General features: G+C 53.2%; 1 protein-coding gene across 1 annotated transcript; it reads left to right on the top strand.

Moving 5' to 3' along the window:
- Positions 1 to 12471: 12471 nt before the first annotated feature.
- On the top strand, positions 12472 to 57879 carry ARHGAP8 (Rho GTPase activating protein 8). Its single transcript, XM_034987327.1, has 10 exons — positions 12472 to 12523; positions 20988 to 21075; positions 24554 to 24685; positions 28459 to 28545; positions 31434 to 31532; positions 32676 to 32786; positions 49761 to 49834; positions 52395 to 52472; positions 52800 to 52928; positions 57857 to 57879. Exons 1-10 carry the CDS (start codon positions 12472 to 12474, stop codon positions 57877 to 57879), a joined length of 873 nt encoding a protein of 290 aa, XP_034843218.1.
- Positions 57880 to 70145: the final 12266 nt, after the last annotated feature.

The raw sequence follows: 70145 nt of genomic DNA, 5'->3' as shown, positions 1-70145 counted from the left end.
CTCAGTGAGCACCTGGGAACCCCAGGCAGGGCACCAGGATAGCTGGGGAGGGAGCAGCCCTGTCTGCCCAGCCGGCTGTGGGAGCAGCTGAGTCTTGACATTGGTGTCTACAAGAGCCACAGGAGGGGGGGGTGGCCCCAGCAGTGGGACAGATTCCTTTGCCCTTTCGGAGTACCAGGCCTCTGGCAAGGTCGTGCAGCAGGTGGCAGCCCATTTGGATCTTGCTGCTGGTGTCTCAGCTAGGTATCATGTACAGGTTCTAGCGGCTTCTGGCCCTCCTACCTGGACCAGTGGTCGACACGTGCCTTCTTGCCAGCGTCCGGGACTCAGTGCTGTCTGTGAGGAAGAGTGGATAGTGGGGGGTCGGATTTAATGAATTTGGGGGAAAGCTGAAACAAAAGCCTAAAAATTACTTTTTATCGGGGGGGTAGGTGGGGAGAGAGCACTCCAGCATGCACGCACACCGGGGGAGGGGCAGGAGAGAGGGAGCTTCATCTCAGGACCCTAAGATCATCACCTGAGCCGAAATCAAGAGTTGACACTCAAACAACTGAGCCACCCAGGCACCCCTAAAAATTACTTTTTTTTTTAAAGATTTTATTTATTTATGAAAGAGAGAGAGTGCGCGCGCACTCCAGCACATGCATAAGCAGGGGAGGGGGAGAGGGAGACTCCAGGCCAAGCAGGAAGCCCGATGTGGGGCTCGATCCCAGGATCCCGGGATCACGACCTGAACCAAAGGCAGATGTGTAAACCACTGAGCCACCCAGGCGCCCCTAAAAATTACTTTTTATGGGGTACTGCTAGAGACTCTGGAATCCCAACTCAGTGGTGACCCCCCCTCCTCCCCCCAGCTATGGGCAAGGGCTCCGGCCCCTCACATGTGGACATTGCTTCCCCTTCCCCTTGGGTGTGCCAGCCCCTCTCCCTGGGCCTTGGCGCCTGTGAAATACGGGGTTAGGGGCCCTCCCCTCCTCCCGGATCCCATTAACAGAACCCCGTTCTGAGATAAAAGGCGAGCCCTTCCTGCCCACGACCACACCACTCAAATTCAATTTAGTGCTAATTTGCCCGAGGTAAGTAGGTGCTAATTTGTAGCTACTGCATTAAGATAATTGCTGTGAGGGTCTGTTTGTGAAATGTGCAAATATATTTTTATAGCAACAAACCATTTTGCTATGAATTATAAACAGACAAGTCCAGTGATTTGAAGTCTCTTTTGCATAACATCCACGTTGCAGCACGCCTGCTCGGGTCCACGTTTCCAGCCAGCGCAGGCACCCCCTTCCCGGCAGGGGCTCCTCGGGGCCGGGCTCACAGCGCAGGGGGAGAGGGCTTGGCACCGAGAGTCCCATGTGGTGGGTGGACTCAGGTGGAGGGGGACGGAACTTGTGCCCGAAGCCACCGCCCAGGAGAGAAAGTGTGGTTGTAATGTCTGTGCGGCGCTCAGTTCTAGAGATCCCGGGTGAGCAGGTCCAGGCAGCAGCTCAGCCCTCAGGAAACTGATCTGGTGAGGGAGGCCCATGGTAACGTCATCTAAGGATCACAGAAAGAGGTGTGCAATCGCACGCAGTAGAGGTTTATGGGCGAGGGTACAGGGCACTAATGGTGTGGGAGAAGTTGCAAAGGGGGGAATTCTGCAAACACAGGAGGCGAGGATGAATGGAACGTCCGGGATGTATGTGGTCTCTGCCAGGAAGAGCTGCTTAGAACCCGGGACACTCCTGAGTGATGGGACTGCCTTTTCTTATTCATAAAGGGTCCCTTTTAACCTCCCCTGAGTTTATACTAATGAGGTGACTCAGGCTGGGCCCCTAGAGAGGGGACCCCTCCTCCTGATTAGAGGGTTAGAACTTTCAGCCATACCCCTCAACCTCCAGGGAGGGGCCTGGAGCTGGAGATTGAGTTCCATCACCCACCTGCTGAACCCGGTCAGAGCTCTGAGACCATGAAGCTAAGAGAGCTTCCAGGCTGGTGAGCACGCGGAGGTGCTGGGAGGGTGGTGCACCCAGGGAGAGAGGGAGGCTCTGTGCACACCCCTCCCTCCATACTTGCCCCGTGCGCATCTCTTCCGTTGCCCTTTCCTGAGTCATATCCTCTCCCGTTGACCAGTGATCATAAGTAAAGCACCTTCCTGAGTTCCTGAGCTCTTCTGCTGAGTTATCGAACCTTATGGTAGTTGTGGGAACCCCCGAATGTGTAGCCACGTCAGATCGGAGTACACCTTAGTGTGGATACCTGGGACTTGGGACTGGTGTCAGAACTGGGGGCAGTCACTCGTGGGACTGAGCCCTTAACCAGTGGGGTCTGTGCTGACTCTGGGTAGTTCGAGTCAGAATAGGACTGAATTGTGGGACTCCCAGTTGGTGTCAGAGAATCAGGGAAGTGGTGTTGGAAAAACATTGTTGCTGGAAGAAAATGCCACACAGGGGCAGAAAGAACTTCGAGGCTCAGAGAAGAGTCTGTGTAATGGCCCTGGGGTAGGCAGGAGCAGCACGGGGTTTGGGAGAGCCTCTGACACAGTTTCTGTGGCTGCAGCCATAGGAGAAAGGTGGACGCCCAGGGTGAGGGAGTGTGGGTGGAGTCGAAGCTGGACCTGAAGCCTCAGGCTGTGGGGCCATCTCCTCTCCTTGAACCTGAGCCTGCTGTCTTATTAGTAAGGCAGATGGGGCTAGAAGTGCCTTTCCTCATTCAGTGTCCCTTCCTTGCAAGGATCTGGGTGCCCGGTGCGAAGCTACATTAAAAGATCATTTACAGGGGCGCCTGGGTGGCTCAGTCGTTGGGCATCTGCCTTTGGCTCGGGTTGTGATCCCAGGGTGCTGGGATCGAGCCCCGCATCGGGCTCCCTGCTCTGCGGGAGGCCTGCTTCTCTCTCTCCCACTCCCCCTGCTTGTGTTCCCTCTCTTGCTGTGTCTCTCTCTGTCAAATAAATAAAATCTTTAAAAAAAAAAAAAGATAATTTCCAGAAAAGGGATAAAGCCGTGGCTGTCCTACCCATATAAACAAGAGCACGTGTTAAGGATTTTGTTGAACTCACGAGGGAAGCAGGCAGATGCTGTCACTGGTTGAAAGGAGGATCTGAAGTGCAGAGGCATTTACAGATGGGGAATATGGAAATGAAAGTAAAAGGGAGGGAATTGGGGGCGTTTCCGGGCAGGAAGTTTAGGGTAATGGGAAAGGACGAACTTCCACCAGACAGGAAGGAGCTTCATGTCTGTAGACAAGGATTATTTTGTGTTGCTCTCAGATGGCAACAGTTTGCAGAGTTATAAAACAGCTCCCAAAGGATGGAGTCAGATAGCCCAGAAGGGTGTCTCTGTTCTAGAAAACGTATAGTTTTCCATCAAGGCACGGGTTTGCCCCACACCTATGAGAAGGCACCTGCGGGGACTGGTAGTCAGTGCAGGAAATCTGCTGGTAGCGTGAGATTTAAATAATAGTTCAAGATCCTTGATGAGGAAGGGGGCTCTCATTGCAGAGACCAGCCTAGGAGTCATAGATGCATCCTGATGCAACCCAGAGCAGCACCTTGAAGAACTTCCTGGAAGGCATTCTGATATGACAGAATTAACTGGTTGGCACAGGGGGTGGAGTGGGGTGGTGGAATGTGCCAATGGTTACTCTCCTCTTTGCATTTAAAAGAATATGTTTGACATTTCCCACCGTATTTGGAGTCGTTCGGGTTCTAGGCTCGAATCAGGAGACCTGGTTTTAAGATCCAGCTCTCCACTGACTTGCTGTGTGGCTTTGGGCAAGTCCCTTACCCTCTCTGGGCCTCTGCTTTCCTGCTGTACAATGACAGTTGATGGCACAGTATGTTCACTGTGGTCCTTCCTGGCGTCACTGTTTTGTGGTTCTGATAACCCATGGGAAGGAGAAATCTGAGTGTGTAAGAGGTTTGTATCAGGTTCTCCAGGGACGCAGAGCCAACAGATACGTATATATAAAGATTTTTGTTTCGAGGTATTGGCTCATGCAGTTGTGGAGACTAGCAGATCTAAAACCTGTAGGGCAGCAGGAATTCTGTGTTGTAGTCTTGAGGCAGAAGTCGGTCTCTGAAAAAACCTTAGCGTTTGCTCTTAGCGTCTTCAACTGATTAGATGAGGCCCACCACGTTATGGTACATTATCAGCTATGCACAAAGTCAACCGATTACATTAGTCACATCTACAAATACCTTCACGGCAACATCCGGGCTAGTGTTTGACCAAACATCTGGGCAGCACTGCCCAGAGGAGTTAACACATAAAAAATCAACCATCCCAAGGCCAGTGGGACCAGACTTACCCTGGTGCCAGAGCCCACTGCTCCCCTGGATGCCTCCCAGCCAGTCAGCACCACCTGGGCTCCTGGACCTGCAGAAGACAAAGTGGCTGTGCCTGGTGGGAACAGGATGCTGGCCTCCCTGAGGAACTCCCAGGCTCCTTAGCGGCAGCAGCGGGAATGGGCTTCCTTCTCCTGCCCTGGCCATGCTACCATCCTGTGTGGGGTGGGGTCCCACTGACCCCATGCAGCAGGGGGAGAGGAACTGTCAGACTCTGGTGCAAACCCCGGGAGCACTCCAGGATGGTGGGGAGAGCCTTATTTTACTCTCAAGTATAGGATTGCGGGGGTGGGGGGTGGCTCCCAGGGTTCACCCTGATGGATCCACACCCCCACCCCCCAGACTAGCTGTTGCCACAACAAGGCACTGATTATGCGTGGCATGCCCACGTCTGAGCCTGCAGACTTCGAAACAAAGCTGCCTGAGCTTTCTGAGGTAGGCGATCTGGGTGAAGGTTTTGAGTCTGTAAAGAAAGAAAGAGTAAATATCACTCTGTTTGGTTCAAGCGGACTCTGGAGGAAAAACAAAGCCTTCTTGGCTTCAGTGGCTTTGAACTCCCACCTCCCAGCCGGTTCCTTGCCAGGACCTCCAGCTGCGCTCCTCGGCAGGGAGGCCTTTCCCCAAGGGCACAGGAGCAGGAAGAGGCCTGGGTCCGTTCTGGTCGTTCACCCTGGTGGTCAGAGCCTCCTGCGAGGCTTTGAAGTGAGAATGTTCCAGATGTGCTCTCCACTGGGTCAGGTGGGTCAGGTGGGTCCCTCAAGACATGCCCCCAGAAGGTTGCTTTCAAGCTGTTGGTCTGGCTTGTAGCAGGTGTATCGGTCCAGGCTAGCCCACAAAAGGGGCGCGTGTGGGACTCGGGAAGCTCTGGGGGTGGGGACAAGGCGGCCCCCTTCCATCATCGAACTCCGGGGAGCCCCCCTTGCCTGGCGTGAGGGATAGCAGAATGACAGGGTGGCAGGGAGTCCCCCACAAGACGGGGTGCCCCCCTCCCTGGCAGCAACAGCCCTTGGCACCCTTGTGCCTGGCCGCCAGTCTCGTCGGGTGCCCCCGGGACAAGTGACTAAGGTGAGCCATGTTGTCGGCTCACAGGGCTTCCTGACCAGTGCTCTTCGCAGACCAGCAGCCGTGGCCGTGGTCAGAGCTGTGGGTGTAGATGAGTTTCTTTTCTCACTTTTGATGCAGGGAGGGGGTGGCTCGCAGCCAGGCCTGGTGCCAGCCCTCCCACCCTCCCTGGTGCCAGTGAGCTGCCCCCAGCTTGGGGAAAGCCGGATTTGGAAGGTGGCCCAGGGCTCCCGACGTGGACACAGTGGGCCACGGGGTCCACATCGGGCAGCGCCGGGCCTCCCTTGCCTGGGGCTCTGGGCGCTGCATCCTGCCAGCTGGCTGTAGGGCTCCCCTCCCGTTACCTGCCCTGCCCTCAGAAGCCGTGGCCCCCAGGGTCAGGTGACCTCAGAAAAAGGCAGGAGGTGCAAGCCGGGGGAGGCCGTGGGCAGAGATGGTGGCAGGTCCAGGCACTGGTGTGAAATCAGGGCTTGAGGCATTGGTCTGGAATTGTCGTGTGTGCTGGGGTAGGGGGCAGTGTCTTGGCGAGGGGCCTTGCTGGAGGCGAGGGCCCAGAATCACAGGCAGAGCGGAGCCAGGACTCGAGTGTGCGTGGCTCCCGAGGCCTCACCTGCTTCCCCCTGCCCTGGGCGCCCTCCTTGTGCCCTGCCATGGTCTCCCACCGGCAGCATCCTGGCAGCAAGCCAGGGAGAGGGGCAGGGCAGGGCTCTTACTCCCTCTCAGCCCAGAGAGGGCGAAAGCCTGGGCAAGGCCACACAGCCATCAGAGGAGGGAGCCACCCAGGCATCAGGTGGCCCGGGCCCCAGTGCAGACGGGGCAGGACGGGGCAGGATGGGGCAGGGGTGCAGCGGGAGGTGGAGGGAGGAGGCTGGCTGAAACTGGAGTCTGAGCTAGGTCACTGTTGCCATGGCTCCCAGAAGTGGAAATGCAAAAGATCTGTGCCAGGGTGAACCCTGAGAGAGGGGAGAGAGACCGTAGACACGGAGGCACCCTGGGGCTCATCGGCCTCATCGCATTCGCACCTCATCGGCCTCAGTTCTGTTCTGTGGCGAATGGGGATGGTGGCCTTTCTCAGGGCCACGGGGCCCGGCAAGGGCTGCGTTCCTGCCTCCCTCGCTCTGTCCACAGCTGTTTCTTTTTTTTTTTTATCAGAATTGTTCAGAGTACAGAAACATGGAAGGAATCGTAGAGAACACACACATACTTAATTCAAAAATGGGTGCCGTCCACTGTGGATTCTCTGTGTGTCCATCTCTTAGCCGAACTCTGGGGAAGCGTCCGGCACGCGAGGATGCGGTCCCGTGTACCCGGACCTGAGGTGCCCCTGCGAACACGCCCCTGCAGATGTCTCCCCTTTGTCCCAGGACTGTCCCCACTGCTCGTCCATAAGCCAGAATTCCAGCAGGCCTCCGTGCTGCACGCGGTCGCTTTGTCTCCTTAGGTCCAGTGTCCCACGGCGCTCTCCCCGTCCCCCCAAACCTGCCCCTGCTTGCTCTGTCTCTCTCTCTCTCTTTTAAATAACAGCTTGCGAAGAGGCCAGGCCAGTTGTCTTGTAGAATGTCTTGTTCTAGATTTCTCTGAGCTTTGCCCCCCGCCGCCCACGGTGTCCTCTCCTGTGTTCTTTGATCCCCGAGGGCTAGTTCTTCGAGAAAGCTGTGCTGGAGGCTTCACTAGATCCACAGGAGACCTTCTGGCAAAAGTCTTCATAGGTGTGTCCCCGGCGTGGCCGCACCCCGGGAGCCGCTGACATCTGACGCTAAGCTCGCTTGCGTGACTGGGGTGCCGGCCACACTTGTCTGGACACAGTCGTGTGGTCCCCCCCTTTCCCGCACCCCTGATCTCCCGCTTCATTGCAGCAAGGGGCACGGCTCCCACCCCAGACCGTGCTGGGCCATGCTGCTGCTGGCGGCCGGGGCTTTGGGCTGAGTGTTCTGGGGTCTGGGATGTTTGGGGACGATGGCTGGGGGTGGGGTGGGAGGAGTGAGCGGTCAGAGTGGATTATGACATGCACATGTAATCTGATTGTGACTTTATAGGATATGGGTGCCTGTGGATGAAGGACTGGAGGCAATGTGCAGAAATAAAAGTTGTTCACAGGGTTAGGGGAGGCTTTCGTCCCCCTAAATGAAGTCCTTTAGTGTTGCTGTTAAGCCATTTTGCCAACTGGAAATGCACTGAGCAGAGAGAGGGCGAAGGGTTGACTTGTGGCGACATGAAGCGGACCCAGCTCGCAAAGAGATTGTGTTATCAGCCTGGCACAGGGAAGTTCGCATCAAGGGGAGAGCAGTGACCTCGGGGGCCCTGTGGAATTAGGACTTCCAGCTGCATCCTGTGGAGGGAGAGAGCCAGGACTGGGTGTGGGTGTAGGGTTGAAGCTGGCTGGTGCATGATGTGGCTCTCTTGCTAAAGTCAGATTTCCCCCTCAGAGTTTTTGGAAATGAAGTTCATTCACTTGTACCATAATCAAAGAGAAAAGCAGTGATCGTTCTCTTAAAGTAGGAATGTTGAAGTAGTTTTCATCGAGTGTTTCAGTAGGCACTGACTTTTCAAAGAAAAAAATGTAAGCACTCATTTTGTTAGAAGTGACAGGTCCTCCGTAACCCAAACCCAAACCCAAACCCAGGCTTAAGCAGAAAAGAGGATTTATTGGATCTTCGCATTCAGGTGCAGCTGGGTCCAGGTGCATGATGTTTTAGAGGACTGTTTCTCTATCTTGTTCTGTCTTCTGCCTTTGGCTTCATTTTTCTCATGTTCCATGTGGTGACCTTTGTTCGTGCCAGGCCCATATCCTCTCAGTTTTGGGTCCAGTGGAATACATTTAAGAAGTGTCTCCTCTCGGGATGCCTGGGTGGCTCAGTCAGTTAAGTGTCCGACTCTTGATTTCAGCCAGGTCATGATCTCAGGGTCGTGAGATCGAGCCCCATGTTGGGCTCTGCCTGAGCCTGCTTAAAAAAAAAAGTATTTCTTCTCAGTAGCTTTTATGGAAGTCTTAGAATTCAGTCTGCTTAGAATGGCGGCATGTGATCACTCCTGACCTCATCTCTGTGCCTTGGGGAATTTGGTGCCAGGATTGGCCAGGCAAGGATCCCTCGTTCCGTCCTTGGTGCCCAAAGTGGAGCTTCCTTCCACGTCGCGCGGGCTCTGTGTGCCTGTGGTATGCTCTTGTACTTCTGTGCATACGTGCGTGTGTGTGCATGTGTGTGTGTACGTGTGTGAGGAAGAGGGAGTGTGTGTGTGTGTGTGTGTGTGAGAGAGAGAGAGAGAAGGTGGGGGGAGTTCCTGTAGAGGGGGAGGGAATGCTGGTGGCCAAGAGGACAACTGTCCACTCTGTCTAGCTAAGAAGTCCCTTCCCGTGTGACTGCAGGCCTGGACTCTGGCCATAGCACAGACCGCGCAGGCCACACGGGCCGGGGACGCTGGGCCCCTGACGTCCCTGGTGTTGGGAGACGGCCTTCCTGGCCAATGTGGGACCTCAGCAAGCTCCTTGCCCTATGTCGGTTGCCATATGTTTCCGGTGAGGTCAGCTCCCTTCCTCCTGCTGACCTTTTCCTGTTCGGGTCCTTCTCTCAGCCTGAGCACTTTTGAGGGTACACATCTGTTCCCCTCTGTGTCCGGGGCCCCGTTGCCCTGCCCAAGACATGGTTGTCACGTGAAAGTTCGAGGCCTCTGTGACCCCCTGTCCCCGCCCTCCTGCTGCGGCCTGGGCATCCAGCCACGTGGGTCCCGACCCCTCTCCCGCCTCCTTCCTCCAGGGAACTGCACGCAGCCTTTCCACCTGCTGGGCAGCCCTCCCTGAGTACCTGACACATCTGACCCCCAAACACACAACAGCACCCAGAGACAGAACGTGGCCAGTCCCTGTGCCCTTCTGTCAAGGTAGGCACCTCGCTGACCTCTGTCACCATAGGTTCACTTTGCCTGCTTCAGGCTTTCTTTTTTTTTTTTTTTTTTTAAGATTTTATTTATTTGAGAGAAAGCAAAAGCAAGAGAGATCACAGAAGCAGAGGGAGAAGCAGACTCGCTGCTGAGCAGGGAGCCGGATTCAGGGCTCGATCCAAGACACCTGAGCAGGTGACTCCCTGACCTTTGGCTCGGTTTTCTCATCTGTAAAATGGAGATGAAAAATAGCACTTAGCCTACAGAGAGTTTTGCAGAAGAAGAAGAGGGCTTGAGCAAGGTTTTAAATTTTTTTATATTCATAAAACATTCTTCTTTACATTGTCAGCCATGCATTGTTTTAGTTCAGATCACGTATGTTCTATTAAGAGCAATACAGGCTTCTGCAAAAATGAAAAAAGGCTAAATGTGGGAAAGTAAATGGATTTATTAACCCTCATCCTAGCTCTCTTAGAAAACGGCATTTTAGCAACGCTGTGCATTTCCTTTTGCTATTAAAAAGCGGGCCAAAGTGTATGTGCTCTTTTCACCTGCGTTGTTAATGTTTTAAAACACCTTTATTGAGATATGATTCGCATAATATATGACTAACCTGCACAAAGCCTACATAGTCCAGTGTTTTTAGCGTCTTCACAGAGAATGTGCACCTGTCACCCCTGTCACTCTGAGGATGTTTTCTTCACCTTAGAAAGAACCAGTCCTGCTTGGCTGCCGCTTCCTTAGTCCCCATCCCCCCTGGGACAGCCCCTGGCTGTTACCAACCCGCTTTCTGTCTGCGGCCTTGCCGGTTCCGGACATTTCGTATAAATGAAATCATGTCATCTTTTGTGACTGGGTTCTTTCGCCCAGCGTCACGTTTTCAAGTTTCACCCGGGTGGTAGCAGGTATCAGTACTTTATTCCTTTGCGTGGGCAAATATTCCATTATTTGGGGACTACCAGGGATTTCTGTAAAGATTTGCACAGATACTGAAGCATTATCCTGGGCCCAGAATGACCACGTTTGGTAACTCCTAGCTGTGCAGCCACGAGCAGTTCTAATTGATCTTTGCTGGCCTCGGTTTCCCCCTCCATAAAATGGGTGCAGGAGTGAGTGTGCGTTGCTCTGAGCAGGCATGATGGTAGCCTTGAGGGATTCGGCCCTGATAGTGCTGTTCATGCTCAAGGTATGCGCCTCCCCTGCGGCCCCCTGCCCTGCTCTCCTGGGACATGGGGCTGCTTGGTGAGAGGGAGCTCCAGCCAGGGGCGCCAGGTCCTGAACAAGAGGCAGTCACATACACGGGCCCACACCTTTGGGGCTCCAGCTCCCTGGACCTCCCCCACGTGGAGGGTGGTGGGCTGGGCAGGTGAACAGAGGTGGAAACGTCGTCTTGACTTGGGGTCTTGGGGTTCAGAAGCGGGTGCTTTTTTCATGTTAAAGAGAGAAAAGCAAGCCAGGCGCTCGAAGGGCATTTCCTTCATTCTTTGAGCCCTCGCGGGTACCTGTGTGTTAAATGTCCCCCGGTTCTCTTTGCTTTTCCCACAGGGTATTGGAAACACCCCATGCCGGGGTCCCCGAGAGGTGGCATTGGAAAGGTGTGCCTGGGCCGCCCTGCCCAGCAGCAGAGCATGTCCCGGCTGGACTTGGAGATGCTGGCCGAAATAGGTAAATGTATGTTCTCCTTCCAGCCTCGTCCTGTGAGGAGATCATTGGCGTATGTTTGCTTTTAATAGATAATATATGTACATGGGAGGCTTAAGTGGAATAATATCCTCATTCGCTACTTAAGGCTACCCAATAAGCTGCCAGATTCTGTATCCCCATCTTAAAGACAAGCAAACTGAGGCTCAGGGTAACTTGAAAACATGCCCGAGGGCACCCGGTTGTGGGGGCCAAGCTGGGAGGAGAGCCTCTCCCTGGGATCGCCCCCTGGCGTTTTGGTTAAGATCCTACATGTACGAGTTTACCTGCGAGGCTATTCCTATTATGTGCACTGGGGATTCATTTTCCTCCCTCAGGTTTACAGTAAACGGAGTAGATCCTAAGAACCCGCTGAAGGCCTGTAGCCCTGAAATAAACAGTTTTCTGTTCTGCATCCGGCATCAGTGTGTCCCACCCAGATGCGGGAAGCCTCGGCTGGTTTTACACCTGCCGCTGATTTGCTCCTGAGGACCCGTCATTGTGCCTTCCAGTTTGCTCCCCTTGCTGCTTAAGGGACTGTCCACTGCTTATCTGTCAGGATGCTTCATGTGGCCTTCTTCCCTGTGTCTGTGTCTCTTCTCTTCGCACCAGAGCCCCAGTCATCTGATTTAGGGTCCACCCTAATCCAGTATGACCGTGTCTGAACTCATTTCATCTCTAAAGACATTATTTCCAAATAAGGTCCCATCATGAGGTTCCAGGCGGACATGAATCTTGGAGGAACACTCCTCCACTCAGTGCATCTGGGGACCAAAGTCTAGCCTGAAATTTGAAGGTCTCATTCTTTTTCCAGCTGAAAACATTTCAGCGTTGATTTGTTTTGCACAAAGGAACCCCCTCTACTGAAATTAAACTGGAAGACCGTCCTTTGTCCTCCTTCATAGCACAGTAACCCATTTCTGCCCTCAGCCCAGCTGTGGTTTCCTGCTGGCTACCAGTGTCTACATCGTCCAGGAGGGCTTGGGTTGGTTGGAATTTGGAGCTGGGAATCAAGTTCAAGTCCACACTCCACTGTCCATGAGCAGTGTGACCTTGGGCACTCATTCCCCGTGTCTGAGCCTCCGTTTCCACTCCTGTCGGTGTGGAGGGCAATATTCAGCCCCGAGGTCTCATTTTATCCCTCCATGGTTCTGCACACTGAGGAGGCTCAGTGCATACAGAGGTGGGCGCATAGTGGGTGCACAGGAGGGGTGGGCACACTACCAAGCAGATGCATAGTGGGGTCACACTGAGCAAACGCATAGTGGGTGCACAGGAAAGGTGGGCACATAGTGGGAGCACAGCAGAGATGGGCGCATAGTGGGTGCACAGCTAAGGCATGGTGACTATCCTATAAAAAGACCCAGGAGGCCCCCTCATTGCCCTTCTTCCTCGAGAAGACAGCTGACTTCCTCTAATCCTCGTTGTCTGCCATAGAGCTGCGGAAAGATGAGGAGCAGGCAGCTGCCCTGAGCATAGTGAGAAGGCCGTTGGTGGTGCCCTCGGCTGGCCAGGACCCCGTGCTGAGCATGAATCACCCCTTCTACGACGTGGCCAGGCACGGCATCCTGCAGGTGGCAGGTGGGTCACAGCTGGGTGGTCCCAGGAACACTGACCGTGCCATGTGGGCCCCGTGGCACAGGGTGGGTTCATCCGGGCCACTTCCCTCCAGCTGGCTGTGGCCCCACAGTGAAAGCCACAGTAGGAACCAAAGCTCCTGCCTGTGTTTGGAAACAGCTGACGACATCGGGGTCCTCCAGAGGGACGGGACCAGGAGGATGTAGAGAGGTCCACGCGAGAGGAGGTTTATAGTCGGGATTGGCTCTCGCTTGACAGTGGAGGCTGAGAAGTGCCAGGATCTGCCATCTGCAAGCTGGGGACCCAGGAAGGGCCTCTGGTCTAAGTCCTAGCCCAAGCTCTGGAGAACCAGGAGCGCTGGTGTCCCCCAGTATCTGAGGGCTAGAGAAAGTGGATAGCCCAGCTCAAGCAGACGGCAAATTCACCCCTTTGCCCTTCTGTTCTATCCAAGCCCTTAACAGATTGGATTCGCCCTCCTGCCTTGGGGAGGGCGTTCTTTACTCGGTTCAAATGCTACTCTCCTCTGGAAACACCCCTCACAGACACACGAAGAAATAATGTTTTACAGCCATCTGGGACTCCCTGAGCCCAGTCGAGGTGACACATGGCATTAGCTGTCATAGGCAGTGACCCTAACATCTCACCTCTTTGTCCCCTGCGCTGAGCTCCATAAACATTAGTCCCTAGCCCCAAGGAGCTGGAATCTTGTCAAGGTGATGATGAAACAGAGGAATGGTTCTCAGTAGTGGGAGGCCCCCAAGACACAAATGGCAAGTATTTTGGTGCATGCTCCATGCAGAGGACCAAGGAGAGGTTGGGGATTGGACAGCTGGCCAGCCATTTCGAGCCCCAGATGTTCATTTTGGAGAACCTTTAAGGTTTAGGGAGCAGGGATGGTTGCTGGACCCTGTGTGGGAGCACAGATCAGGTGCCCACAAAAGGAAGGCAGGAAATAGTTATTTTTCATAAGAATAAAAAATACATTATTTATGTTAATATGCAATGGATTATTTTTAAAGATTTTTAAATTTGATTTAAGAGAGGGAGAGAGAGAGCACGTGCATGAGCAGGGGAGGAGCAGAGGGAGAGGGACAAGTAGACTCTGTGCTCAGCGTGGAGCCTGATGTGGGGCCCGATCCCACGACCCCAAGATCATGACCTGAGCCGAAGTCAGGAGTCAAATGCTCAACCAACTGAGCCACCCAGGCGCCCCTGCAATGGGTTATTTTTAAATGAATGAATAAATATTTTAAAATTTTCTCTTTTAGGTTACTAGTATGGTCAATTTCTATAGAAATAACCCACCTTTTAAAAAATTTTAAGACTCTTTGAGGACCGGGGCACCTGGGTGGCTCAGTTGGTTGAGCCTCCGACTGACTCTTGGTTTCGCTCAGGTCATGATCTCAGGGTCATGAGATCAAACCCCGTGTCAGGCTCCGCACTGAGCTCGGAGCCTGCTTGGGATTCTCTCTCCTTCTCTGCCCCTCCCCCAGCTCACACATGCTCTGTCTTTCTCTAAAATAAATTTATTTATTTATATATATGTAAATAAACATATGAAATCTTTAAAAAAAAAAAACAAACAAGTCCTTGAGGACGTCAGTAATTTTTTAGAGTATCGATGGGTTCCAAGACCTAAAAGTCTGAGAAGCGGTGGCCTTGCACATGAGCAGTCTAGGCGGATGTCCCTTGCACGCTCGAGAGGCATATGTATCCCGCAGCGCTGGGCAGAATGTTCTGCGTATTTCTGTCAGGTTCAGTTGATGAGTGGTATTGTCTAGATTTGCCTCCTTCTGCTTCTGTGTCTACGTCTATCAGTTGTTGACTGAGGGCTGCTCAGAGCGCCCATGGTTGGAATTTGTCAGTTTCTGCCTCTGATTCTGTCCGCTTTTGTTCCATGTGTCTGGACACTTTGTTTTTGGGGGCACATACACTTAGGGTTGTTGTGTCTTCTTCATGTGTTGACCTCTGCATCGTTTCGAAGTGCCCTCCTTTACGTCCGGCCATGCGCCCGTGATGACAGCCACGTCTGACGTTCATGTAGTCGGGCCAGCTGGGCCAGCTCTGTCCTTACTGGCGTTGGTAGGTAGGCCTTCTCCATGCCTTTCCCTTCATCCCTTTACGGATGAAGCGCATTGCGTATAGACAGCTTCCCATGAGATCTTTTTGTACTTCCGTTGAGGTGCCTCTTAGCGGGACCACGTCCTCAGCACCTCGAGGGTGTGCTCAGGAGTCTACACTTCGTCACGGGGCTCTGGGAAACGTGAGGCAGAGGGCCAGCACTATGGGGCTTGTGGTTTAGAGTGACCCTTCTTGCCGCCGTGTGGGGGGTGCCGATGATGGCTGCGTGGGGCCCCAATAGGAGCAAGAACAGTGGTCTGAGTTCATGCTGTGGAGAGAGATTTTCAACGTCAGGCTGGAGGACCAGCTGAAACCCGACTGGGAAGGGGCCCTAGCAGAGTGGGATGAGAGTTCAGTCAAGAGATGAGGGCCCTGCCTCATCTCCACCTGCTGGGCTGGGGGCCTGGGGCCGGGACAGGGTTCCTTCCTGGAGTGAGGCTGTGGTGGCCCCGTGGTTTGTGGTGGGTCCTTCAGGACCTAACGTTAAGGGTCTGTGGGCGCCTTGAGCTGTGGGCAGATTCTTCCAGAGATGCTCTGAGGTTATCATGGTGGAACGCTTGAGCCTGTCCTCAAGCTACGGGTTTCTGTGCTATGAGTGATGACAGCTTGGGTGGCAGTCCTCAGATTCTGGAGAGTTCTCCCGTTTTAGATCAGAGTTCTCACTTAAACGCCAGCTTCTTGAGACATTTAACTATCTTTAGAGAACACCTGAGGCCCTCAGACCCCCCCTTAAAAGATGCCAGCCCAGCCAGAGGTCCTCAGGAGTCAGGCAGAGGCTGCTGAAGCAGAGCCAGACAGAGACAGCTCTACACGTGGCTGAGATAGACCTCACTGTCAAAGAACTAGAGCAACGGAGATCGAGACACTCCGACCCGGAGGAACCACCAGTTAAGGAGAGAGAAATCAGCATCCCCGAAACCACCACTGGCTTTTCTATCAGAGCACCTGGCGAGAGCCCCTGGCATTCCCTCGCTGAGGGTCAGTCCCCTGCCCCCTCCTCCCAGCCTCACCCGGGCATCCGGCTCTGTCCCCTCGTCCCTAACTCTGGTTCAGGCTCCTGTGGGGCTGGCTCGCCTGGGGGACAGTTCACCACCTAGAACCCTTCCCTCTGCTCCACTGGGAAGCCACGTGGGCCACCCTCTGACTCCTGCCAAGGGGTCTACTTTGGGCGTGAGCAGACCTCACTCCCCACCAGGGGGACCCCCCTAGTTTCCTCTCTGGGTGTCACTTCCCCCAGAGCTGGACATGCAGAACTGCAGCTAGAAATTGGAGTGTTGTACAAAGTAATATTGAATGATCTGTCTATATTTAAGGGGTGTGCACGTGGCCAAATAGAAGCTTTGTAGAATTGTAATTCTTTAAGATAGTGTTTTGTAAATAAAGTTGATTTCAGCATTTTAAGAAGTGGTCACCGTCTGGAGCTCAGTCTGGGGCCAGGGCTGTGAGCCCAGAAGGACATGACAAGGGTGGAGAGCGGGGTAGGCGGGGGGTGGGTTTGGGCCCGAGGAGCAGAGAGGCTGGAGGTGTAATCCAGAGACGCAGAGGTGGTGAGAGAGAAGAGAAGGGGGGGACAGGCGGATCTGGTCCTCCTGGATGACAGGTTGCCGCCCCAGACCTGTATCTTTCCCCTCAGTTTAGATTCCTTCCCTGCAGGATGCAGACAAAATGGGCCTTCATGTCTCCTTTTATTTCTGCAAAAAAAGATGAGCAGCCTTAAAACAAAAACCCAAAGAGACAAACTCCCAAATCACTCCTGGTTAGATTGCGACTGCCTTTATTATGCATTTTAATCGTCCTTCACTCAGAGCAGATGATGGATCGTCTGGAGTGCGTTCCCGGCGATGGCTCCGGGAGCCGTTCCTTTATTCATAAACTGGGCTTCCCCTGTCTCGGAGACAGTGAGCGATGTTGAGTGGTGCACAGTGAGGGGAGGAATAGGGGTCATGAATTAAACTGATGCCTCACAGAATTTGCATTTTATTGATAGTTTTCATTTCCTTCCACATTATATCATGTTGAAGCCTGTTTTCGATACGCTGGCCTGTGTTAGCGGAGAATGACGGAGGGGTATTTACTCATATTGACTGATACCATTAATGCGGGTGCTGCGTTGACTGCTTAGTAAGTGGGAGGCCTGGCTGTCCCGGGGGTTCCTCTGGGCCGCCTGGGAGGCCTGCCCGCGGGCGTCGCGGGGTGCTCAGGGGCGGAGGGCGCTGTGCCCGCCAGGCTGGGGGTGCCGCCCTCGGAGCCGGCCAGCTGTGAGCGTGAACCCCGCTCCAGTGGGCCTCAGCTCCCTCTTGTGTAAATGAAACAGCATGCCTGGAGACACCCAGCTCTGGCCTGTGGAAACGGTCACATTTATTGAGCACTTACTGTATGCCAGGGCTATGCCAAGACTTGATTGAAGTTACTGACTCAGTCCTTCCCAGCCAGTGTTTTGTTTTTTTTTTTAGATTTATTTATTTGAGAGAGAGAAAGTGTGGGGAAGGCCAGAGGGAGAGAGAATCTCAAGCAGACTCCCTGCTGAGCGTGGAACTTGATGCGGGACTCAATCCCACGACCCCGAGATCATGACCTGAGCCAATGCCAAGAGCTGGGTGCTCACCCGACTGAGCCACCCAGGTGCCCCTTCCCAGCCACTTTTTGAGCCTGTATCTGCAGAGCGGCAGAGAGGCTGGCTTGGGGCTGCCTGGCTGTGAGGGGACAGGGATTCTGACCCCAGAGCCAGGGCCCAGCCTGTCCTTCTCTCCTTTTTCACAAACCCAGCATGCCCACCGCCACACTCGCTGTAAGCTTCGTGAGTCTGTCCAGTCTGAGTAATGCTGGGATGTTAGCTTCGGGGACATTTAGAAATCTGTTGACGTGAAAAGAAAATGCTAAGTTAGTTGCCCTTTTGATTTTGAGGGAAGTATAAAGCCTTCACTGGTAGCTCAGCATCCTGCAAGTTGATGAACTGTGCAACCAGTAGGTGCATAGTTAAGTGTTCGTGCAGTGAAGGAGTGAACAAGTCAGTGCTTTATACAAGCAGCATGAGAAGGGACTGGGGCAGATGTGGGCACTGGGCTCCCAGCCCCCTTCCGTGTGTCTGCCTCTGGCTTGCCCGAACTGTGCTCTGGCCAGGGATGCTCCTCACCCTTGTTTGCGGATGGTGGATAGACAGGGCTCATGGCGGGCTCAGTGCCCCTCATGCCCTATCGCTGGCTGAACGGAGTCCAGACTCTGCCCCGGACCTGCCTTGTCTCTGCATGCCCTCCACCCTCTGGGCCCGCTGACCTGAGCCGCAGTGTTACGTCCCCTCGCCTGGCCAGCACAGCGCCTCTCAGCAGCCACGGGTCTGGGGGGCTCGGACAGGCCGGGAACCCCTCCCACCCGCTCTCGGCAGACCGGCAAACCAGGGTCAGGAGGGAAGCGGGGCCTGTGGTCTGAGCAGGGCAGGGTGCTGGTGTCTGATGGAGACGTGCCACATCCTGGCCTTGCCTGGAGGGTTGGCATTCTTGGACATCAAGCCCCTCCCCAGTCCTGGAGGTCTCTGTCCCCCACCTCCTCGTTCCCTTCCACCATACAGTCTCTGCTTGGGACGCCCTGCTCCAGGCCTCCCTCCACCAGTGGCCGAAGGGCCTTTGGAATGACCCATCAGATGGTGTCCCTTACTTCCCCTCCTCACTGGCTCCCCAGTGTCAGCTGGGTAAAGTCAAACCCTGAGTGTCCTCATCCCTGTGGCCTTGACCTCTCCTTCCACCATCATTTCCCATGACAACCTGCAGCCCGCGGGGGCACGTCTGTGTCAGACCCCGTGCTATTCCTCAGCCGACCGGGGAGTCCCGTGAACAGACGTCCGCTCTGCCCTCAGCAAGGCCTTGCCTGTAGCCCCAGTTCCTGCTTCATCTTCCCTTTCTGGAGCTTGGCCTCTGCGTCTCTGGCCTGCTGGGTGGCAGCCCCTCCACAGCCCTGCAGCGCACCCTCTGGCACAGTAGGTCATGGTGGGGGTGCAGGGTCGTGCGACACGGGGAGGTAAATGACGTGTCTGGCCTTTGTCCCTGATTCTTGGGAAGTAACCTCTAAATCCTTGAAATTTCCCAAGTGATAGCAGCTTTGTGATTCCTGCTGGTTTATGCCAGAGAGGAGGCCCCCAGGGGACCCCGGGTCGTGTATGCTGCCAAGACAGCTCAGGACGGGGCTGCTGAGCCAGAAGGACCAACCGGGATCAGAGGGTCAGTGCTTTGTGACCTCCAGGGGCTAGAGACTGCGTTCAGTCCATTGCCAGGGAATCGATCTGGATTGATCGATTGACCGAGCTGCGTATTGATTGAATCATGACTCCGTCAGCCACACCCATGTGATGAAACCAGTAAAGGGCTCTGGAGCCATGTGCCCTGGGTGGTTGGTGACGTGTCGATCTGCTTGACTGCAGGGGGAGAGGGTAGGGGGACTCCATGTCCAGGACCCTCCCACCCTGCCCCCTGCGTCTCCCCTTTTTTGCTGGTCTTGCTTGGTGTCCTTTATGATAAAATGCAAGTGAGCTAGTGAATTACCGTTCGTGAGGGGGTCGTGGGAACCTCTGGATTTGTAGCCAGCTGGTCAGAATTGGGGTGGCCTGGGGACCCCCGACCAGCAGCTGCTGTCTGAAGTGAGGACCGCTCTGTGGAGGATGGAGCCCTTCGCCTGTGAGGTGTGGCCTAAGCCCAGCTAGGTGGAAGGCACTGGAGACATAGCCTCTGGCTGCTGGAGCCCCCCGGTTTCTCAGGGGCTTGTGGAGCTGGGCGAAGACCCCGTCCCCACATCACTGTCCTTTGCCCATGACGGTGGGGCCAGGCGAGGGCCATGTCTGGTCCTTCTTCCCACAGCTGAGTGCACAGTGGGCCTCCAGTGAACGCTTGTTGACCTAGTCTTCCATTTGCCAAATTATTTAGTACATCCCGAGACTTTCCACTTGGCCTGATTGACGATGATAACGCCACTCGGGGTTCTTGACCTTTCATCACGGACGCTAACTTTCTCTCCCAGCTCTAGGGGACATTAATTCCCGTTGCTTCGGTAGCCACACAGAAGATCCCAGCTTGAGAAGCAACACTGTCCTTTTCCCTCGTGCCCCACACGTGAGCACAGACACAGCTTGGCCACGGGACCCTGGCCTCAGACGCTAGAAACTGTGTGGGAGACGCTCCCCTCCTGGGCACAGCCATTGAAGGATTTGTGCCCAAAGCCCCCATTTGGTGAGGCTTCCGGTGCAGTCCTTCCAAACAGGGGCTTTCTAGACACATGGGGGGCATGAGCAGAATCCCTAAGGAGCCTCGGAAATGAGAAGGTGCTGTGTCTGGAAACCGGAACAGCTCAGGAATTCTGAGTATCAGAGTAGCTTCCGGGCTCCTGGGAAGATCCAGACGTGTCCTCAGTAACAAGCAGCCGTCCTGGGTGTGCAGTCAGGGCAGGGCACGAGCATGCACGTGGGTGTGCCTGTGGGCGCGCGTGTGTGCGTGCGAGCGAGCGTGTATGCTGTCCCGACTAGTTCGGTTCAGAGCTGGAGGGGGTGGGAAAGCCCTGCTCTCATCCTCTCGTTTTAAGTAAACCCCTGGAAACAGCTGTAAATCCTTTCTTCACAATGAAAGTGAGTTTAAAGTGATGTAATTTCTAGAAAGGTATTTGCTTTCTTCAGGCTCTAGAATCCGTCTTTCAGTCAATCAGTGACAGATTATTGGACATAATTTGAGGACAGGCATGGGCAACGAGCCTGGGTACTGGGGACACAGATGATCAGACAGGAACCGGCCCTTGGGGAGCACCTCCCTCCCCGCTGCGCTGTCCCACATGTGGTGAGCACCACTGTGTCAAGAGAGTTGCAGGGTCCCTGGGGCCACGCTGAGGGCCAGCACTGAGCATCAGGACTCCTGTACCCTGTGAGGTCATGTCCAGGGGTGACTGTCCCCCAGACCACCCCAGCCTTCTGCAAGGCCCAGAGTCCTGGGGGTGCTCAGGGCGACACTCTGATTCTGTGGGGAGGAGGCAGTGGGCAGGGTGGCCAAACACTAGCTGTGAAGCCAGATGCATCTGGGTTCCAGCCCGGGTGCCCTTGGCCAGCCGTGCGGCTCTGCACTGGGGACTTAATCCCGCCAGGCCCCAGCTTCTCCGTGCGGGCTGGTGCTGAATGTGAGCTTCGCTCCTGTACACAGCGTCGTATAATAGATGCTCACTCGGCAGGTGCCGTCTTTGCTACCTGCCAGCCGCCTGTGCCTCTTAGGTCAGGTGGGGCTGCTCGGGAGGCTCCCGTTTTCCGTGAACGCCTGGGGCTGTTCCACGAGAAGGTGGCCCTGGGTGCTGCTGGGGCTCACGCCCGTGTCTGCTCCTGCAGGAGAGGACCGCTTTGGAAGACGAGTCATCACCTTCAGCTGCTGCCGGATGCCCCCGTCGCACGAGCTCAACCACAGGCGTCTGCTGGAGTAAGTCTCGTTGGTGCCCGCCTCCGTCTTGTCCCTTGCTGCTGGTGTCTGGACGCTCTGGGTGTTGGTATGCTGCTTCCGGTGCCTCCTTCCTGGTGGGAGCCTGCGCCTCGTGAGAGGTGCTGGGCGGGTCGGTGCGTCCTGACCGCAGTCCCAGCACTGCTCCCATGCCCGGTTCTGACCGTTCCGGCCGACCCACTTCTCCACCCACGGCATAGTGCGCAGTGGCCGTGCCCGGAGCCCCCAGCTCTAATGAAAGCATGAGCGGGTCCCAGAAGCACGTGAGAGCCTTTGGGGGTGGTTTGTGAGAATCCCCTTGACCCAAGCCTCCAGTCTGGTCCGTTAAAGGATCTTCTGACAGCAGTGGGAAATACAGGGTGGCAGCAGGAACCCTGCTGGCCACAGGGGCTCAGGAGTCTTTAGCCCACACTGCTGCTGGGTGGCAAGATCTGCCATGGAGTCCATGAGGTCACCCCGGGCAGCGAGCTGGCGCTCCTGGGTGGTGCTGGCCTCCCTCCAGCATGCTCGCACATGCGGGGCACACAGAGAGAGGGGTGCCGGGTAAGGGAGAGCTCCTGTCTGGGGTCCTGCAAGGTTAACACGGGTCCCTTGCCAGATTATTCCTTCTGCGGCATCACAAACCCATGACCTGCGGGTCAAATGTCCCTGAAGGTACACTGCTGGGCCAGGAGGTGTTCAGGATTTGTTTCCTTGTAAAGACAGAAGGATCCCCGACAGAAAGCAGGAGGTTGCAGGAGGCAGGGTAATCGTTCATGGCTATGGGCTTTCTTTTGGGCCATGAGAATGCTTGGGAGCTGGATGGAGGTGGTGGTTGCACAACATGGTGGATATGCTCAATGCCACTGAATTGTTCATGTTAAAATGATTAATGTTATGTTACGAATTTCACCTCAATCCAAAAAAAACAAAAACAAAACTACCTCTGACAATAACGGGTACATTGTGTTTTTTCATGTGCCTGCCTCAGAAACCTTCACTTCCAGAAGGAAGTGGTCAGCACAGCCTCTGTGAACAGTTGTGTAGGTTGTTGACTGCACAAGGGCAACACAGTGATGGGCTGCCATCCAGCTGCCGCTGCTCTCACCCAATGCTGGAGGGTGTCTATCTAGAGAAAGGAGCACCTTTTTCTAATTTCCTCAAAGGTGCCCTGTGGGCTTCTTGGCCTTGCTAGGAAGAGCGCCAAGATGGAGTCTTTTCCATGTTTCCATGGAAAACATTGCCACCGCACACACCATCCTCCCTCTCCCTGTCCAAGCAGTAGCTTTCTTGTGGCCAGATGTGCGCTCCTATTTTTGCAGTGGGTGAAGAAATAAGTCCGTGTCTTTGAAGCTCAACCAGTAATTTAGTTAATGACTTCCTGCGCTGAGCACGCCGAGTGCCAGATGTACCCGGACAGGGAGAGAGCTCGGCTTGCTCGCGGGAAGAACCAGGGAGCGCGCTGGGCCAGGGGAAGGGTGCCTGCTTGGACCGGAAGTGTCCAGGTGTCCAGTGTGGATAAGTGAGCTGACCGGAGACGTTCCCCTGGTCTCCCCTCCCAAGAGTTGAGAAATGCAAAGGAGACCATCCATGCAGGATTGAGGCGTTCCTGGCAGTGCGGGTGCTCTGTGGACTTACAGATCTGAGCCTGGCTTCTGTCTTCGAGGGGGACAGAAGGATGGCCTTAGTGAAGAGTTCCCCGGTGGATTAGTCCAAAGGGTGTTTGAGCAAGTGCGCTGGAGAGTGTCTGGGCGCTGGGCCTGCTTCCCCAACAGATAAGCCCAAACCTTGGACACATCAGGTCAGCTTTGCCTTGGGTTTATACATCAGAGACGACAGGTGAGAGTGCGTGGCTCTCTGGGGGCAGGACAGCGTGGGCAAGAGAGTGGACTGCTCCATTCACATCCCGGCTCTACCCCTTCCTGATTCTCCTCGGCCGGCCTCAGTTGACTGCTCTGTAAAATGGGCCTATAGTGCCTGCCTCCAGGGCTGTGGTGGGGATTAAGTGAGAAAATTCGTGCAAAGCCTGCTGTTCAGAGAGTCAGTGCTTTGGGCCGAGGGCGCTCTGATGATGCTTATAGTCAGACGAGCAGAGGAGAAGCTGACATCCTTTTGTGCAAGATAAAGATCCCCCCTCGGTGTCCTGAGCCGCTGAGCACTTGCAGACAGGCAGGGGCTGCTGGGTGTTTCTCCTGGAGCTGTGCTGCGGACGCTTGTCCCCAGGAGCACCCGGCCCACACCCATTGGACCCAGAGCTCCCGGCAGGCTGCCTTGGCAGGGCACCCAGCGAAAGCAGCCCTACTCCCTGCCACGGGGTCACGGGAGCCGGGCTGAATTAAGGACGAGATGTGCTTTAGGTGATGCCTCGGGCAGCCCGGTCTGACCTGCTCGATGTCGGCGGCCCCTGCCAAAATGACGAGGGACGTTGGAGCTGTCCTCCTGCGGGTGGCTGGACGAGGCCTAGGGCTGGAGGGGATCGTGGAGCTTTGCGGGACTCATACTGCGGCGTGTGGTCATGTGACAGAAGCAGGGCAGAGTCAGGACTCTGCTTTATGTTCACGAGAAAAAACGCTCAGAGCTAAATCAGGAAGGAAGGAATTGCGTGCTCCTAGAGACGCCGCAGAATGGCTCGGGGTCTGTCCTGGGTTCGCATCCCAGCGTGGCCTCTCTTACTTCCCGCCGGCTGCTACTAACTCATCACTGCAGTTGGGTGGTGTGAAGCAGTGCATTTATTCTCACAGCCAGAAGGCCGAACCCAAGGTGTTGGCAGGAGCCGGGCGCCCCGTCACTCTCCGTTCTGCCTCTCTCCTCAGACACAGCCCCCTTCTGTGATTTCCCTTTTTTTTTTTTTTTTTAAAGATTTTATTTATTTATTTGAGAGAGAGAGAATGAGAGACAGAGAGCACGAGAGGGAAGAGGGCAGAGGGAGAAGCAGACCCCCTGCTGAGCAGGGAGCCCGATGCGGGACTCGATCCTGGGACTCCAGGATCATGACCTGAGCCGAAGGCAGTCGCTTAACCAACTGAGCCACCCAGGCGCCCTGTGATTTCCCTTTTTTTCTGTCCTGTTGGGACACAGGTGGTATGTTTAGCGCCCGCCTGGATCATCTAGGAGAAACACCCACTTGCGACAGCCTTGCCTTAGTCACACCTGCAAAGACCCTTTTCCGAATAAGGTCACATTCACGGGCTCCTGAGATTTGATGTGGATGTCTCTTCTGGACCACTTTTTGGCCTGTCACATCCGCTTGCTAGCTGGGTGACCGTGACCTTCAGGGCTCAACCTCTCTGAGCCTCCTCTAACAAACGAGGACGGGGCCCCCTTGCAGGTGGGCCCCCACGGGCCCTGGATGGGTCCCCCTGTGACCTGGTGGGGCTGGCACCCACTGGACCACCACGGCTTCTGTTCTGGGGAAAGCATCCTTGGTTTCGGTGACAGTGACAGGGTGATTTTCGAAGCCGAGTCTGTGCTTTGTGCCCAGGTACCTGAAGCACATGCTGGACCAGTACGTGGAGAGTGATTACACCGTTGTCTACTTCCACCACGGGCTGAACAGCCGGAACAAGCCGTCCCTGGGCTGGCTGCAGAGCACCTACAAGGAGTTTGACAGGAGGTGTGTGCGCTCGAGCCCTGGGGGGGTGGAGGGGGGCCCAGGATTGCACTGAGTGGTGGGGAGCCCGGGTGAGAGGAGGGGTCGTGACTGCGCTGCGGGAGGCGGGGAGCTAGGCTGAAGGAGCTTGGGGTGGGTGGGGTCACCTGCCTCCGGGCAGGGGCTCTGTCCAGCCTCATCATCCAGGGCAGGGGCGACCAGACAGTCCGTACTTGGGCTTCGCGGGCCCTCGGATTTCTGTTGAAACTCTCGTTCTGCGGCGTAGCCCAAGAGCAGCTACAGGTAATAAACACACAGGTGGGACCGGGCTCTGGTCAAACTTGATTTATGGACGCCGGGATGTGAATTTCGTGTCATTTTCACATATCCTGAACTGTTACTCTCTTAATTTTTTTCTCCAACCCTTAACAACGGAGAGCCCTTCCCGGCTTTTGGGCTGTGCAAAAGTTGGTGGCCGGCCAGATGTGGCCCGTGTACCCTAGGTCACTGACCCTGGTCTAGAAATGTGGCAAAGGAGTACGACCACGCAGCTGTCTTCCAGATGCCCCTCATGCTGTCTCCACACTTTACAGTGTACAAGGGGCTTTCTGGTGTCTCTGTCGGAGAGGTGGGCAGCGTGCTGGACAGGTGAGGACACACAGGCCCCAGAGGGCAGGTGTCTCTCCCTGTGTCCCTCACCTGCTCTGTGGCAGGGCTGGGGCCCCACCTGAGACCCTGTCTCCCTGTCCCACCTGACGCACCGCACCTCTTGCACACAGCGTGGAGCTGGTAGATGTTTTCTTGAGTGACGCCGTTCGTGCATAACCATCGACTTTGTAGTGTATTTGGCTAATAGGCTGCCCTATCTGGCCTTGTGTGGATATCCTGGTATCCTCTGGGTGTCCCTTCTCAAAGGCCCTTCATACCTCTGGTGGAAATCTTCCTATCAGACCTTTGAGTAGGTGGGATGGTGGCCGGGAGTGCCTGATTTCTCAGAGCCTGCCCTCCTGTCTTTTGGGTCCATAGACTCTTCGGAGGAGTTTCTTGGCTTTCTGTCCTGTGTCCTATAGGGAAAGGATTGTTGCCGCACTTTGCGGTCATTTACCTGACACCGTAAGTACCAGGCGAGATGGAGGCAGCCAGGCCCCAGCTCCGACCCCTCTTCCGTGAAGCTTTCCTGGGTTGTCCCTGGAGAATCAACAGCCCCTCCCCCGCGGCGTCACTGTCCCTGAGCACATAGTGTGTCTGCAGAGCAGCGTGTTTGTCCCCCCGTGCTCTGTTGCAACCCCCTGACCCACCTCTGTATCCCCTGCGTGAGGGAAGGTGGAGCAGCCAGGTGGGGCCAGGGGTGGGTGCCAGCGTTCCAGCTGGGGCGGTCAGAGAGGCCAGATGGAGGAGGCGGCCTCTGAGCAGCCCCTGGAAGGGATGGGCAGGGTGTTGCTAGGTGGCTGACCCGAGAAAGAGTAAGGTGGCCTGAGGTTCTCCTGGGGGAGGGCTGGACTGGGGGATTCGCCTGGGGAATCGTGGAGGGAGGTGGCAAAGGGCTGGGGGTGTGCTAAGGACGCCAGCCCTGGTTTAGGAGGCAATATGAATGACATGTTCAAAGTGGCCTTTTCCAGAAGCTCAGGCTAACAGGAGGAGATGCATATGTCCCCTGTGTTGAGCCGATACAGATAAATTATCAAAAGGAAGGAGGCAAACTTGTCTCCTACTTCCCACAAAGGTGGACCAGGAGGTGGGGGTAGGATTATAGACCTTGGCTCGATTGAATCATAAAGGACAGACATTCTAGGCATCAAAACCAGCAGTGGAGTGTCTCCTGGGGGTAGTGAGTTCCCCATCACCAGGGGTATGCAAGCGGAGCTCCAGATCCAGTTTGGTGAGATTTGTACCACAAGAGTTTCTGCCTGCTCTCGCTGCACCCTGGTGGGTTTCCTGCATTCTTTTCCTCTTGGCTGTTGACTCCTGGTTCTCCAGACTGTTCTGCCAGGTCGCTCCTTTTAAGGGAGAACCAGTCCACACACGAGTGTTGTTACCCCCTTCCGGGAAGCCACCTCCACATCAGGATGGACTCGGTGGCAACAGTGCTCTGGGACCCTGGACCACCCACAAGTCACTGCAGCTCCCCCTCTCTGCATTGAGAGCCTTTCTTTTTGTAATTAGTTAGTATTTCCTTGGGAGATACTTTGTAGATACTTGCTCCTCATCAGAGTGTCATGTCCTAGCCTTTGCCTCCATTGCTCGTTCTCGGCCCAGTGAGAACTCTGATGGGGGCCAAATGGTGCTTGGAACTATTGGCAATTTACCGTAAGGAAGAGCTTACACTTCCGGCTTATTTATATCAATGTGGACTTGCGATTTCCTGTTTCATTCAATGGGTTCTAATCCACGACTGTGTTTAATGTTCAGATTCAAATGCGGCCAGGTGGGTGCCCTTCCAGCCTGGCTCCTGTGACCCTCAGATGTGTCCCGTCACGCTGAGCACTGCCCCTGCAGAATCTCGCACAAGCAGGGGCTTCAGGCACACCTTACATTGTTCTCCGCCCGCCCTGGGGTCTGCTGTTTGTCTAGGAGCCCTGGTTCCTTTCAGTGCGGGTGCTGTCCAGGGGCCAGGGTCTGGAAGTAGTGTGCTTGTTGCTTTTGGGGTGACTGGCTCCCAGGCCCTATGCATGGACAGTTGGGGTGTTTCCACACTTGTCTGTTTCTGCCGGGAAATCTCACCCCCGATGCCTACAGCCGTTCCCTGCAGCTCAGGGCTCGCTCTGGTGTTCTCTCCCTCTGCATCTGTCCCCCTCCCCTCTGGCAGCGAGAACCCTGCTGATGTGCTTACCTCTCCGTCGCCCAGCATCTGACTGATCTCACTGGTCGTGTTACCCTCTCGGACCACCCCGCCACTGCGCACCCCTTCCCATCCCGTGCATCCCCGTGAGGAAGCCCTGCTCACACACCCAGCGGCTCCAGCTCACCTCCCCTGGCTCTGCCCCTCCCCTGCCCGCCCCCCCTACTCCCAGGTCTGGCCAGGAGGCACCCTGGTCCACGTGTGATGCCCAGCTCTCGGGATTGGGGAGGCTGGCTTGTGACATGGGTGGGTCTCCTGCCCCTGTGGCCAGCTTTAAGCTACCAGCATGATGCCACTGGACGCAGATCAGGGGGACACTCGGTATGGACTTCCCTTATTCAGATGCAGCAGACAAGTAGTGTAAAGGGCATAGAAAGGAGTAAAATAATGAGCATGTGATGAGTTTTGAATATTTATTACTTTGGTGCTTAGTATGATTTACTCAATTATGTGTTTATATTATTTAATATGTTTTTCACCACTGGTTCCCCAAACGCCTGGAATTCTGACAGTCAGTCGGCTCTTGTGAGTGGGTAAGAGCTGGCCGGCGTCCCCCTGGCTGACCGCACGCTGGCTTGTGCGGACGCCCCTCCTCCCCTCAGACGACGCCCGGCCGGGCCACGGCCACCCTGCCCGCCCTCGCTGTCTCCACCCCGGGGGTGGTGCCAACCTCCTTGGCTCAGCCTCATGGCCTTGGACTGAATTATTCTGGAACGAGGGGAGCAAGCAAGCCAAGTGGCACCCCATTTTTTAAGTGGGTGCCCCATACCCCGTGGTGTGGGTGCAAACCGTGAAGTCGGCAGTGGCAAACGAGAGGTCCTGATTTCCCCCCTCAGCTTTTGGTTCAGTGTTCTTAAATTGGCCCTGTTGTCTTAAGCTCACGGTTAAGGCTTCGTGGTTACTCACCTTAGGGTGTAGGGCTTGTTGCTCTGAAGTCATCTCACGCTTCCCTCCTTAGGTACAAAAAGAATTTGAAGGCCCTGTACATTGTGCACCCCACCAACTTCATCAAGGTCCTGTGGACCATCTTCAAACCCCTCATCAGGTATGTGGCATTCTCAGCAAGAACCTCACTGGGGCGGGAGGCTCCATCCCGCGGGCTTAGGGCGGGGGGATGGCTCTCCCTATGTGGCTTTGTGGAGGTCTCATCTCTGGGGCACCCATGTGTTTCGGGTACGCCGCCCACCCCGTGGCTATGGCGGGCATGGGGCTGACGGTCCTGAAAGTCCTGAATGGGAACACCAGCTCATGATACTGGTGAGCTTTGCACCTGGTATTTTTAAATCCCACCCTGGCCACTTTATGCACCTGTGTCGGGGGTCTCAAAGACCACCTCAGGTTTGGTGGTTCACTGCAAGGACTCACAAAACTCAGACCAGCACTCATTCTAGAGAGTGTGGCCCGTGTGGCCCTGCCAGGGTGGTCGGATGCGGCTCCCAGATCTGCAGGCTCTGCTTGGAGAATTTCTGGAATAGCAGACCTGAGTCTGCTCCCGTTTAACGCAGGGAGAGACTTCCGTGGCTAGAGTTCCTTTCGTCGTAGGAGAATTGCCCGCCAGTTTTCCCACGGCTTGCCCGTCCTTCCGCCGCAGACCCATTCCTGTTAGGAAGCTGGGATTTTGTCTGTCTGTTCTGTTGCTTAGCCAGGACCAGCCTGCTGGTGCTGTACTTGACATTGTGCGGAAGCCAGTGCCGGTGACGCAACTGCCCGAGAAGACAGTTCGGATGTTCTTCTGCTCATTGGCGTTGTCGTTCACCTTAGCAAAGCTCTCAGAGTTCTAGAAACCTCTCTGAGTCCTCGGGGAAATAATCATCCCCCCCGTCGTGTGGCAGCCCAGATGCTGTGGTGGTTCGGGAGCTCGGGCTTGTCTTTGCCCCGCCTCTGATCACCCAGTCCTCCCGGCAGGAGATACAGCCTCCCTCTGCCTTGGTTTCCCCAGTGTCGCCGCACTCATTTTGTCGTTGCCACAGTTCGTTGCCTTGTACACCCAGAGTGTTCTAACAAGGCCTGCCTGGCCCTAGCAGATACTCAGTGTTTGCTGCTAACATCGTTTTAAAAAATTGTTTACTACCCTTTTGTGATTAATTTATCACAATTTCTTATACACCTTAGGTGCACAGCACCCCAAAACGATCCCGTGAGGTCAGCTGTATTCTCCCTCTTCCAAAGGAGGAGGTTGGTGCTCGGAGAGGTTAAGTCACGGCTCAGCTGGGATTCTAGCTCAAGCCCGTGTGGTTCTGCCACTTATCCTGCCTCAGGCATGGCCATAAACAGGTGCCAGGAGAGAACCTCGGGAATCAGGGTTGGAGACCCTGGAGTCTGGACTGGGCTCTGCTGCCTGTTGGCTGTGTGGCCTCAGGCAGCTGTGTGACCTCTCTGAGCCCCAGAGTCCTCATTTGGAAGTGAAGAGAACAAGTGCAGAGGCTCCCCAATGCCCGAGAATGAACAGGAATGTCCGCGGGCCTGGCCTCTTACCTCTGACTCTGACCCTCTGGGGGTGGGGCCTGGGGATTGCTCACACACCTGCATTGCCGTCCCCGGGATGCACTGCCCTGAGGCCTTTCCGGGGCATGAGGGGCAGGAAGCAGGGCCCGGCTTGCATCGGCCCTCCAGAGCCCGGTGACCAGCAAGTGTCTGGTCAGCCAGAGGGGGTCAGGCAGAAGAAACACAGCAAACATTGGAGGGTGCTCCTACATGGGCAGGGGGCTGGCACCAGAGGCCTCCCTGCAGCTCAGAAGCTGACACCTGTGTCCCCCCGCAGGCCGGCCATGCATGCGGAATGGCCAGGCCCCCTCTGCCCCTGAGGGCAGGTGGCTAGGGGTCCGGGCACCTGGCCTGATTCCCGCTCACCCACAAGGGGGAGCCAGTGCACGCGGCTGGGCCTCCCGCGGGCTTCAGCTCCAGGCGGGCTCGTGATAAAACAGCTCGGCTTCCGTGAGACACCAGGGAAGAGGTTCGGGAGGTCTGCCCGACAGCCAGCCTGGAGCCTGCGGTTGACGACACAGTGTCGTGCCCTTGAAAATGTGTTCAGAGGGTACATCTCGTGTTGAGTGTTCTAACCACACACACAAAGCAAGGGGATGCGAGGGACACTTTTGAGACGATGGATCGGCTTGTTCCCATGACGGTGGTGATGGCATCACGGCGTATGCATGTGTCCCAACTCCCCACATCGTGCCCGTGAAATCCGTCCCGCTCTGTGGGTGCCAGCGACCCTCCAGTAGCCACGACGAGGAGCTAGGCAGGCGGTGATCGCTTACCAGGAGCAGGTGCGGGGCCGGGCGTGTGACTCCTCACCCGCTGGATCCTGTTCTTGTCCCCGCTCTGCAGCTCAGGGAGCGGGCTCGTTGGTGGCAGCAGTCCCAGGTGGTGGGTACCGGGTGTGGGACAGCGGACGTTTTCCCAGACAGTCTCGCTCAGAGGGAGAACCCGTTTCCGAGGGGGAGACTGAGGCCCTGAGAGGTGGGGGGCGCGGATTGGGCCAGCGCTGGTGTCCACGGTGCTCGCTCCAGGCTGGCCTCCTGAGTGACACCGTCCTGGAGAGAAAGCAGGCAGCGCCTTGTGTGACCCTCGCAGAGAGGGGGTGCCCCAGCGGGAAGGCACCCCGGTGCCAGAAACCGCAAGCCCTCCGGGCCCCTCCCCACTGTCTCCCGTACGTGCAGATTCGTGGCAGATTCAGACTGGAGGCAGATCTTTATTTTTATGCAGATGAGACTCTCCCGAGTGTTTGGTGCATCCAAGTTCTTATGAAAGCACAAGATCTGCAGACGTGCGCTGCTTCTATTATGTTCGGGTTTCGACTGGTGTCAGCACTTAATGGTTTCTTACATGAGAAGCGCCTGTGTCGCCTTCCCCGCAGCCCCGGCCCCCGCCCCGCCCCCGGCACGGCCTCTCCGTCTCATCATTTTTATTCTCCTGCTTCTGCTTTTTCAGTCATAAGTTTGGGAAAAAAGTCATCTATTTCAACTACTTGAGTGAGCTCCACGAACACCTCAAGTACGACCAGCTGATCGTCCCCCCGGAGGTTCTGCGGTGAGTCGGACCCCGTCCCGAGAGGGGTGGAAACACCGCAGGGGATGCCATGGGCCTCGGCCCATCCCGTTATTAGCGTGGAAGGCTGCGCCTCCAAACGTGCACCCCGCAGATCTGGCCCCAAGACGTGCGGCGTCAGCAGGGATGCTAAGTGCTGACTCAGGGAGCTGAGCCTGCCGCAGGCTGTGCACGCAGACGCGGGGCCCTTCCCTCCCCCCGTGGCAAACTGATTTAAAAATATTAAGCCATCGCGGTAACTGCTGTTCGCCGCCTTGGAGTTTACCGTGTTTGGGAGCAGAGGGTCAGGGGAGTTTCTCGGGCGTGTGGATAACGCCGTATACGGAATGTGATGTTCTCAGGCGCGTCGCAGGTGCTCTGGAAGCCAGCCCACCTGGTGGCTTTTGCTGAAAGCCTATTCGAAAGCCTATTTGCTACTTGAGTTTATATGGCAGCGGGGATCCGCGCTCCACAGTCTCTCCCGTGGGGTGCAGAGGAAGGCGTGCGGCCGGCTGGCCCCACAGCCACGCAAGGGCAGGTCTTGGACCCCCGGCCCTTTGCATCTCCCTCTCCGGGGGCTCCTTGGAGGGAGCAGGGCCCTTCCCGTGCTGCAGGGAGGTGGGCAGGCTTGCAGGGGCAGGGGAGATGTTGAGCTCTCCTGGGCGCCGAGTCGCATGCCAGAAGCTGGGCACACAGAACCATGTGGGGCGTGACCCTGCCCCCGGGGTGCTTCCAGGTGGTGGGGGGGCCTCAAGTCAGTGACAATAGCTGGGGAGGGGACTGGTGGCAAGGGAATATCAGGAAGAAGTGAGTTTCCAGGGGACAGGTGGCTGGGTCAAGAGGTGGGGAAGGGTGCTTCCAGCAGAGGGAAGCCTTTGTGCAGACACGTGGGTGAAATGTTGGCCAAGCGTTGGCAGGAGAGATTGGACATTTGCTGGGGTTGGATTATCCTCTCTGCCTTTTGTGTGAACACCATGGTAGTGGGGGAGAGTGTGTGTGTGTGCATGTGTGTGGGATGGCGGTGTGGCATGTGGGCCCAGAAGGACGAGACGAGGGTGTCCTATAGATGTTCGTGGGGCGTCTGGTCCCCGCGGCCCGAGGCTCCTCCCCTGCAAGGTGAGAGCCGTGCTTCTGCTGTGTCTGCAGGTATGATGAGAAGCTCCAGAAGCTGCACAAGGGCAGGTCGCCCCCTCCTGCCAAGACACCGCCACCACGGCCCCCTCTGCCTACCCAGCAGTTTGGCGTCAGTCTGCAATAGTAAGTGAGCCGGGATGTGGACTGCTGGTTTCCTCTGGGGGACCGTGGGACGCTCATGTCCCAGGGAGGCTGTGCCCAGACCTTTGTCTCCAGCAGTCCCCCTTACCCCTGCGGAGAACCTGAAACAGGTGCTTTTCCTGGAGGCGGGAGCACTGATTCCGTATGTGTCTACGTGCCCTTGTGCAGGGGACCCAGCGGCGGGCAGGGGACCGGGTCCCTGGGGTTCTCACCTGTGTGCAGGGGACCCAGCAGCGGGCAGGGGACCGGGTCCCTGGGGTTCTCACCCGTGTGCAGGGGACCCAGCGGCGGGCAGGGGACCGGGTCCCTGGGATTCTCATCCGTGTGCAGGGGACCCAGCGGCAGGCAGGACTTAAGCCACGGCAGAATGGGTGCCACCAGCCTTGAAGCAAAGCACGGCCATGTGCTTTGCTTTGGCCAGTGAGGCAGGGGCGGCCAAGAGGCAGGTCCCATCAGGAGGGGGCTTTGGGAGCCAGCTCACGGTCTGCCTTGTGGTGACAGCAGCTGGGTGGAGATGCCCGCCTGCCTCACCAGCTGACCACAGTGTGCCTCCCGTGGATGCCCACACCGGACGCAGAGCAGGACTGAGAAATGAACTTCCGTCAGGTCCAGCTGTTGGATCAGGGACCGTTCATATCACAGCATGTCCTATCCTTCCTGACTGATCTCACCCCTTATTAGCCACGTGACCTTGAACTCACTCCCCATCTCAGCTCGTTAACTTATTTCTAGAGTGAATGAGTTGGATGGTGTGAACTTTAACATTTCCTTGTAAAGGATTCTGGGCCAATTTCATTTCTTTTGAGACTCATCCAGTGGCACCTCCTCCAGGAAGCCTTCCCTGATGCTCTAGGCTGAATACAGGGCCCTCCTGCCTCACCAGCCCATCCAAGCAGGCTGCCGTGGGGAGCCTCCCCAGGTGTTTCTACTGCTTGGCTGTGAGCACCTTGTCCATCCTGGTGTTCTCTGCTGCTGGCTGTAGGCCAGACAAAGGAGATGTTTTATCTGACAGCTACGTGGGGCAGCTGGGTCTGGTCCACACAATGTGCGGAAAACCAGGGTCTGGAGGGTGGTGGTGGGTCCCAGATAGCGGTTTGCTCAGTCCCACGTAAGAGACTCATTTCTTGTTGGAAGCTTGCATGCAGTTTGTTTTCCTACACCCAGATCTGATGACCTTTAAGACCCTTGGTGGGACTTGATACAATTTGAAAGCTTGAGCATTGAGACTCTGGACGGTGTCCTGGTGAGGGCATTGGGGGATGCCCACCTGCCACCTCGGACTTGTCACTTGCCTCTCCTGAGCCATCTGGGTATGGGGACTCTTCATTGTCCTCTTGTAGGGGCTGTGGGGCTACAGGGGAGACAGATGCTGGGGACCCCCTCTTTCTTCCTGGCCTAGAGTGAAGGAGGGCAGTGTGTGACAGGAAGAATAATGGCCCCCAGGGATGTCAGTGTCCCTGTGATCATGTCACCTTACATAGTGAAGGAGACTTGGCAGATGTGATTCAGTGAGGGATCTTGGGATGGGGAGGAAAGAGCATGGATTATCCGGGTGGGCCTAGTGTCATCACAAGGATCAAAGTCAGAGAGGAGGCTTGAGGACAGAAGCAGGACGCAGAGGTTGGAGTGACGTCAGGGAATGCCCGTGGCCCCGAGGAGCTGGAAAAGGTAAGGAATGGATTCTCCCCTAGAGCCTCTGTAAAAAACACAGCCCCATTGACCCTTTTTAGCCTCTGACACCTCCAGAAGTATAGGATCGTAAGCTCCTGCTGTTTTGAACTATGGAGTCTGTAGTAATTAGTTACAGCAGGCATAGGAAGCTGAGACCGGCAGGAAGAAGTATGTGGGGGAGGGAGGTGTGCCGAAACCTGGTTCCCAGAGCACCTGATGGGGGCTGGCTGGGAGGGGCTGGGGGGCTGGGGGTGGAGCTGAGGGCGAGCTGGCACACGGTCAGGAGGTGGTTAAGGAGGTGGGAGTCCGTACCTTGGGTGTGTCCCAGCAGCTAAAGGTGGGCCCTGTTTTCCAGAACGTTCTGCGATGATAAACGTGGTCTGCTGGTCTGCACTGCCCATTGTGCTCTCGAGCTCTTGAAATGTGGCTGGTGCAGCACAGGCACGAATTTCTAACTTTATTTCATTTTAACGGATGTGAATTTAAATGGCCCCGGCCAGCCTGCAGGACAGTGCGGCTGTAGACCCCTGCCTCCCCACCCAGACACATACACAAGTGGTGTCCCCTTGAAGAGCCGCTTTGGAAGCACTTCGTGAACGCAGCGTCTGTTCAAATACAGTGTTCCCGAAGAGATCTGGAACAAAAATGTACCAAATTTCCCTTCTTTACACACTGTGAAAATGGGCTGGTGTGACCCACTCCTGCCCGTGGGTGTGACCCCAGCAGCCTGAGGCCCGCCGGGGAAGGCAGCTGGAGATGCACCTGCAGTGACTACGGGGGTGGGGGGGTCTTGGGGGTGCTGGTGAGAACCTCAGCTCTCAGACGAGGGGCCCAGGTGGGTTTCGGAGTCTTCTGTTGTCTGCTCTGCGCTTTCGGCCTGGCCTGCAGGTCAGCGCTGGTGCTGCCCTTGGGGTGTGCTGGCTGATGGCAGGTCCTCGGTGGCCGTGCCTGAGGCCCCGTGTGCTTCTGTTATCAATCCCTTAGCCAGACGACCCCAGCAGTGCCTTTCAGCTTGCCTGTCTTGTGTTCAGAACCACTTCTGCCTCTGTACTGTCCAATAACACTTTAAAAATAAACAAAAAAACAGAACACACCTAGCTCATGGATTTCTAGAGCCAACTACCCGAGTACAGAGTGGGGGAAACACCCTTGGCCTTCTGTCTTGAACAGATGCCTTCCAGATTGTGTTCACAGAGCATTTGGCCCCCAGAGCTCTCCGTTAGCAGATCGAAGAAGGATATTAGAAATGTCCTTTTTTTTTTTTTTAAGGATTTTATTTATTTATTTGACAGAGAGAGAGAAAGAGCATACAAGCAGGGGGAGAAGGAGAGGGAGAAGCAGGTTCCCCACTGAGCAGGGAGCCCGACGTGGGGATTGATCCCAGGACCCTGGGATCATGACCTGAGCCGAAGGCAGACACTTCAACCCACTGAGCCACCCAGGCGCCCATAAAAATGTCCTTTATAAAAGGCCTTGGTTCATTTCTGTTCTGGGGCCATTTGTAACTGTAAAAATCAGTTCATTGTATTTTTTTTTTTCTTTTTTTATGCCCAGTGCGGGGCTTGAACTCACGACCCCAAGATCAAGAGTCATCTGCTCTACTGACCAAGCTGGCCAGGCGCCCCCAGGTCATTATATCTTTAGGGAATGATGAGTATCATTGTACAGCCTTTGAAGAACATTCTGTGTATGCCACTTTGAGAGATAATCCATGGGATTGCCTCTTTAAATTAATATTTTATGCTGTTTTATTGCAAATGACTACAATAAAATGGCAATAAACATATTAAATAGAGCACCAAATATGTAATTTGTTTGGACTGTGAATGAATGGAAGTCATTAAAATTCATAACCAAATCCTATTCACAGATGTTAATTTGGTGAGTTAAGTTCAGAAGTACACAACAGAAAGCTATCACCTTAGAACAAACTAATTAAGTTAATATATTAAGGGGGAGTCAGAGAGTCAAGATATCTTTGCTCTTTGCCATCCCTGAAGAGGGAGAAATGCCCCTGTGCATTTCATACAGCTCCATCTGGGCAGCTGTAGGGTAGTGGAAAGAGGGCAGGTAAATAAGGGCCTCCTTCGGGAGGGGTAAGGGAGGGGATGCAGGTCCCAGCTTTGGGAAGTCAAGCCAATGATGTAACTCACCCCAGTTTCTTTCCCTGTAAGTGGACTTAAAACCATGCCCTCCTGGGGCACCTGGGTGGCTCAGTTGTTGGGCGTCTGCCTTCGGCTCAGGTCATGATCCCGGGGTCCTGGGATCGAGCCCCACATTGGGCTCCCTGCTCCGCGGGAGGCCTTCTCCCTCTCCCACTCCCCCTGCTTGTGTTCCTTCTCTTGCTGTGTCTCTGTCAAATAAATAAAATCTTTAAAACAAAACAAAACAAAACAAAAAACCGTGCCCTCCTCACCTCCAGGCCCAGGGGAGCTTCACAAGAAGGTGTGGAGACCATGTGAACGAGTCCCCGCTGCCCAGCTTGTCTGCTCTCATTTCTCCTTCATTGTCCCCTCCTCCAGGAAACCTTCCCTGATGACTCCACACAGACTTAGGACCATCTGTTGACCATTCTCTCCGCTACTGAATTGCCTTGGCTCCCTTGTCAAAAAACGATTGCACATAAACGTGAGGGTTTATCTCTGGACTCTTGATTCTCTTCCATCGGCCTATGTCAATGCCACAATTTCTTTATTTTTTTATTTTTTTATTATTATTATTTTTTAAAGATTTTATTTATTTTTTAGAGAGCGAGTGAGTGACAAACAGCATGAGAGGGGAGAGGGTCAGAGGGAGAAGCAGGCTTCCTGCTGAGCAGGGAGCCCGAGGCGGGGCTCAATCCCAGGACCCTGGGATCATGACCTGAGCCTAAGGCAGACGCTTAACCGACTGAGCCACCCAGGCGCCCACCACACTATCTTTATTACTGTGGCTTGGTACTAAGTTCTGAAATCGGGAAATGTGAGTCTTCTGACTTCGTTCTTCTTTTTCAGGATGGTTTTGGCTCTTTGGGGTCTCTTGCATTTCCATATTAATTTTAGAATCAGCTTGTTGATTTCTGTAAAAAGGCAGCTGGGATCTCAACAGGGATCGTGCTGTCTCTGCAGATCCGTTTGGGGAGCACGGCCGTCTTCCCAATACCACAATATCCAGTTGATGAACCCAGGATGTCTTTCCACGCAGGTAGATCTTTTCTGTTTCTTTCAGTGAGGTTTTAGTTTTCAGTCTCCGTGTTTTGCACTTTTTTGTCAAATTTAGTTAAGTATTTTGTTCTTTGCGATGCTATTGTAAATGAAATTATTTCGTGTTTTCATTTTTGGGATTGTTCACTGCTAGTGTATAGAAATAGTTGATTTTTGTATGCTGACCATGTATCCTGCCGCCTAACATCAGTTATTAGTTCCAATAGATGTTTTATGAGTTTTTGGGGTATTTTCTATATCCAAGATCGTATCATTTGTAAATATAGTTTTACTTCTTCCTGTCTATCCTGGATGCCTTTTATTTCCTTTTCTTGCCTGATCACACCTGATCAGACCCTCCAGTGTTGGGGGGTAGTGGGGAGAGTGCACATCCTTGTCTTTTCCTGTTCTTATTGGGAAGTGGCTGAGTTTTTCACCATTAAATGTGATATTAGCTGTGGGTTTTTCAGAGATGCCCTTTATCCAGTGGAGGAAAAGCCCTAACATTCCTAGTTTGTCGAATGGTTGGGTCTTGTTTTTCTTTTTTCTGTGAAGGGATGTGAGCTTGTGTCCTATGCTTTTTTTGCCTTTATTGAGATGATCACATAGGTTTTGTCCTTTATTAATATGGTGATGACACTGCTTGATTTTTATGTTAAACCAGCCTTGTATTCTGGGATAAATCACACGTGTTCGTGGTAGATCATCTTTTAACACAAAGCTCGATTTGCTTTGCTAGTATTTTTTGGATGATTTGGTGTCTATGTTCCAAAGAAAAACTGGTCTGTAGTCACTTTATATTGTGATGTCTTTGACTTAGTTTCATGGCCCTTCTGTTTTTTGCAAGAGTTTGTGCGTGATCAGAGCAAATCTTTCCTGCACAGGGGTTGTGGGAGTTTCAGACTCGTGGGAGACGTGGGGGTGTCCCCCTGCCCCCACCTCTCCTCCTCCTCTCATATCTGCAGGAAGTGGGATATGGGGGTGACAGATTCAGAGGTCCCCTCGGGCTCTTCGTTAGTGAGAGGATTGCGTGGCTTTTCCAGCTGTGTGTCTCCCAGAGCAGAAGGTTTCAGCTGAGGGGCACCTGGGTGGCTCAGTCGTTAAGCATCTGCCTTCGGCTCAGGTCATGATCCCAGGGTCCTGGGATCGAGCCCCACATCGGGCTCCCTGCTCGGCGGGAAGCCTGCTTCTCCCTCTCTCACTCCCCCTGCTTGTGTTCCCTCTCTCGCTCTGTCTCTCTGTCAAATAAATAAATAAAATCTTTTTAAAAAAAAAGAAGGTTTCAGCTGAGCCAGGACCCGCTTTAACAAGGAAAGGGGTGTTGGGCTTCCCCTTCTCTTTCCCTGCATGCCCGGGTACACTCGTCTTTGGTCTCCTGCACTGCGGGGCTGTCTGGAGAGCAGCAGAAGATGCTGCTCTTTGGGAATGGCCTGTGAGGTGGGGTGTCCTTGGGCTTTGGTTCTCAGTCACGTGGGTCAGCCTGACTTGCTAGAAACCCCCACCCCATTAGAGTTTGGGGGACTGGTCTCGCTCATGGTACAACACTTTCCAGTTCTTCATTCACCTCCCTAAGAGGCCAGTGTTGCAGAGGTGGGTTAACCCCACCAAACCCCCAACCCAGAGTGCAAGGCTGTGGTCTGCTGCAGGTACAAGAGCTCGGGAGTCAAATTTTGATTTGAACCCTAGGCCGTCTGACTTCAGATAAAATAATTTGTCTCTCTCAGTCTGCTTTGTCTTCTGTCCCAATGGGGGCACAGTGATGAGGCCAGCAGGCCTGGCAGCGTGCGGGCACGCTGGTGCACGTCGGTCCTCCGCACACTGTGGTTCCTGGGGTGTCCGCGTGCGCTCCCAGTTCTCCCGGCACCCGGGACCTCCCCCTCCCTGTCCCTACTGTTTCTAAAAAGCTACACTGTCTCCTCATTTGTGCATTCCTTGCATACAAAACCAGGAAAGAAACCTGCTCTGAATTACTCTAGGCATGTCTCCCAAGGGGAGGGGCTACACGCAAGAATTATGTGCAAGAATTCCCAGTGCTCTCTGGGGCGGCCGGCAGGCCGGGAGCGCAGGCTGCTGACCCGGGAATAGCGCTCTGCCTCTGAGAACCCCCTGCGACCGGTGTGCGCCTCGGAACTTTAGTTCACGGTGTGAGTTTAATAGTCTGTGCCTCCTTCTGGAGACTGGCCCAGGCCCACACACATGCGGATGCATGGGGGGGGCCGTGGTAGGACAGGATTTGCTGCTTCCCTGGGCACCCCCACCCAGCCAGGAAGCACCTTTTATCCAGAGCTCCTAGGGCAGAGATCATTCTCTGCCCTGACTCAGTGGGCTGAGCAAGCCTCTCTCCAAGCCAGCGAGTGGGGACGGGGAGGGAGGAGATATCCACAGGGTGGGTTTCTGCACCGTCGAGAGTAATGGTGGAATGCCAGGAGCCGGTTCTGCTGCTCACCACGAGAGGGCCAGCAGGAGGCAGTGAGCCTTGCATGCACGGCTGAAGAGGCATGCTTGGCTGGGGACGCAACTTTGAGCAAACCCCTCCACTTCTGGGACCTCAGTTTCTCATGATGTCACAGGCCCCTTCCTGCCCTGGCAGCCTGCTTTTGAAAAAGGAAACATGGGCTAAGCTATAGGCAAGGGGGTCTTTGGGTAGCTCATCACTGTCTGGCCTATTTTGCAGGTCTCAGGGGGACCCCCTCCCCAAAATGTTAACTAGTGCGGGCTTTGGAATGAACAGACCCAGGCTTTCGAGCTGGGAGACCTTGGGCCAGTCACTGCAGCGTCCTGAGCCCACTTCTTCACCTGAAATGGGCCACCCGTATTTGGCCTGGGAAGTCACCCGGCCCCTGGCGGTCCAGTGATTTTAATTGTTAGTACATTTGACTCAGAGCTCAACAAAGCCTTCCACGTCCCTTGGCATTGACTGTTTGCAGCTCCCTGGAGGGATGGTGCCAGCATCTCTGCTTTCCATTTGGGGAAACAGAGGTTGGGGAGGCTAAGAGATTGGCCTAGGGCCACCCACCTCTTCAGGGCAGGGCCAAAGCTTATACCACTCTGTCTGGCTCCCAAAGGAAGCAGGAGGAGGAAAAGAGCCACCCGTCCCGTCCACCACGTTCCTCCTGCCCCGGGGGTGCAGAGGGGACCGCCTGGACTCTACCCCAGAGGGACACAGGGAGCCAAGTCGGGGATGGGTGAGGAGGGTCCGCCCACGTTCCTATGGCGACAGGACTCACAAAGGCAGTGACCTCCGTCAGGGCCCGTTGGCACTGTTGGTGCAGTTTTTACCATTGTTCACGGGGCCACGTGTTTAGGCCTCCTCTGCAAATCTTGGAGTACAAGGAAGAGCAGCATAGGTGGTGCATCCATCTGATGAGTCGCTGCAGAACGCTGGTGGCCGGTTTGAGCTGGGCCGGACCTCACTGCCGGCTCTGCCACCGCGGGGCTGCAGGACCTCGAGCCGCGCAAGGGGCCTCTGCCAGCATCCACGTCCGGTCTCTAACTTGGGCTCGTGAAATCACGATGGAAACTAAATGGGTAAGATACAGGAGCAGGGGCTGTGGGCTCAGACTCGGGGCTCTGAGTTCTGGCTGCACACTCCTGACGATGGTTCCCCGTTGTGCATCCCAGGCCCCCCAGCACTTAGCAGCTTCAGACAGCAACCGTTTTGTTCTGTGGCGTGATTTCTGCGGGCCGGCGTTCAGGTGGGGCTCAGCCGGGCAGGTCTGCTCTGTGCGGGGCTGGCAGAGCTCACTCGGTGGTGTCCAGCGTGGCCCGGCGGCTCCAGGGGGTCCAGGGTCTGAGGTGCTGCCTCATGTCCTGGCACTTGGCAGGGATGGCCGGAAGGCTGGGCTCAGCTGGGACGCGGCCGCCCCCCAGGACATCCTCGAGGTGGCCGCCCTTTTTATGGGGCAGCTCACGGCTTCTGGCAGGGGATTCCTGAGACAAGTGGAAACTGCCAGAGTCTTCAGGCCGGGGCCTGGAAACGAGACAGTTGCTTCTGCCATATTCTCTTGGTCAAAAGAGCTTCCTTTCCTGGTTTCTTGGCTCATGGCTCTGTCCCCCACCTCAAAGTGCTTTGCTCTGACCTTTGCTTCTGTCATCTGTCTCCTCTCTGAGTCTGGCCCTCTTGCCTCCTGTGAGCTTCTTTCGAGCCTGCCGGACAGTCTGGGATGATCTCCCCACTTGTCACCTGCAGAGTCCCTTGTGCCGTGGAAGGGAGCACATTCACAGCTCCCAGGTGTTAGGACACAGACGTCCACAGTGGCCACTGATGATTCTCCACACATGTGGCCACGGGCAGGTTCCATGAACCCTCTGAGCCTCAGTTTCCTTGTCTGTAAATGGGGTTTATTATGGAAACTTCCAGAACTGTCCCGAAGATTCAGTGAGTTAATACATTTTGGGCACTTGGGCCATGTCTGCACAGTACAGGACCTTTGGCGGTCAGCCATTGTCAGCATTCTTGGTACCGTGGGCGAGGTGCTCTGACAAGGATTGTCAACAACGATGACTCAGAGTAGAAGGCTGTAGGCGTCGTGGGGTCCACACACAGCACTGAGGGAATGAATGATAGGGAGCCGCGCCCTGCAGAGAGGAGGTCTCAGAGGAGGAGGACTTTGGCCTGAGCCTGGAGCGGGGAAGGAGGGTGTGCTGGGCGGAGGGCAGGCTGTGGGCCAGCAGGAGGCCTGAGATGTGGGAGAGATGAGCATCTGTGGTGAGTCTCCGTGTGCCTGCAGCATCCAAGGTGAGATGCACAGCAATGCCACGTGCCCCGCGTGAGTGCGTGCCAGGCCACAAGGCTGTGCGGGCCTGATCAGCGGGGGACTGCCTCTCGGGGGGTCCCAGCTGCGGTTTCTGGCCCCGAGAGAGGACAAGAGGAAGCCTGCCTGCTCGTGGGTGAGTGTGCCAGGGTCTTAGCAGGAAAGGAGTCTGAAGGTGACAAGAATTTATGTGCATTTACCGCAGCATCCTGCTAAGCATCCACGGCCAAGGGTGTGAGGTGAGTTTTAGTTTAATTCTTCCTTTTACGGTTGTTGAGTCTTTGGATCATGTGACATCATTTCTTCTGTAAGTCACATCTCCTGAATGGTTTTGGGGTACCAGGGCCTGTCCTAAGGGCTTTGCCGGTGCTCAGCCACCCTGGCAGGCGGCCACGACGGTCACCCCATTTAACAGAAGAGGAAATAGAGGCTCAGGACACAGGCAGGTTGAGTGGTGTGTCTGGGTCTCCTGGTTGTGGCAGGAGAGCCAGGATTCGGTCTCAGGAGGTCGGACGCCGGAGCCCACGCCTTCGGCTTCTGTTCGGCTGCCTGTGCATCTCGGTGGTGACCCTCCTCCTCGGAGCAAAGCGCGCGCGCCGTTAGCGGATGATCACCAACCACACTCTTCCTTCCCGTTCATCTGTGACTTTTGTTTATGTTACAGTTCTGGTGTTGTGCTGAGAGGCTGGATTCTGGAGCCTGCCGGTCTGGGTTCGAATCCTGGCCCTGCACTCATTTGGTCCAACAGCTTAAACGCTCAGGGCCTCAGTTTCCTCACCTGAGTTCCAGCCGTTTCTCAAAACAGCCTCTGCTTTCTCACCTTCGTGCATGTTCCCTGTGTTCCCCGTGTGTCCCTTCTCCATGTGTCCAAATCCATCGTCTTCCTCAAGGTGTCCCTGAAATACTTCCTCTACAGTACTGCACTCTGAGCTCCCTGGGAGCGTGCGGTCTTTCTTCCCTTGTGTATTCGTCAGCTCTCGCTAGGTTGTGCCGCGTAACAGTCCCAGCCTCAGGCGGGTTCTGATGACAAGTGTTTATTCTTGCTCGGGTTGTGTAGGCGTGCATGTAGGTGGCGGCTCGGCTCAGCTCTGTGTGTCTTCTGTTCCTGACGCCAGGCTGAGAGGGCGGGCTCTCGGGGACAGGCTGCTGTCCTGCTGGAGGAGGGGAGCGAGCATGCCCAAGCCAAGCTACAACAGTCCCATTCAGAGCTTCTCCTTGGAGGTGGTAAACATCACACCTGCTGCCAGCCCGGAGCAGGTCAGGTGGCCAAGCCACCATCAGTGAGGCAGGGTGGTGGCCGTCCTGCAGGAAGGCCTGGCAAGGTGGGGGGCGGGGGGTGGGAGACTTAGCTGCAAACACTCGCTTGCCCCACCGTGGTGCCCAGCCAGCGTTCTCTGTCGAGAATACCCTGGAAATCTGCTCTTCCCATTATCCCCCTGAGTATCTACTGTTACCACGTCACACGTCCTGTTGTGGACACTGCGTGTGAAGAGACTGAGGCTGACTCAGGCCTTGCACACGCATCTGGAATCATTTCCTTGGGATGAATTCCTAGGAGGGGGTGTATTTCCAGCATCAGAGAATGTGGCCGTTTTTAAGGTTTGGGGCACATACTGTTGGTTCCCCCTTCCAGAAAGGTCATGTGCATCCTTAGAGTCTGACGCTGTGGGTCACCGCCACGTGCCAGAGCTGGCCCCTCTTGCCCTGGAACATAGGGGCTCCGAGGGGAGTGGACACCTCCCTGTCAGGCCCTCCCTCGTCTCCTGGAGGACACCCTCCCCTGTGCTCACTGCCTTCCCTGAGGGGATCCCCAGGCCCACCCACCAGGTGGGGGTGGCCGGTGGTGAAGAAAGAGTCCCCAACCCGAGCACCCACTGCAGCTCTGGGACCAGGGTTGAGTCAGTGTGTGATGTGTAAGCACAGATGTGTCTTTAGCTGGAGGAAGGAGAGCTGGTGTTGGCAGGAGGGGCCTGGACTGGCATCCTCAGGGCCACTGGGTTGCGGGGGGGGGGGCCGGGGACAGGGAACCTCAGGGCTCGCTAAGCTTCAGGGAAGTCAGTGGCACCTGGGAGAACTCTTGTGGCAAAAGAGGAAGGAAACATCTTAAGGTTGCTTCAGTCCAAATTTTCACGTGGAGTTTAGCTCTGGTGAGGCCAGGAAGATCAACTAGTATACCTTCAATCCTCGACACAGGTTTTGGTTATTTGGTTATTTGCTTCCCTCCAGCCTTGGGTTCTGTTATAATGAAACCATATGCCAGTGGCTACATTTTAACCTGCATTTTGGTAACAGGAATCAGAGAAAGCTGACTGTGCATCTGGCCCCTTCTGTGGCCAGCTGTGGGGTATGGACAGAAACTCCTCTTACTGGGCACCTCATTTGTTATCTGTGAAGCAGGGGTAATAACAGCCTAGGCTGTCTCATTCCACCCTGTTGGAATCAAATGAAACAGTGTATGTGCAAGCAAATAGCAAGGAGTAATGTAATTGTGAGGGGACTGACTTTTCCAAAAGAGCTGGCGATTGCTGAACTTTGGGCTGTTCTTGGGGAGCCAGGGGAAGAGGCATATTTGTGTGTTAGAATTGGAGGGGTAGATATACTTGCCCCATTCCTGTCCCCATTTCCCCAAGGGTCTTACTTGTTGATGGAGCAGAATGAGAGCCAGGGAAGGTTGGAGGGTACCACGGACTGTAGCCAGGCATGAGGCCACCTCTCCGCCTCCAGAAACCCTTCAACAATAAATGGGTGATGTCTGCTTCTTGCCATGATTGAGTCACAGAACAAATTTACTGTCCTCCCTGAAACTAGAGAAGCACACGATGAAGACAGGCATTTTCAGACATTGGGCAACACGCAGCACAGGACTGTGATCCCTGAGAGAAGAGCCACAGGCCCCGGGATTGCCCCAGCCTACTGCCTGGAGAGCATTTCCAGGCTGCAGAGCAGGGAGAGGCCAGACAGAGTCAGTGTTCTTGCAGAAGTGAGGTCACAGAGTTCAGAGTTGGGGGGGCTTTAGGTGGGTGACATTGGGGAACAGTTCCAGGGAGGAGGGAGCTGCAAAGAGAACTCTGGACATCTACAGAAGGTACCCTCTAGTCTTTGGCTGAGTGTTTAAACTGTTTATATATGAAAGGAAATTAAAAGCACCTGGAAAGTACTAGGCCCCCAAACTATCAGAGCTCACACAGGGCTGAGAATGGCAAGTGTTCTCCCAGCTAAAGACTTCAGTACCCAAAGTACTGGGTGAAGTTTCCATCTTAGTAGTGGAGTTACAGTAGCCTTAGGCTGACCCCTGCTCTGGAGCCTCCCTTGCAAACTTAAAAGCAATCCTTGAAAGGATCTACCTGTTCCCAGATAACTTAAAGCAAGACACACAAAGTTCATCTCCATTCAGAGGAATACAAAAAAAATCCAGCAACCAACAACATAAAATTCCCAAAGAAAAAGTACAATGTGGGAACAGGGAAGCATGTTTTGTAAACTAGGAGAAAAACTGATCAGTAGAAACAGACCCAGAATATTAGTATAGGTTCTCTAGAGAAATAGAACCAATAAGATATTTATTATAAGGGATTGGGTCGTGTGGTTACGGAGGCTGAGAAGTCCCAATATCTGCACTTGGTAATCGAGACCCAGGACAGCCAATGGGGGTAATGCCAGTCTGAGACTCCCAAAGCAGGAGAAAATTGATGTCCCAGTTCAGAGATAGGCAGAGAGACTGAATTCTCCCTTACTTGGCCTTTTGTTCTCTCCAGACCTTCAACTGATTGGATGAGGGCCACCTGCTTAGGGAGGGCAATCTGCTTTACTCAGCCCACCAGTACAAATGTTAATCCCATCCAAAAGTACCCTCATAGACATTTCCAGAATAATGTTTAACCAAATAGCTGGGCACCCCTTGGCCCAGTCAGGTTGATATGCAAAATTAACCATCACATACAGAAGTGACAGAGCTGAAGGGATTAGGAGATAAGAGCATTAAAACCGCTATTACAGATATGGTCTGTATGTTCAAGAAGGTAGAAGAAAACATGAACATGCTGAGATATCTTAAAAAGAATCCAAGTGAAACTTCTAGAGATGAAAAACACAATTTTTAATATGAAAAACACACTGGATGGGATTAATAGAAGATTAGGCATCAGAGTAGAAAAAGATTAGAGAACTTGAAGACACAGCCATACAAATGATCCAAAATGAAACACAAAGAAAAAGAAAAGACCAACCTGTGGCAAACACAGGGAACGAACACAAGGGGCACAAGCCGATGCTGTTCCTGTAGCCTCCCCTGACTCCTCCTTGGGCTCTGCAGGCAACATGTCTTCCTTTGGCAACTGGTGTTGGAAAAATTCATTTTCCTGACCTGTGTTTAGTTTTGTCCTCCCATTAAATATTTCATATATAGTCATACATTTAATTTGTAAAATAGATTGTGATATTATTATTACATAATGAATTAAAATGTGTGAATTAAAATATTCCAAAAGTCTTTTAAAAAATAATATTATAGTGTAGGATATGTATAAGAAAGAAGATGACAAATATTTGAAGGACATTTTTCTAAATTTGATGAAAACTATAAACCCACAGGTCCTAAGAGCTCAATGAACCACAAGCATAAGGAACATGAAGAAAATGACACCAAGGCACATCATAATCAAATTGCTTAAAACCAGTGACAGAGCAAATCTTAAAAGTAGAGGAAAAAAAGACTGTACCCACAGAAGAGTGACAGCAGATTTCTCTTGGAAAGATGCAAGTCAGATGGCAGTGGAGCAATATCTTTTTCAAATATTAAAAGTTCTCATCTTTAAAAAAATTTTTTTTCTGAACTAAAATTACATACTCAGCAAAAACCTTTCAAAAATGAATGCAAAGTAAAAGCTTTCTCAGATAAACTAAAGTTGAGAGGATTTATCTCCAGCACACCTACATGATAGAAATGTTAAGGGACGTGTGTCAGACAAAAGAAAAATAATGTCAAATGGAAATTAAGATCCTCACAGAGGAATGAAGAGTTTTGGAAATGGTAAATATGTGAGTAAATAGAAAATAAATACCATGTTGGAATACTGTATAATGTATGACATTAACACAAAAGATGTGGTTGAGAAGTGGAAGTATACAGTGGTGAGGTTTCTACACTGTAAGTAAAGTAGTGTTAATATTACTTGAAGATAGACTGTACTATATTAAATATGTATATTGGAAAACTAGGCCCACTACAAATAAAGACATACAACTAATCTATTAATAAGGAGATAAATGGAATCCTAAAAAATAATCAGCAAAACAAAGTCAAGGAAAGAGGGGAAATGAATAAAGAACAAATAGCAAGATGGTAGATTTAAACCTAGCCAAATTGATAATTACATTAAATGTAAGTGGCAGAGATTCTCAGTTTGGATTTTTTATTTTTCATATTTTTATTTTTTTAAAAAGATTTTATTTATTTGACAGAGAGAGATACAGCGTGAGAGGGAACACAAGCAGGGGGAGTGGGAGAGGGAGAAGCAGGCTTCCCGCTGAGCAGGGAGCCTGATGTAGAGCTCTATACCAGGACCCTGGGATCATGACCTGAGCCAAAGGCAGACGCTTAATGACTGAGCCACCCAAGCGCCCCTGGATTTTTTTAAAAAGGAAGATCTTACTGATGTTTAAAATATAAAATGAGGGTTGCGTGGGTGGTTCAGTCAGTTAAGCATCTGACTTTGGCTCAGGTCATGAAATCAGGGTCCTGGGATTGAGCCTCCCCATCAGGCTCCTTGTTCAGCAGGGAGTCTGCTTGTCCCTCTGTCCCTCCCCCCACTCGTGTTCTCTCTCTTTCTCCCTCAAATAAGTAAAATCTTTTAAAAAAAATGAAATATAGGGGCTCCTGGGTGTCTCAGTTGTTAAGCATCTGCCTTCGGCTCAGGTCATGATCCCAGGACTCTCCCTCTCCCACTCCCCCTGCTTGTGTTCCTCTCTCGCTGTGTCTGTCTCTGTCAAATAAATAAATAAAATCTTTAAAATAAAATAAAATAAAATTATAAAAGATTAGAAGACTACAAGTTACAAGTAAAAGGATGGAGGGGCGCCTGGATGGCGCAGTTGGTTGGGCATCTGACTCCTGGTTTCGGCTCAGATCTGATCTCAGGGTTGTGAGATTGAGCCCCATGTCGGACTTCCCACTCACTGTGGAGTCTGCTTGGGCCTCTCTCTCCCTCTTCCTCTGTCCCTCCCCACTTCATGCATGCTCTCTGTCTCTCACTGAAAAAAATAAATAAACCTTTTAAAAACAAAGGTAAAAGGATGGAAAAATATATGCCATACAGCCACCAACCAAAAGAAGGCTGGAGTGGCTGTATTGATATCAGGCAGAGTAGGCTTCAGAACAAGAAATAAGCCCAGGAACAAAGACGGACATTTCATAATAATAAAGAAGACATAATTTTAAAAATTTATGGGCTAGTAACTGAGCTTTAAAATACATGAAGGAGAAGCTAGTAGAACCAAGAAAGAAATAAACACACAGTTCCATGAGGAGACTCCAGTACCCTTTTCTAAATGATTGATAGGACAAGTAGAAAACCAACAGTCTAGAAAACTTGAGCAACACCATCAGCCAAATTAACCTAATTGACATTTAGAGAACATGCTGCCTAAGAACAGGAACACACCTACTCTTCTCAGCTAAAATGTAGCAGAGCAGGGCTCCAGCCAGGTACGTCTGACTTCAGAGCCCTTTTCCCTCCATCCCAAGTATGCTGCCTGTCAGGACAAGAACGTTCAGCAGAGGAGGAAAGAGAAAAACAAACATTTTATGCAGGAGCCCAGTGGGGCCAGCTCACTGTAGGTGGCTCTGGCTTCAGATGCGAACTCTACCACCTGGGGTGGAGTGTGTGTGTGTGTGTGTCTGGGAGAGCCATTCTTTTATATTTGTACTTACGTTTTAAAGTTGCCTTGTGTATTGAATCCCTATCCGATGAGCGCAGTAAGAGGCTGGGTGTTACCAGGCGTGTTGTTTGATGGGTCAGCATCCAGTGTGGCTCTGCTGGGTCTGCCCTCACGACCAGCTCTGCTCATGCCTCTGGGCCTCCCCTGACTCCCTGCTGCCTGGGCCCTCCCTCTTTTGTCCTCCACAGGCTCCTCCTCATCCCTCACAACCTAGCTCAGAAGTTGCCCCATGGGAAGCCACCCCCAGCCCCCAGGTCTGCCCTGTATCACGTGCATCCTCTTGGTGGAGCCCTCAGCCTCTGCACTGTCCTTTTTACTACTTCTGCATCTCTGCTTTCATGGTGGCGTGGAGGGGACCAGAGTCTCCTGTCATGCCCAGGTAAACACTGTTACTTCCTTTTCTTTCCCCTCAGCCTCAAGGACAAAAATCAAGGTGAGCTCATCCCGCCTGTGCTGAAGTTCACAGTGACCTACCTGAGAGAGAAAGGTAAGTGAGAGCTGACTTCAGCCAGGGGTGCGAGGGCCTCTGGGTGCACCTCCCTGGGGGGGGCCTGACTCACGGCCTGAGCACCCTGCAGACCAGGGAATTGGAGGGGCTGGAACCTGTGCAGGGAGGCTGACCAGGATGGACTGGGCTCAAGCACATGGATTGTCTGGGTTTGAATCCTGGCCCCACTGTGTACTGGTTGTGTGACCTTGGGCAGTTACTTACCTTCTCTGGGCCTCTGATTCCTCATCTGCCCAGTGGGGTTAGTAACGGTACCTGGGCCTAAATGACATGATACACGTAAAGCCCCCCATAAAGGGACCCCTTTGACATGATAGATAGCTTGGTTTGCAGGTGCCTTCCCCAGTGGGGTGGATGCATTCAGCGATCAGAGGGGGTGAGTCTTGTGGGTCCTCCAAGACTCCTGAGGCCAGAGCTCAGATCCACAGGGAGAGTGCGGAGGTATGGAGGCTGCTTTCACCCTGACAGGAGGATGGTTCTCTGGGTGGGACAGGCCGTCGGGGGATGGGGGGAACCACCTGCAGGTGCAGATGCTGCAGAGTGGGAGTGGGGGTGCATCAGACGAGATGTGGGAGCCACCACAGCTGGGGTCCCTGGTGCTCTGTTACTTGGCGTGCCCCTGGAACTGCATGCTCTAATCATAGAAAGCTCTATGAGGCAGCGCCCCTCTAGCTGGGGGATCCGACTGTCGTTTGGAATGGTCTCTACTTTGGCGAGAAGTCGTTTGCAGCGCTTCCCATTCTGCTCCGTGTTTCAGGAACCAACAGAAGATAGTGCTTAACGACCGTGAGTCAGAAACCGTGAAAGGGAGTCTCCCTGGGTTTAACGTATCAATTCCTTTATTACAAAATCAAACCAAAAACCCAGGCCTGAGTAGGAACTCTGTACATATTTGTTGGATGAGTACATGATTAAGCATGTACTCATCGGGCGCCTCCCCGCATCCAGCCCGGATGGACTTGCTGGGGTTGCCATGGTGACCACAGCACCCAGCCCCTGTTCTGGGGGCTCACGGTCGGAACTGAGAGACTCCGTGATGTTTTCCTCTGTTAACGCTGTGACAACCACAGACTTCCACGGGGGTGAGCTGTCCTGGAGATCAGGGGACCTGAGCTCTGACACGTGGGCCGAAGGTCACTGGATCACTTTCCTCGGCTGCATAACAAATGACCACTTAATGACTTCAAATGGCATGAATTTATTCTTTCAGTTTCCGTAGGTCAGAAGTCTGGGTGCTCTGGGGCCGGTCTGCTCAGGGTCTCACAGAGCGAAACTCCAGGTGTTAGCCAGGCTGCATTTCTTTCTGGATTTCCACACTCATTAGGGAGGTTGTTGGCCACACTCCGTTCATGCAGAGATGCCCATTTCCTTGGCGGCTGTCAGCCTCTTTCTCTTCCTAGAGGCGGCTCACTTTCCCCTTCCCATGTGGCCCCCCCTCCACCAACAGACAGCCTCCCACATGTCGAATCCCAGCCTCCATGCTCCAGATCTCTGTTGCCAGGAAGAACCTGGTGCCTTTTCAAAACGCTTGCCTGATTAGGTCAGGCCCACCCAAGATAATCTCCATCTTAAGGTCTGCTGCTTTGGACCTGACTTCTGTCTGCGGAGTTCCTTCCCTGCAGCATGTGGACTAGTGTTTGAATGAATACCTGGGAGAAAGTGTCTGTAACAGGGTCCAGGCATTTGGGAGCCACCTCAGAACTTTTCCTACTGCAGTCTCTCAGAATAAAAAGAGAGGGACCAGCCACTCACACAGAGGGAACAGTGCATGCAAAAGCCGGGACTAGTAAGGAGTGTGGGGCAGACTGGAGGCTGGAGGAGGGGGCAGTGGGGCTGGAGAGGCCGGACTGTGCAGGTCCGTGGTAAGGCCCCACGGGAAGCTAACCTATGAAGACGGGGAATGGCTCCGTTTACAGACTGATCAGAATCGGACGTATAACGTTGATCAGCTCACTCGGTTTCAGAATGGAGAAGAGACTGGGAGGGGGGCCCAGTGCTATCCCATAACACTTGGCAAGTACTTCCTAGGTGTCTCCTATATTGGGCAACTGGATTTTTAACTTTATTTCATTTTTACTACTTAAATGGAAATTTAAATCACCCTGTGCAGCCAGTGGCTGCCATACTGGATGAGTCAGCACCCATGGAGCCTTCTGGACGCTGTGCCTCGTCCCGTGGACCCTTTCTGCAGCCCTCAGAGGCACGGGCTCGTGGCCTTACTCTGTGGACAGGGCGGCCGAGCTCAGAGAGGCTGTGTGCTTTCACTGAGGACACACAGCTGGATGAGCAGAGTTGGGCTGGACTCCAGGTCCCTTCCTGGGGGCCGCAGAAGTAGAGAGTCAGGTGGGGCTGGGGAGTATAGAAGTTTGAGGAATAAAGGTGGGGATGTTGGACAGTGGGGGTGGCTGGGAATGAACCAGGCTGGAGAGCATTCCCTGCCAGCCACAGGAGGGTGATGTGTGGGCAGAAGGAGTCATGGAATGTTCCAGAAACCTGATGTGCTGGGACCTGTGAGATGCCTGAGGTCCTCTCTCCGTAGGACTCCGCACTGAGGGCCTGTTCCGGAGATCGGCCAGTGTCCACACCATCCGCGAGATTCAGCGGCTGTACAATCAAGGTGAGTCTGTACCCCAGAGACCCCTCATGCTGAGCCTCCCACCTGGCCAGCCTGCACCGCCCCCCAGGGCCGCAGAGTCCCAAATGCCGGGGTAGCGTAGCTCCCCTGCCCCACCCCACCCCACCCCCGGAATGGCCCAGGGCTCTGGAGAGCAGAGGAGGGTGCAGTGGCAGCGTCCCCGGGTCCCACAGGTGACAGGGGCACGCCCTGGACGTGTGGCTCCGGGAAAGCTCTTCCCTCGGGAGTTTTAAGCCATCTGCATCAGAGCCCGTTGTGAAGCGGACTCCCCAGCCCCATCAGAACTCACATACGATGTTCTGTATCCAGGGAGGCCCGTGAACTTTGATGACTATGGCGACTTCCACATCCCTGCTGTGATCCTGAAGACCTTCCTGCGAGAGCTGCCCCAACCACTGCTGACCTTCAGGGCCTACGAGCAGATTCTCGGGATCACCAGTAGGTGCCTGCCCTGGGGGTGCCAGCCGAGGACCAGTCCGGGGGCAGGGGCTGGCCCGCATCCTCCTGTTGCCGTCTGGCACGGTGGGCCACGGTGTCCATGGCCAGGCCCGGCCACCACGGCCGGGCTAGCTGCAGGGACAGGCGCGTCATTGACGCAAGGGTGGCAGAATCCCTGCGGTGGCGGCGTGTCTTGCGGTGGGCGTCGGCGATTACCGGAAGGAGAGCAGGAGAAGGCGAGCCGGCCAGGAGGATGAGCAGAGGGGAAGGCTTGGCGGTGTGACTGACGTCCTCAGACTTCCCTAGGAGAGGGAAGTTAAAACAGGGTCACTGGGCCCCACCCCGGAGTGGGCTGAGAATCTGCATTTCTAGCCAGTTCCCAGGTGATGCTACCAGCCAGGGTTTTGTGCCATGGAACCCCGAGCTGAGAGGACTGAAGCACAGCCTATGGGTAGAGATCTGGCCCCAAAGGAACAAGTCTTAGGAGCAGAGCTTGACCTGTGGCCTTTTTGCACCAGGGGGTGGGGCTGGGCTGGGGCAGATGCTGAGAATTTTTAAGAATTATGATGGAAATAACATAAGCACAGAGTATAAAAAAAAAAAAAACACCCTGAAATCAACGGAGCAGAGGCTCTGTCATGAAACGGGAGTCCCGGCCGACCCTTGGGGTCCCACGCCGGCGCGGACCCGGCAGAAGCTCCGTGCGCGCTCCCCGCTTGGCCAGGAACGCTGCTTACGCACGCTGGCTTCGAGCTGGCTTCCTAAATGTTTTCTACCGTTACCCATCTTCTCATCCCTCCCTCCCTGTGTGCATATCTACTCGTTCTTTTCATGGTCATGCAGCCTTCCGTCCACTTTATTACTCTCTGGGTAAACGTTTGGGGCTGTTTCCAGTTTTGTTTTGAGCCCTGCAAATGTTAAGATCAGATAGTTCTGGAGTTCCAGTTGTCGAGAACCGAGATGCTGCCAGAGGCTTTAATAAAGATCCCGCTCTCTGGGCTGTGGCCTCACTCGGCCCGGCTGCATGCTGATGGGCATATAGGGTCACCAGATTTAGCAATAAAAAAATACAGGGTGCTCACCTCAATTTGAATTTCCAGTAAACAATGAATACTTTTTTAGTATAAGTAATAGTTGCTGTTTATCTGAAATTCAAAGTTCCCTGGGTGTCCTCTATTTCATCTGGTAATCCTACTCGGGTGGGATGGGTTTCTCCTGGAAGTGATACAAAAGCAAGGCTTTCTGGGGTACGCTCGGGAGGAATGGGTTTTCTGGGTGGCCTGCAGTGTCCAGGGCACAAGGATATCATAGGGGGGACATCTGTCTGATCTGCAGCAAGGAGGTTAGGAGGACTGGCTCAGAGCCGCACAGATCTGGATCCAAGTCTGGGCGTCACCACGCATTAGCTATGTGACTTTGGGCACGTCACTTAACCTCTCTGAGCTCACTTTCCTCATCTGTATAGAATGGGGGCTGCTTTGAGGATTAAATGTGCATAAAACACATGGCATCGCTCATGGCACCTGCTAAGTGCTTTCTGACGGTCTGCAGGCGCCTCCCGCCTGCCTGCTCACCGCTTAGTGCTCTTTCTCGAAGGGACCGCGGTGAGAGCTGGAGGTAGACCTTGTAGGAGGACCCGCTCTGGGACCATAATTCGTAGAAAGATGACATTGAGGCCAGGAAGCTGAGGTCCAGGCACCAAGATGGCGGCCTCCAAGCTCATTGGTTTCTTGGGAATATTAATTTCACGGGAACTCTCTGTCCATTGACATTACCCACGACAGCTCGAGTTCGTGAAAGAGCTTTTATTAAAAGGCCAACAAGAACATTCATGGTAGGGAAATCCGTGCCTTTCAGCAGTGGCTGTGTTTGGAATGCACACGGTGTTCATGGTAACCCTGCCCGAGGCTTAGCTGGAGGAGGTGAGCGCGTTGGAGGCGGGGGGAGTGAGCGTGCACACGTGTGTCTGCAGCAGGAGCGTGCTGAGCACCCGGGGAATCGTGGGTGCGCTTTGACTTGCAGCTTATGGAGCTCAGTGGAGGGCTTAGTTACGAGGAAAGTGGGGGGTCTGAGTCTGGGGCAGCCTCACCCAGGTTCTTGGTGCATGGGGGGCCCTGAGCTGCAGGGAATCACAGACCGGTTAAGTCAGTCTGGAGCAGGCTGGGCAAACTTTCTGTGAAGGGCCAGGTCGTCTTTCAGGCTTTGTGGGCCAGTCCGTGTGGCCATCCTCAGCTCTGCAGTTCTGCACAAGTAGCCAGAGATGACATATAAATGAAGGGGTGTGGCTCTGTGCCAGTCAAGCTTTATTGACAGAAGTGGGCCGTGTGGCCCACAGGCTGCAGTTTGCTGACCGCTGGTGTAGACCATTCCCACGTATGAAGTGAGTGAGTGGGCTTCATGCGCTCTCTGGGAGGGCGTAGTTGCAGTACCAGTGTAAAGAAGGGACTGGAGCCCTCGGAAGGGAGGGCTTTGCGGGGAACAGCCACATGGCCTGGAAGGGAGTGAGGCCCCCAGGCCTGACGTCGGGACAGTCTGGCCTCAGAGCTGTCCCCCCTGCGCCCATGCCGTCCCCTCGGGGAAGACCGAGGAAGAACCCTGTGCTGTTGTAGGTGTGGAGAGCAGCCTGCGGGTGACCCGCTGCCGCCAGATCCTGCAGAGCCTTCCAGAACACAACTACGCTGTCCTTAGCTACCTCATGGGCTTCCTTCATGAGGTGAGTGGGCAAAGCAGGGCCCCGGTGGGGAGGCCCAAACTCTGTGCCTGGCCCAGGGGGCCCCCTCCTGCACATGGTGCCCACACAGACCAGGGTCTGGGGTCTCCCTCGCCCAAGGACTCCACTTCTGTGCCTGCCCCTGCTGACCCCATACCTGGCAGCCCCCTCAGTCACTGATGGGACCTTCTTGGTTGAGGTCCTCTGCTCCCGCGTCATCTCCTGCAGGGGCTGTCTGTGGAGGAAGGGGCTGGGTCCCCAAGCCAGGGCACCGAGCCTGACGCGCAGTGTGAGCAGACTGAGCAGGCCGTTCCTGAGAGAGGAACGTGTCACCGGGTGCGCGACCTGGGGCTGCCGTAACACGGTACCACTGCCTGGGCAGCTACAGACATAGAAACGTGTGGTCACGGTCCTGGAGGCCAGAAGGCCAGAATCCGGGTGTGGGCAGGGCCGTGCTCCCACAGGGGCTCTAGGGGAGGGTCCTTCCTGCCCCTCCCAGCTCCTGGTGGCTCACGCGTCCCTTGGCTTGTGGCCACCTCACTCCTGCCTGTCCCCACACGGCCTTGTGCCCTCTCTGTACAAACCTCCTTCCGCTTCCTCTTACAAGAATGCTTGTCGTTGCATTTAGGGCCCACCTGGATAATCCAGAATGATCTCACTTTGAGATCCTTGATTACATCTGCAAGGACCCTTTGTCCAAATCAGTCACATCCACAGGTTCCTGGTGGATATCTGTGTTGTGGGGCTGCCATTCCACCCCCTACACAGAGTGAGAAAATGAACGGTGCGAGAAGCACCTGTCCCGGCTCTGGGTCCGGGCTGAGCTCCCCACTCCTGGGGCAGGGAGCAGTGGTCTTCGAGGTCAACAGGGAAAACCTCAACAGGTCCAAACGGGCCCCTCCCTTTGCTTCCAGACGCACGACCCTCTGCCGTCTGATCCTTCCTGGAACACTCATCCGTCCAGGCCCTTTGTAGGCAGTGTGGGGTGCAGGCATGGACGAGGCAGGACTTGGCCATGGGGCTCCCAGCCTTGGGGCGCATTTCCACCCACAGTGTGACGACACCACGGCAGGGTCCTGCCCAGGGTCTTCGGGGCTTATGCAGGAACCCTGCTCCATGGCAGGTGGCCTGGGGATGTGATCACCAATGGAGGGGAGGGGACCTCCGGGCAGAGCTAATGTTACATGTTGGAGTCTGTCAAATACCACCTCTTGGTTTTAAAAATAAACTATTTTGGGGGCGCCTGGCTGGTGCAGTCAGTAGAGCAGGCGACTCGATCTTGGGGTCATGAGTTCGAGCCCCATGTTGGGCGTAGAGATTGCTTTAAAAAAATGAACTATTTCGTCTCCCTCTCTGTCACTTGATCTTATTTCTCAGAAGCCAGAAACTAAGTTATCCTAATCTTTTTTTTTCCTACTTCTTTTTCATTAGCTAGAGATGGATTTATTTCTCTGTCCTCCACCATGACACTGACATTAATCATCCCATGGGGCTTGGCGCTGGTGCACACCTGCAGGGGCGTGGGGGTTGCCTGTCTCATAGACGCAGGGCTTCCTCACCAGATCCATAGGGGGTCACCAGGCAGTGCAACCCCCCCAGTAGTTCTGTGCTCTCCCATGACCCCCAAGGCTCTGCATTGCCTACTTCTGATTCATAGAGGTCCCCAAGACCCTGGAGGCAAGGAAGAGGTCAGGCCATGCCCTCTTATGGCCCCCCTGCCACCTACTGGCCACATGACTTCGGGCAAGTCCCCTGCATCTTCTGGGCCTTAGTTTCTTCACCTGTAAGATGGGTGATGTATCCTGCTTTTTGGGGTTGTAAGTGCTGTAAGGCAAGCTCTTCCCTTCCCCACCGTCCCCAGTCCTCCAATGACCCCCGTGTGCTAGTCAGTCTTGACTATGCCCTATTCACTGGCCAGTGTGGATATCAGAGACGTGGTCTGGCTGGGTGACACCAAACACCCTGCTTGCACCCACAGTGCTGGAGGCCCCCCCCCAAGGGGACCTCCCCAGTCCTCTGGAATGGAAGAGAAGACTGGGGCCCTGAGGAGATCCCAGAAGGAGCTTACAGACGGTCAGTGCCAGAGGGTCCCTTGGAGCATCAAGACTGAGTCCTTCCTTCTACAGATGGGGAAACTGAGGCCCAGAGCAGGGAGCTGGCCGTACAAGGCCGTAGCACAGAACCCACAGTCACTCGCGGTCTCATGTGTGTCCTCCAGGTGTCCCGGGAGAGCATTTTTAACAAAATGAACAGCTCCAACCTGGCGTGTGTCTTTGGGCTGAATTTAATCTGGCCATCCCAGGGGGCGTCCTCCCTGAGCGCCCTCGTGCCTCTGAACTTGTTCACCGAACTGCTGATCGAGTACTACGAGAAGGTCTTCAGCACCCCGGAGGCCCGCGGGGAGCTCAGCACTGGCGTCCCTGAGGCAGGTGAGCGGGGCGGCCCCTTCCCTGAAGGCTGCACAGGAGACAGACCCTCCATGGGCCCCGCCTCGCCCCCCGCGCCTTCGCGGCCCCTGCCGGCGGCTGGGACGCTCCGCTAGGGTGGGAAACGCCACACTGAAGTCGGTGCTGTCCTGTGCTTTGTAAACTTGCCGCTCAACTTCTGGTGAACAGCCAGAGTTCTGACTCTTGGCCCTTCTGCCTCGTTCTTGGGCTGTGGGCTGAGATAAGATGACGGATCCCTCAGAATCCTAACCCAGTGTGGCTGAACTGGGGCCACGCTGGGAGTCTGTCGGTGAGCAGCCCTCGTCCGGCTGGGATCCAGGTCCACTGCTGTGGCATGCCACTTAGAGCCATGGCTGTTCATTACTGTCCGCGGGCGAGCAGCGGGCTGGGCGTCTCTTCTGCTCTGGCCGGGGCTCGGTGGGTGTCGGGCTGGCTGGGGCTCAGCTGGGGGGACGCAGCTGGGTCCCTGCGCTGTGGGGGGTGGTTCTCGTTTGCTCCCCACCCCTCACTCTGCTTTATCATCCTGCTCCTTCTCGTGCCCTCAGCTAACCCAGGCCAGAACGGTCCTCTTGTGCAGCTTGGAAAGTGACCATGGTTTCATTTATTTCCTGTCCTGCCACAAAGCCTTGTTCTTTTCTTCCTTTTTCTTTTTTTCAAACCCAGCCCTCCAGCTCTGACCCCGCCACAGCCCGGCACGGAGAGCTGAGACCCGGCCACAGCCTCTGGACAAGCTGCCTGCCGTCTGCACCCCTGCCCCCGGGAGGGGGTCTGTGCTCCCACAGTTCAGCACAAGCCCAGAAAAGCCTCAGAGTTGTGTTGCCAGGAAAAAAAAAAAAAAACAACCTGAAATAAAAACGATGGGTCCCTTAAGAGCGCACCGCTGTGAGCAGCAGAATTAACAACGACATTAAATCAAATCTCGTGCATTATGCAGAAGGGTTTACGGTGTGACGCACGGCTGTGAAATGTCTGTCTCAAATTTCCTGACTCCGAGAGGTGGCCCTAAGACGTTTTCCTGTGGCTGCTTTGATAACCGTCTCCCTTTCACGAACGATAATTGTGGAATCCCAGCTTCAGCACAGTGTGGCCTTGTCACCCTTCCTTGTATCAAAGCGCCATTTCCCTATCATTTCCACAGCAAAGGAGAGCGATTACGGTGCTAATGTGTGGCAAGCACGCGTGGTGCATTTCAGCGTCAAACAATGAAATGTGATGTGGAAATGAGGACTCCAGGGTGTCTCTGTTGACAGGATGTGTGGAATAAATTGTTCAAACATTCACTTTTGCAGAAACGACAGAGATTTATTTAAGTGACTCCAGAGATTAGGCAGGCTGCCCAGAACTTGTAGCTGATATCCACAATGAATTTATTGAATCCCGTCCAGAACGTGAAAGTCAGTGGCAAAGCAAGCGGCTGGTCTGCCCCGGAGAGAGCCAGGCTGCCATCACTGGGGGGAGCCAGGACCGGGCACCTCACTTCTGCCACCAGCTAAGATTCACAGCCCTGGGGTCCTGGGCCAGTCATTTTGCCCAGCGCAGGGAGTTCTAGGTCAGAAGGCTCAGCTTGGGGTTCTTTCCTCCCACGGTGGGTGCGTGAGCAGGGTGCATTCCTCGGGCCTTTTCTTGCTGGTACAGTGCGGAAGGCGGTATCCACTCTGCAATCCCCTATGTGCTTTCGAGCACCTGCTTTGGGCCACGCAGTGCCTGTCCCACAGATACAGAAATGAGGAGGATGCACTTCCTGCCCTCAGAGGCTTGCAGAATAGTTGGGGAGTGAATAAGCAAAGAAATGCACAAAGAAGCGTATTTGGAGCTAAAGCAGTGCGCACAGGACACAGGCAAGTGCGGGGAGGGGACAGAGGAGAGAGTCATGGGCACCTCCCAGCTTTCTCATCTTGAGATACGCGGGCAGCTCAGGGTGGTGGTCTTCCCTGACGTGGAGAGGGTGGGAAAGGAAGGGCAAGTTCTGCTGTTGGTTTGATCGCAAAAAGTCTGCTGTTGTGTTGTAAGAACAACCACTGCTCAGAAGGGAAAAAAAATTCAGTGACAAAGTGTAGAAAGAGAAGGTGAAAATCACTTGAAATTTTACTGCCCGTAGATAACCACTGTTCATATTTTGAGGAACGGGCACTTTTATATACTGCCAGTAGAGAGAGAGATTGGTCCGGTCACTTTGGAGAGCAGTTTAGCAAGCTGGTGAAGGTAAAGCTGATCCAGCAGTTGTGTGTCTAGGCAAGGAACCGAAGAGGTAGGTACGAGAGCATCACTGCGGTGTTCTTGTCAGAGCAAATAATTAGGTGCAGCCTGAGTGTCCATCACTAGAAGAAATGGCAGATAAAGGAGTTACATCCATGTGACTGAACAGTAAAAATGAACGAAGCGGATCTGTATGCCTCAACAATGGCAGGTCTCCAAATAGTACATTGAGAAGGAAAAGAAAAATCAGAGGATGATAAATACTGTGTGTTTTCACTTGTGTAAAGTTCTAAAAGTCCCTCATCCTATATCTACCTCATGAATTGTACGGTGTTACACTTTTTAAAAAAGATTTTATTTTTTAAGTAATCTCTACACCTATCGTGGGGCTCGAACTCACAACCCCAAGATCAAGAGTCGTGTGCTCCACCCACTAAACCAGCCAGGTGCCCCAATATTACTTTTTGAACAATATACATAGAAGACGTCTCCACATAAAAAGTGAATAGGTAGGAGGCATACCAGATTCCTCAGACAGAAGAACAAAAGGGTCCTTAACTATTTCTGTCATGTTTTGTATATGTAAGTGTTCTGTTTCCAGTATGGCTGAATAACACCTACAGGATTTGACCTTTCCACAGACAACATTATGAGCTCTGGACAAAATACAAAAGAACAAAAATAAACAAAAAAGTGAGCAATGACTTGAAGGCACTGGAGAATGAACAAGGACAGATTCTGGAGGGATGTCCACACTTAGAAAAAGTGAATAGCACAGGATGAGCTTCCATTATGTAGCTTTTAAGCCGAGCCAGACTGAAGTTCACACTTGTGTGAGAATGGCTTTATCTCCAGGAGAAATTCACAGTCTTTTTGGTTTGAAGAACAGAGGACAGAGTTTGGGACAACAACAGTCACCAAACAGTGGGCAGGGAATTTCATACAGAAGAAAGCCTGCTCAGGAGAGCCTAAATTCTGTGCATAAACTCTGCTCCAAGTTCTGCCTGATCCCTGAGCCACACCTCTGTAGGACAGACACCAGCTATGGATAAAACACCCAACCTGAGGTTTGAGCTACCAATAGACAGGGTCTGTGGCTTGACTCCAGCAGAACCCTCTACAAAAGGGTGCAAAAGGTACAAAAAGCCTCTACAACGTAACATTAACAATGTTCAGCATGCAATGAAAAATGATTATATGAAGAACCAAGAACATGCAGCCTACTCTAAAACAATCAACAGACACCAACCTTAGAATGATGCAGGTGTTAGAAATAACTGTCAAGGATGTTACAATAGCTATTATACACATCCTCAAGTATATAAAGGAAAACAGGCTTATGATAAATGCAAAGATAGGAAATCTCAGTAAAAAATAAACATAGAAATCATAGGATAAAGGGGGAATTCTAGAAAACCAAATACAATACCTGAAATTACGGGGGAGGGGGGGAGGAAACTCCCAAAAGCAAAATAAAAACACTGGTTGTGTTTAATAGGAGAATGGAGATAACAGAAGAGAGTCGGTGACTTTGAATGTAGCCTAATAGAAATTACCCTATCTATAAAATAAAGAGTAAAATGGGAGCACCTGGCTGGCTCAATACATAGAACACGTGACTCTTGATCTCGGGGTTGTGGGTTTGAGGCCCACGTTGGGTGTAGAGATTACTTAAATTAAAAAATAAACAGTAAAAGGATTGAAAAACAATATGAACAGAGCCTCAGGGACCTGTGGGACAATATCAGAATATTTTACATACGTGTAATTGGAGTTCTGGAGAAGAGAGAGTGGGGCACAAAAAAACTAAAAAATTAATGGCTAAAAATATTTCCAGTTTGGTGAGAGACATAAATTGTCAGAGTCAATCATCTGAGTGAACCCCAAGCTGGATAAATTACAAAGAAAACTACACACAGGCACACCAGAGTGGGCCTTCTGAAAACCAAAGATAAAGAGGAAATCTCGAAAGCATCCAGAGAAAAACGAAACAAGACCAACAATTGAGACTAGCTGACTTACAAGCGGAAACTATGAAGGCCAGAAGACAGTGCAACAGTATCTTGTTCCAGTACAATAAAGGAACAACACTAAATTGCTCACAGGAGGGGGAAAGTATCAAAATCAGAATTCTCTTGTCAGCCAAAAACATTTAAGACTGAAGGTTAAATCAAAACTTTTTTTAGGTCAAAGAAAACTAAAGGATTCTTTTCGTTGGCAGACCTGCACTACAGAAGAAATACCAAAGGAAATTCTTCAAGGTGATAGGAAATGAGAACAGATTGGAACCTGGATATTTTGGAAATGATCGAGATCATTGGAAATGGTAAATATCTGGATTATATAAAGGAATACTTTTCCCTCTTAATTTTAAAGAGATAAGCAGGGCTTTTTAAGGCAAAAGTTATAAAATCGTCTTACAGGTTTTATGATATATGTAGATATAAAACATACCACAGCTGTAGCATTAGGTCCAACAGAGCGGGGATGCGTGGGTTCAGGGTTTCTACCTTTTACATGGAGTAGGACAGAAGTCATCCCAAGTAAACTAAAAAGGTATGGTTGTATGTTATGATCCCGAGAACAGCTACTAAAAAATGATGCAAAAAGATTTAAAAATAGGTAAGTTGCAAGTGAATTCCAAAAACATTCAAAAATCCAAAAGAAGGCAAGAAAGGATAAACATGAGAACAAAAAGACAAACAGGAAAAAAATAATAAAGTGGGAAACCTAAATCCAACCCTATCAGTAATTATCTTCTAATGTTAATGTACTAAACTCCACAGTTAAGAGGCAGGGCAAATATTGTCAAAATGAATATGAAAGCAAGACATAACCGTGTGCACTTTATCAAAATAGGTTGAAAGCAAACAGAAGCAAAGACCTACCATGCACACAGTGATCATCGGAAGTCCAAGGTATCTATATTAATAATATATAAAATAGAATTTGTTTTTATTTTTTAAGGAACTTGCGTTGGTTTACTTTTTTGTTCATTTTTCCATTAAGTTTTTATTTTAATTACAGTATAGTTAACATATAGTGTTGTATTAGTTTCAGGTGTACAATATAGTGATTACCCAGTGCCCTCATGGTAAGTGTATGCTTTAATCCCCATCCCCTATTTCACCCAACCCCCCACCCACCTAAAACAGACTTTAAAACAGAGTATTACTAGATCTAGATGGCCTTTTTATAATGACAAAATGATCAGTTTATTTAGAAGACATGGCTGTCATAAGTGGGAATGCATCTAATAATAGAACTTTAGATACATGGAGGAAGAAATCCCACAATAGATTTAAGGGATAAACAGGCATTTCCATATTCATAGCTGGAGATTTTGGCATCCTATCTCAGCAGCTGAAAGACCAGCTCAATAAAAAGTTGGTAAAGTGATAGATAATCTGAGCAGCACTACCTATCACCTTGACCTGCATGATACTTACACAGTACTGCACCCAACAACAGAATACACACTCCTCTCACGTGCACACATTATGATCACCAATATAGACCAGAGTCTGGGGCATAAAATAAGTTCCAGTAAATTCAAAAGAATTGAAATCATGTGAATACGACAATGGGATCAAGGTAGTAATAAAAATCCTAAGTAAGTATCATATGATCTCACTGATAGGAGGAATTTGAGAAACAATACAGAGGATCATAGGGGAAGGGAGGGAAAAATGAAACAAGGCGAAGCCAGAGAGGGAGACAAACCATAAGAGACTCTTAATCTCAGGAAAGAAACTGAGGGTTGCTGGAGTGGAGGGGGGTGGGAGGGATGGGGTGGCTGGGTGATAGACATTGGGGGTGGGGTATGTGCTATGGTGAGCACTGTGAATTATGTAAGACTGATGAATCACAGACCTGTACCTCTGAAACAAATAATACATTATATGTTAAAAAAAAAAATTTAAAAAAAATCCTATCTAGGGAAAACCTAGATATATGAAAAAAATGTTTAAAAGAAAGGGAGCCACACTTCTAAATAGTTCTTGTGTCAAAACATCATGATGGAAGTGAGAAGATAATTTGAACTGAAGACTGATGCAAAATATCAACATTTGGGAAACAAAATAGTAGTTGGAGGAAAATCTAAATGCTTATATTAAAAATAAAAAGTCTAAAATCAACACCTAATGTTCTAACTTAAACTATATATAAATATATACACTGTGTGTATATATTATATATATTGTGTGTGTATATATGTGTGTGTATGTGTATGTGTGTGTATGTGTATTTGACCCCAACCATGGTCACAGTTGATTGTCCAGGGGGTGCTTCTCACTGTAATGAGCCAATCTGATATACATGTATATCAAAGTAACCCATTCAGTAAAAGGAATAAAATAATAACAGAAATAAAAAAAAACAAAATTTAAAAAGAAAATTAAAGCCAAAAAAGTTAACTTTTTTGAAAAGAGAAATTCAAGAACTTTGAAAAGAGAAATTCAAGAACCCCTTGCTAGGCACGTTAAAATAAAAGAAACTCCAAATTAAGAATGAAAAGGCAATTATCACTTTGGAGTCTACAGATAGTAAAATAAGTAAAAATGTTATGAACAGTTTTATGCCAAAAATTCAATGTAGATGAGATGACAGATTCCTTGAATAATTCAACTTAACTGAACCTGACCAAAAAAAAAAAAAAATGGAATATAAGATTCTAGTAGCCTTGTATAATATTTACATGGAAACCAAAAATACCTCCCCACAAATAAAACTCCTGGCCCTGATGTCTTAACTGGTGAATTCTAACAAATATAAAGATGCTCTTTCAAAAAATAGAGAATACTTTCCAACTTGTTTAATACCATAATCTGACAAAGACATTGCAAAGAAAAATATCTATAGATCCATATCCCTCATAAACAAATACAAAAATACTTAGCAAATATTAGTGAATCCAGTAAAGCAATATGAAAGGATACTACACAATGACCCAGTAGAGTCTATTTAAGGAATTCAAAGTTGGCTTAACATTTAAAGATTACTATAACTCACTGTATTTACTGAATAAAGGAGAAAGCTCACATGGTTTTAAAGAAATGTAGTTATAAGCATTTGATAGAATTTAATCTTCCAGGATTTTTAAAAAGATTTATTTATTTTAGTGGGGGTAGGGAGCAGAGGGAGAGAGAAACTCTGCAGAATCCACATTGAGTGTAGAGCCCTACAAAAGGCTCGATCCTATGACTCTGAGATCAGTATCTGCACCAAAACCAAGAGCTGGATGCTTAACTGACTGCACCACCCACACACTCCTATCTTTCAGGATTTTATTTTTATTATATGCAAACTAAGAACTACTTTTATCTACTAAATAATATACTTCATGGTCAAACTATTGACACTTCCTCTCTGGAATCAGAAACACAGGGATTCTTAGTCTCACTACTTTCGTTCAAATTCTCTTGGAGGTCCTGGCTATTGAAATAAGGCAAGAAAAAATAACAGGCACGAAGATTGGAAACCGGAATAAGACCGTCTCTGCAGGGGACATAATTGTTTATGCAGAAAGCCAAATAGAATCTACAAAACAGCTGCTGTAACTAATGGATTTAGCAAGGTTTCAGAATATAAGACGTATCAGGGTTCGATCAGGGAAACAAACCACACAATAATTTGACAAGTTAGCATAAACATCACTAAGTATAAGAGGGCAGGGCTGCATGAGAGTAGCCAAGGAAGGTACAGCTTGGGAGGACTCCCCCTCCCTGTGGCTGAGATTCGAACTCCTTTGGAGAAAGTGTGGTCATAGCCCTGTGGTTGGTAACATGAGCTGGCTTGCCTGGACAGAGCCGGCCCACAGTCACTCGGCACGCAGGGAACACCCCTGTGGGTTGCAGGTGAGCCGAGGCTGGTGGAGAATCATACAGAGGGAATTGGAGCTTCAGTTACAAGTTTAAAGAAAAAGAAAGAAGGCTCCGAGGTATTCCAGGCTCACATGGACTTCGAGAGCCAGATGCTTCTTCCCTGACGTGCCAGTGAGGTTCCTGGGGAGCTCTCTGACTGCACGGTCTGCCTTGTGTGGCCCCTCCTTTCACGAATCCATGGAGCTGGGGTGCGCCCAGCAATCTTGAGTTTCAGCCAGTTCCCCAGGTGATTCCAATGCTCACTCGAGTTGGAGAAATGCTCCTCTAGAATGACATTAAAGACATACCTTCTGTCCAAATTTTGGGTAATTTTTTGGTCCCCCCAAAAGGCTGGTCTAATTGTGGTTTTGTGTTATTTGGCCAGATTCAACTGCATCCATGCAGGAAGAGGTGTTGATTATCACATGTAAGCCTCCTTGTGAAATCGGTGCAATTTAGAGCCATCCGCTCCCGGTCAACGGCTAAATGCAGACAGCTTGTGTCTGGAGATTAGGTAAGGAATCTAGTGCTGCATTTGCAAACACAGCACCTTTGGCCAGTCCTGGGCACGAGCGTACTTCGGCACCACACTCCCGTATCTCTGTCATAAGCACCCACGTGCACACACGCCTTTGCACGCAAACACACGCACACACAGCAGTGTGCTGGTGGGTGGGTTTTTTTTTTTTTTTTTTTTTTTAGATTTTATTTATTTATCTGAGACAGAGAGAATGAGAGACAGAGAGCACATGAGAGGGAGGAGGGTCAGAGGGAGAAGCAGACTCCCCGCTGAGCAGGGAGCCCGATGCGGGACTCGATCCAGGGACTCCAGGATCATGACCCGAGCCGAAGGCAGTCGCTCAACCGACTGAGCCACCCAGGCGCCCGTGCTGGTGGGTGTTTAACTACTGGCTCTCTAGGAATGTCAGGCCCTGGTGTGTAGCGTTTGCCCATTTCCGCGGTGTCAGTGTTCCCGCCGCGGACGGTTTCAAGCTACCGACACGCAGTCACCGGACACGGATTCGGGAGGAGATGCGTACCGGTGGTGGCCCTTCCTGGCCAGGCTTCCCTTCCAGTTCTGGGCAGGGCCCCACCTGGGGAGACGGTGAGGACCGCTCGGGCTGACCTAACCCTGGGTGAGGGAGGAAGCTGGGAGTAGAAGCGGAGCCGCCCGCGCCCTCCTGCCGCCGCCTTCCCTTCCACGGCCCCATTTTCTTACACCGCAGGGAACCGCCTGCTGCCACTGGAACAAACTGATCTCTGTCCCCTGACCTCAAAATGGACCTGCTTGGAGCTGCACTGTCCTATAAGTGGGTGGGAGTCCCTCTGCTCTGTCTGCAGCCCAGGGATCCTCGGGGGTGGGTGTCAGGGCCTCACCATATGGAAGGTGGCCAGTGCAGGTAACCGCGGCCAGCCCCCTCCGTGGCCTGGTGTGGGATCCTCCCGGCGGTCCTGTACCGGGGGAGAGACCCCTTTCCAGCCAGCTGCCCGAGGTTTGGCTCTGCGGGTGGTCTCACTCTCTCTGGTCTCAGACTTCTCCCCGGGATGAGCCCCAGCCCCATGCAGACACGCTGTCACCAGAACCCACCCGGCAACACCACCCAGAAACTGTAGCATTGTTTGGGGAGCCTCGGGGGATTCTGAGAGCTGGGGTCGGGGGCAAAGCCGAGCTTAGTTTAAGAAGCGCCCTTCCCGGGCGCCTGGGTGGCTCAGATGGTTAAGCGTCTGCCTTCGGCTCAGGTCATGATCCCGGGGTCCTGGGATCGAGTCCCGCGTCGGGCTCCCTGCTCGGCGGGGAGCCTGCTTCTCCCTCTGCTTCTCTCTCTCTCTCTCATGAATAATAAATAAATAAATCTTAAAAAAAAGAAGAAGAAGAAGAAGCGCCCTTCCCGCACTGGGGGACACACAGGGTGGGCAGGGGCTGGGTTCCGTGCCGGCCTGTGTGCTCAGCAGTGCTTAGTTGGCTTTATCTGTCCCCTTGCAGCTGTGCATAGCGTCACCTGGGTCGCCATCCGCGGCCCCAGACTGGCGAGGTGGCTGGGTCAGGAGCGTGCGTGCGTGCGGCTGGGCAGGGCGGCCTGCAGCGGTCCACCTGTGCCCCGAGAGGTGCCCGGGCTGCAGCGGGCGGAGTAGCAGAAGTGCTGGGAGCGCAGGCACAGGGCCACAGCCCAGGCGGAAGCCGCCTGCTGGCTGCGTGACCTTCTCGAACAGGCAGAGAATTCATCCTGTTGTTTAAACCGCGTGGTCTGTGGTGCTTTGTTATGGCAGCTTCTGGAAACAAAGTGCCCCCGGGGGAGCCCTCTGGGAAGTGGTGAATCCTCATCACCATAGCTGATGACCAGCCCCGGGGAGTCTCCCACCCCTGAGCTTGCTTGGGGGGCACCGCAGAGCTAGGATGGGCCCTGTTCCCCGGGGCCAGGTCAGATGGAGCCGGGGAATCGGAAGGCGCTGGGGACCCCTGTTGAACCCCAAGTTTTCCAGCATGTGGGCACAGGGCCACCTGGGCGCCAGGAGGGACTATAGGTGTCCACACGCTTTGGGGCCCCCCTTTTTTTTTAAGATTTTATTTTACTTTTTTATTTGACAGAGAGAGGGAACACAAGCAGGGGGAGCAGCAGAGGGAGAGGGCGAAGCAGGCTTCCCGCTGAGCAGGGAGCCCGATGCGGGGCTCGATCCCAGGACCCTGGGATCATGACCTGAGCCGAAGGCAGACGCTTAACGACTGAGCCACCCAGGCGCCCTGGGGCCCCATCTCTAATGGCAGAGCTAATCCATGGAGGGGCTTCCCCAGGAGGGAGGGAGTTCTCATCGCAGGGGGCGGGGGCGCATCCAGATTTGCAAGGAACTCCTGCTCTGTGTTGGGGCGCTGGAGCTCCCCACGCCCCTGCCTCTCTTGATGGGAGCTGGGCAGGCTGTCCTGGAACCCCCTGGGGATTAGAGGACAAGGATATGGTAGAGTCTGGGTTCAACCCCTCTGTAGCAACAGGGTCCCTGGAGATCCCACCCCTCCCCAGGCTCAGCTTCCTCACCCCCCTGCCCCCACCCTCACTGGGCAAGTGGACCTGGCAGCTGCACTGGGAACAGGGAAGCCGTGGGCTAGGATCCCGAGCTGGGATGCAGGCAGCCGCAAGGCCCGGCAGCTCCGTCTCTCAAAGCCTCCTTCCTGTATTCCATGAGTCTTTACTGAGCACCTACTTCCTGTGTGCCAGGTATTCTTCTAGATGCTGGGAATTGGTGAGTAAAACTGACCAAGTTCCCTGCCTTCGTGAAGCAGGCAAAACCAAAAAGGTAAGTCACAGAAAGTTGTTAGTCTGAGGAATCAGGGGCGCCTGCGTGGCTCAGTCGTTAATCATCTGCCTTTGGCTCAGGTCATGATCCCAGGGTCCTGGGATCGAGCCCCGCATCGGGCTCCCTGCTCCATGGGAAGCCTGCTTCTCCCTCTCCCACTCCCCCTGCTTGTGTTCCCTCTCTCTGCTGTGTCTCTCTGTCAAAGAAATAAAATCTTTAAAAAAAGAAAAAGTCTGAGGAATCAAACAACAAGGAAGGAGAGGAGATGCTAAGTCTTAAGGAGGGTGGCTGGGGACAGCTGCACCTTGAGGGGACTGTGGTCAAATTCCCAAGCAAGTGGGGAAGCCAGTCCAAGAGACAGCAGGGCATGCCTGGTACAGACATAGCCGTGCAAAGGCCCTGTGGCAGGAGCATGCCAAGTGGGTTCCAGGTAGAGCAGGGAGGCCGTGCGGCTGGAACAGAGTGAGGAAAGTGAAGAGAGGCAGGAAGGGAAGTCAAAGGGCCAGAGAATGCAGTGACTGCAGCCTTGGAGGACTTGTTGCTGGGCAAGACGGGCAGTGACAGCAGGGGTTTAGCAGAGGCATTGTCATGCTGGCGGCAGAGGGATGGGGGAGGAGCACGTGTTAAGGCCACAGCTGCAGTCATCCAGGTGAGGTGGCGGGCTGAGACCAAGGTGATGCTGGTGTGGGTGGTGACACATGGCCACCCTCTG

This window comes from Mirounga leonina, unplaced genomic scaffold (genome assembly GCF_011800145.1).
Source record: "Mirounga leonina isolate KUSES-001 unplaced genomic scaffold, KU_Mleo_1.0 Mir_418, whole genome shotgun sequence".
NCBI classification, from domain to species: Eukaryota; Metazoa; Chordata; class Mammalia; order Carnivora; family Phocidae; genus Mirounga; species Mirounga leonina.
Note: the sequence above shows the minus strand (reverse complement) of the source record. Positions and strands in the feature narration are given on the sequence as shown.

Excerpts from the sequence above, each read along its gene's own strand:
- ARHGAP8 (XM_034987327.1), top strand. The coding sequence starts at position 12,472 with ATGAATCACCCCTTCTACGACGTGGCCAGGCACGGCATCCTGCAGGTG. Across the intron at positions 21,076-24,553 it reads AACCACAGGCGTCTGCTGGA|GTACCTGAAGCACATGCTGG; the intron begins GTAAGTCTCGTT and ends CTTTGTGCCCAG. Across the intron at positions 31,533-32,675 it reads GTCCCCCCGGAGGTTCTGCG|GTATGATGAGAAGCTCCAGA; the intron begins GTGAGTCGGACC and ends CTGTGTCTGCAG.